At 30.9% G+C, this 60,257-nt stretch overlaps 3 protein-coding genes and 1 long non-coding RNA gene across 4 annotated transcripts; 2 read left to right on the top strand and 2 right to left on the bottom strand.

Moving 5' to 3' along the window:
• Positions 1-7,304: 7,304 nt before the first annotated feature.
• LOC112703090 (clavaminate synthase-like protein At3g21360) lies at positions 7,305-8,977 on the top strand. Its single transcript, XM_025754407.2, has 3 exons — positions 7,305-7,991; positions 8,073-8,323; positions 8,408-8,977. Exons 1-3 carry the CDS (start codon positions 7,635-7,637, stop codon positions 8,745-8,747), a joined length of 948 nt encoding a protein of 315 aa, XP_025610192.1. The 5' UTR covers positions 7,305-7,634; the 3' UTR covers positions 8,748-8,977.
• A 2,280-nt stretch (positions 8,978-11,257) lies between these two features.
• Positions 11,258-13,012, bottom strand: LOC112703089 (uncharacterized). Its single transcript, XR_003154474.2, has 3 exons — positions 12,479-13,012; positions 11,834-11,932; positions 11,258-11,703 (listed from the first exon to the last, which is right to left on the bottom strand). It is a non-coding gene; the product is annotated as an uncharacterized lncRNA (long non-coding RNA).
• Positions 13,013-28,466: 15,454 nt separating this feature from the next.
• LOC112703088 (auxin-responsive protein IAA16) lies at positions 28,467-30,754 on the top strand. The gene is made up of 5 exons (XM_025754406.2): positions 28,467-29,115; positions 29,327-29,583; positions 29,795-29,942; positions 30,325-30,389; positions 30,483-30,754. The coding sequence occupies exons 1-5, from the start codon at positions 28,721-28,723 to the stop codon at positions 30,512-30,514; spliced, it is 897 nt and encodes a 298-aa protein (XP_025610191.1). The 5' UTR covers positions 28,467-28,720; the 3' UTR covers positions 30,515-30,754.
• Positions 30,755-31,581: 827 nt separating this feature from the next.
• Positions 31,582-33,223, bottom strand: LOC140174365 (uncharacterized). The gene is made up of 5 exons (XM_072198809.1): positions 32,819-33,223; positions 32,642-32,713; positions 32,483-32,545; positions 32,214-32,312; positions 31,582-31,896 (listed from the first exon to the last, which is right to left on the bottom strand). Exons 1-5 carry the CDS (start codon positions 33,221-33,223, stop codon positions 31,582-31,584), a joined length of 954 nt encoding a protein of 317 aa, XP_072054910.1.
• Positions 33,224-60,257: the final 27,034 nt, after the last annotated feature.

The raw sequence follows: 60,257 nt of genomic DNA, 5'->3' as shown, positions 1-60,257 counted from the left end.
TTAGAATAGAAAAAAAAAATTATTCGTTTTGGAGGGAAAACGGAGGCATGAGAGATCGACACGTCACCTTTAGTAGTCGGGAAAAACCCAGTTTTAGTATATTAAGTAGATTTTATTAGTATGCGAGTCGGATTCGATAACTTTATAGATAAAATAATAGCCGTAATTTTTAGATTCGATTTAGATAAATCTATCTATTCTATTATATAAAAATCAGATGTCTGCACTTAATGATGGACCTGACGTGGCATACTCCAGAGAGTGTTTCCAATTTAATTATTTTAACTCATTCAATATAATTTATTACCATGACTTAATTATATCAGCTAATTGATTTGATTATATATTTAAATATTAATATAATTTATTATAATATATATTACTTAATTAATTTTACTACATTAATTATAATTTGTTATATTAGTTAATTAATTTATTCATTTATAAAGTCCGAAATAAAAAGAATAGATTTGTTGTTTATTCTAATTGAATTCATTAAATTTAATTATACATTATATACGAATTAATAATAATTTATAAATCATTCTAATTTATAATATTCAATAAAATAATTTGTAAATCACTTTATATTATATATGTATTAACAAAATATTATATATATCATAATGTGTTAATTAAATATTATATACGCATAGAAAAATAAATACAAAGATGATTTATATAATATTGATAATATTATATTAGTACGGTAATTCTTTTTTGTTTTGATATCATATAGTATAGATTAATTAGCATTATTTAACATATCTAAATATTTATTATAGGATATTACGTCTTTATTATTTTGATTCTCTTAACACCTATAAATACCCTTCTATATTGTATCATTTTACACAACTTGAATACATACAAACATTTTCTCTACTGCTCTCTCTTACCCTTTCTAATAATAATAAGTACAGTTTAATTTAGTTAGAAGTTCATTATTTTATAGTCTTCTATAAAATAATCTTTTTATCACTTTGGATATTTTAACTCTTTTTTCTTTTATTTTTCTCTTTACATGTAATTTTATTGTGCATTAACTTTGTTTATTTAATGATGAAATATACTCATGTTAATTCTATCATATAATAGTTTATTTTTCTCCTATATATTTTGATTTGTATAGTTACTATTGATCTTACTGTTTTCGATCTTGCTGTTTTCGTTTTCTTGAATTGTTCTTTATTTTTTTATGACTTGATAATTAAAAAAAAAGCAAAGAACAGAAAAAAAGATGGCCAAAGACGAAGGTTAAAAGTCTAAAGCAGCAACATCATTCCTCAGCATTATTATTATTATTAATATGAACTTTATTATTTCTTTTCTAACATTCTTTAATACAAGTTTCGTTTCTTTTTCTTAATTATTATTAATACTTTTATTCTTTTTTTGTCTAATTATAAATCTCCTTATAATAATTTTTTGATCGGATATTTTTTTTGTCTAATAAATTTTTTTCTCTATTTTTTGTCAAAATTTTGATATTAGAAAAAAAAAGATAAAAGTAAATTTTAAGATTCAAATTTAAATAAGATGTGCAAAGGATAACTATTGAATTTATTTGGTCGATTTAAACACTTTGTATTATCGTCATTGAAAATTTTAAATACTATTATAAAATTCTAGATATTTTTATTTTATTATTCTTAAATTATATATTATACCGTATATTTGAAGAGTTTCATCTTTTTAAAAATAAGTGTGACATTATATACTTTTTTAGATACAATAAATGAATAATAAGGTTAAAGTGAGTAACAAAATTGATTATGGTAGACTAATTATATTATTATTAATTAATTATATTAAAAGATTAAGATTATGATAGATTATCATTATTTTAGTATTTTTTATTTTTTGATATTAATTCAAATGTTTAGCTAGCTTCTTTTTATTATATTTTTTATTCTCTTATTCTATGTGTTTATTCTCATAAATTTTGCTAAATTAAATAAAGCACTGTATATCTTCTTTTTATTCTTCTTTTATATACACATAAAATTTATTAAATTATTTCTCTTTCATCTAATAATTTTATTTCTCTTCTATTTATATTTCTTTCCTTCAATATTTTATTGGTTCTTATTTTTCTAAATTTTATTTTAATTTATGTATTTGTTCTTACTATACCTAATTTTTTTATTTATGTGTAATAGACATTCTTATATATGTTATAGAAATATGATTTGATTCCATTAACTTGCCAAATTTTTTTGAAAAATCTAAAGCTAAAGTACAAAAATATATTTATAGATATTTTACTTTAATTTTTAACTAAAAATATAATATTTTTTGTCATATTTGTTAGGATTCTAAGTTAAATATGAATATTAATTTTTGAAATAGAATAAATATATTTTAAATTGTTTGCATCTAAAAATAGTATTCTATCAATGTTAGAATTATTTAGATGGATAAGTAATAGTGAATATAGAATTATTTAGGATGGACAGAACTAAGTATATTTTTTATTGAAAATACGAATTTAAAAATATTATACTTAATTCTCAATAGTTAACCTCTCATTGAATCATTGTATTATCAAAAGATTTTTGAAAAAATGAAATAGTTTTAGGTGTATAATTTTTGTAAAAATTTAATTAATTTAAGATATTTATTATCGTTGATTAAAAAAATAAATTGAAATGACAATTTAATATTTTTATACTCTTAAAATATTATTTATTTATTTTTTTAGCATTCTTTATCATCCAATGATCACATTAATATAATTTAATTCAATAAAATTATTTATTATCATTTGATTGAATAAAATTTTTATTTTAGCTGAAAATTTTAGGATTTCTCAACCTCAAGATCATTCATGTTAACTCATTAAAAAATATAACTAAGAGCGTAGAAGCGTCTCTTTATTCGAGAGTATGATTGAGATAAGAGAGTTTGGCTCTTGTGGTTCTTTGATCTTAGTCAACTAAAACCTTCTGTATTTTTGATAGGGCTGATCTTAATTTTACGGTGGGAAAAGAGCTACGAAGGCGAGTTTGATGTGTTGGAGACCAAAATTCTAAAGTCATTATTTATATTTGAGTGTGACACTCAATAAACCCTAAAACTTAAATAAAATAGTATCTATGATTTTAATCTCATTTATCTAAATCAAAAGTAATAATGACTTATTTAATTCAACATTTATGACAATAAATGAGATCACCATTGTATAAGTCATTTAATGTGAAATTACTTAATTTACGATTATAATTAATATATGTATTATCCATAAATATATTAAGAAATCATAATTTTCTAACAATCTTCTACGTACTTGGATTATAAATATATATTTTTCTGAGATAACCTCTTATAAATTTTACACGCAAATTTGAATGTTATTTCTCTTATTACTTTCATAATATGGTCTATCTCATATATTAGTTATGAAATTACCAAAATTTTTATCACATTAGTGTCACAACAAAACCACGATGATCTCATACTAAAATACTCAACCACATAGATCAAATTTGGATGAGAAAATCCAGAAATTGCATGCAAAAATGATCTCATGCATGTCTATTTTTAACTTGAATAAAAATTCTATTTTATTCGGTGACAGACTTAGATGAAATTGCAACGACAACGTCCGAGGCTCATAGCGAAGGCAACTAAGTGATGAGTCTGTGAAAGAAGAAGAGAAGAATTTAACAGACTCGCAATGAGAGAGAGAGAAAGAGAGAGAGAGAGAGAGAGAGAGAGAGAGAGAGAAATTTACCTAAAAAAAAGGGACTCAGCAGGAGAAATGTGGCGACGGACTCAACAGCGACGGTAACGGGATGAGCAACGATGATGACATAAGCTGTGAACAGTGACGGACCCAGAAAAATTTAGTAATGGGGACAAAAATATAATAAAATTTAGTATAGATATTTTTTTGCTTCCCACAATACTCAACAAGTTAAGGACAAATCCGTCATGAATTTGAATTTCATTTAAAAATCTACAATTGGCTGGCAACGATTTGCTATACATACGAGACAGAATTCGAACCCTCAATACTTACTTAAGCGGATGACTAAGTTGATCACTTGACCAATCTAAATTGGTTTAGATATATTCAAAATTTAAAATTAGAACTATCTAATACATATTGATAAGAACTAGAAGTATACACATAATCATTATTATAATATTTAAAATAATAAAAATATAATTTCATACACATAGTATAATATTTAAAATAACAAAAAAATATTTATATGGACTTTTTTTTATTTTTAACATGACTAAATATTATTTTTTATATATATTTTTAAACAATTATTTTACTTTTTATTATCTCATATTTAATTATCAAATCTACTTATTATTATTTTTATAGTATAAATAAATTTTTTAACCAAAATAATTACAATATATTAATATATAGATAATATATTTTTTTATCTTAAATAATTTTTAAAAAAATCACTAATAATTTAAGTTATATTTAATTAAAAAACTAAGTTTTAATTTAATTATTAATTAATTAACTAATATAATATAATTAATTATCACTTTTTTTAGTGTACTTATTTATTTTTCATACTAAATCAAATTTAACAATATAATTATTATGTGTTAAGTTTAACAAAATATTTTTTAACATAAAATACAAAAAACTATTTATATTTTATTTTGAGACAAATATAATATAATAAGTGGTATATATATATGTATATAAGTATTAATTTTTTTAAAAAAAATTGTATAAACGTGGGTTCGTCCATGGCTGTGAAAGAAGATGGGAGTTGTGAATAGGTAGGCGGCGATGGACTCAGCAACAACATGACGCGAGCTATGCGATTTTTTTGTGAAGAAGGCGAAAAGAATAAAATTTTGAGTGAGGATGACTGAGTTTATCTTGCATGGCTATAGAGTATAGACCGAAGCTATGAATCATCTGTGATGTGAGGCAAATCCTAATTCCTAAAAGTGTTTATATGTATATATTCGGGGCGGGTACACCCTAAACCCGACTATATACCCTGTTTTGAGCAAAATCTGTCCCGACTTGGATCAAATTATTACTCTTTCCATCTGGGTATGAACGGGTCGAGTACCCGCGTATTCGAAAACTCCTGCCAAGTCTAACCACGTATTGATACTCTATTTATTAAGAGTTTAACGCTAGCCAATGCATTGCTATATACGCAAGGCGAGATTCTAACTCCTGATAGTTGTTTAAGTAGACGAGTGAGATGATCACTTAACAAATTCAAATTGATTAAGACAAATATTAATTATTTTAACATTTTAATATTAAAAATTTTGAGAATTTGATTTTAATTATAATTTTATAAAATATTTATAATAATAATTATTATATATATTATTTTATTTTTTAATAAAATTTTTAATATAATTTTATGTATTATCCCGTACAAGATACACTATTACTATAGATAAACGAATGGAATTCGATTCATAAACATTTCTACATCAAATGATATTTAAAATTAGAAAACTATTTAATATTAAGGAATTTTTGTTTCCTAATTAAATGGGTGCATGTGTCTTTTTCTTTTTAAGAAAAAACCTAAAAAAATAAATTTTATGTGAGCTCTTTAATTTATTATTTTTACTTTTATTTACATAGCAACTGGCCAAAATTTTAAGGACATCGATAGAAATACAACCAAGTTGTATTATTAGTGTAGACTGTGCAGTAGTGGCACAAAGACAATAATACACGTGACTACTTGAGGTAGGTACACAGTGCACACACAAAAAGGAAGGGAAAATGTTGAACAAATAAAGATCGAGAAGGGAAATTAATTACGAAATTAAACAAGAAGAGGAAGAAAATAAAAACCCACATGAATACATGATATTGATATTTCGTTTTTTTAATAAAATATTTTGACGATATTGTCAGATTTTGTTTGGAGTACTTGTTTGTTCAGATTATTTACAATAAAAATAATTTTATTTTTTATTAGATACATACATGTGTTAAAATGCTAATTTTAAATGTCAAATAATAAATTTTACTTTAATATAAGTGTTTTAAGACATGACAACAAAATTCTAATTTTTTATATCCACTAGCAGATCAAAACAATTGACAACATAAGGGAATCACGTTCTACTCCCTTCTAAAATGTGCATACTTATGATACATTAAAAATAATTTACCCGAAACTTATTTGGTCTGGTTGTTAATACACGCAAGATCTTACCAACCTAATATTTCACATTAAAAAACAGTACGATGCTTATTTAAAAAGTGATTGGTATAATATTTAACAAACAGAAATATTTAATGATAACAAAATATTACTTATGTATTAAAATTAGTTATTATTTATTGTTATATAAATATATATATAATTTGATTAATTTTTAGTATATATTTTATAAAAATATTACTATATATTAAAATTAATTATTAAATATATAAATATATATTGTATACGAATAACTAATATATATTTACAGTGATTAAATATTTAATTATTAAAATTAAAATTATAAGGCCATGCATCAACAGCTGTTATTTCGGGCACAATGGTACGGATATAATGTGGAAAATTCACCACCACATTTTATATAAAAATAAGGGAGCCACTTAAATAAAGATGTTAAAAACGTCTTTTTCTAAAGATGTTTTTTAAAAATTAAAATTTAACACATATAATCAGTTAAATTATATTATTTTTATTAAAATTAGAGTGGACAAATCAGTTTAGCACAAAAATTAATAAATTAAATTTTGAATTGGTGTAAATTAATATTTTTTATAAAAAATTACTATAATATCCCTATTATAAAACACAACTAAAATATCTCTATTATATATATATATATATATATATATATATATATTAATTTTAAAAACTTTAAATTCTAACCTTATAACAATAGAGAAAAAGGGCTAGAATTTAGGATTTTCAAAATTAATATATATAATAAGAGTATTTTAATCATTTTATATAATAAGGGTATTGTAGTAATTTTTTATAAAAAATAATATTAATTTAGACATATTCAAAATTTGATTCACTATTCATTTATCAAATTAATTTTTCTGACCTAATTTTGATAAAAATAACATAATTTAAATTATTATATGTGTTAAATTTTAATTATTAAAAAATATCTTTAAAAAAAGACGTTTTCTGCGTCTTTATGGAAGCATCCCTGAAAATAAATCTGAAAACTATTCAATACAAACCTCTCTCTTGAGAATTGAGATACGGCATAGGAGCGCATCCCCACTACATTCAATTGATAACGATATTACTAAATTGTCCTTGAGCGAACGTACATATATGTGTCCAAATGTATAAAATATAATCTTTGGTAATTATGATTTGTAGTCAAAATATCAACACGTTGAGGTCGTGGTGGCTTAATTATGATTTGTGCATTTTGGAAGACAGTGGGGTTGGTTGGTGTGTTTTCTTAATTAATGTCAAATTGCCAAATGCATGTGAATGTGATGGGTAGCTAGATGAGAGTGTAAAACTGTTACTCATGTCTCATATTACTCCTCTTTTAGTAACCATATTTTCTTCTATAAATAAACTAAACCTCAATACTCCACTCACCAGACCACAATCCAAGTCTTGTTATATATTATATAGTTTATCATTTTCTCTTCAATAGTAACCATTTCAGATCAATCGAGGATGGTGGCATCAGAGGCATTCGTGGAGATCCAGGTTCCACAGCAGAAGGTTTACGACGGAGTTAGGTTTCCGGCAGTGGTGGCTCCTCCTGCAGCAACGACGGTGTCACTTACGGAGTCTATCAAGGGCAACAGAGAGTATCTGGACTCTCTGATTCGGGAAAGAGGTGCCGTGGTGTTCAGAGGATTCCCGATCCAAAACCCCTCTGACTTCAACGACGTCGTAGAAGCCTTCGGCTGGGAGGAGTTCCCCTACCACGGTGGCGCCGCTCCCCGCACCAACGTTATTGGCCGTGTGTTCACCGCCAATGAGTCCCCACCGGAGCAGAACATCCACTTCCACCACGAGATGGCCTTGGTCCGCTCTCTTCCCTCTCTTGTCTTATCTTATAAGCGTGTATTTGGTGTCTAAATGTTTTTTATTATGGTGGTTGGACAGTACCCTGAGTACCCCGGGAAGTTGTTTTTCTACTGTGACGTGGCGCCGGAGAAGGGAGGAGAAACACCAATAGTATTGAGCCACGTGGTGTATGATAGAATGAAGGAGAAGCACCCTGAGTTCATTGAGCGCATAGAGAAGCTTGGCTTGTTCTACACTAGGCACACTCAGGAAGAAGACGATCCTACCCCTATTGGCCGTGGCTGGAAATCTACCTTCGCCACCAATGATAAGAAAGTTGCTGAAGAAAGGTCAGTTAACTGAAGATAGTGATTTAGAGTATTACTCTGTAATTAAAGAGAAATATTAGTTAATTAATGTTTTTATTGGTTTAGGGCTGCTAAGCTGAACATAAAGTTGGAATGGTTGGAAAATGGAATAGTGAAGGAAACAATAGGGCCAGTGCCAGGAGTGAAGTATGTGAAGAGCAGACAAAAGAGTATATGGTTCAACCACTCCATGGGCTGGGATGACCCTAAGAAGCCCGTGATATTCGCGGACGGGGAGGCGCTGCCGCTCGATGCGGCCAAAGATGCTCTCAGAATGCTGGAGGAGGAATCTGTTGACCTTCCTTGGCAGAAAGGAGATATTCTCTTGATTGACAATTTGGCTGTCCTTCATGGCCGTAGAGCATGCAACACCCCTCGCAGAGTCCTCGCTGCACTTGTTAAATAGATCTTAATTTTGTAGGTATCTATTGCTCAAAAACAAGCTTGCATTGCAGATCCAGTTTCCTATGAAATAAGGGTGCTTCAATCCATGAAGCTATGTATCATGGTGTTCCATTTTCTAGTTGTTGTTGGATCTTGGTGTTTCCTCTCATTTTTTTTGGAAGCTAGAGCGAATGTTATTTAAATTTACTGATTTACTCAAATAAAGATTATTGCTATAAATTTTAATTTTAAGTACTTTTAATTAGTGGGACTATGAGTGGACCATTTCATTTCGTTTCAATAGAACAAGATTGATTATTACAATATAGCGCACATTTTTTATTGTTAAAAATATTTCATATAGTACAGTAGTACACCACTTTATTTAAAGGTGAATTTTATGGTGTAAAAATATTTTTTTTTTCTATACATAAGGAAATTAACGTGACAAATTTAGGAGTGATATTTATCTCTTGTTATAATTGTTTTGTTCAGATGTGATAAGATAAATACATAAAAGTTTAGATTTTGTTTTTTTTAATTAAATATTAATACTAATGAAACTTTAATTACAGATATATTTGTTATATTAGGCCAAAAAAATGAGGCAAAAAATAAACAATATTTTTTTTACTGTAATGGATTACTATTAAAGAAATATGTTTTATTGTGTTTATTTTATCAATAAAATTAATTAGTTTTTATTAAATATTTAAGTATGCATAAATAATATTAAATATTACAAACAATAAATATTAAAAAAATAAACAAGTCTTATTTTTATTGTGTAAGGGTACCTTTAAAATTTTTTTTCAGTAATACTAAATTTTTCTTACATTTTGTATAAGAAATTAACAAGTGTTATTTTTATTTTGTGAGAATACCTTTAAAAAAAAATTTATCATTTGATTTAAGAATCAATTAAAAAAATTCTTTAGTCCATGAATTATTTATTTTTTTTATGAATTATTTATTTTTTAAAATTAATTTATAATATTTCGATTTATAGTAAAAATAATAATTTATTTAGAATTATAAATATAACAACAAAATTAAATTTAAAAAAATGAGAAAATATTCCTATGCAAAACTGGAATATAAATAAATATTCATACATATCAAATAATTTTAAATATTGAACATTTTAAAAAATATTCATACGTACTAAATAATTTTAGTTATGTTTCATACTACAATTTTATTTTTTAAGTTTTTTCCCCTCATCTTTTTTAATTTAACTTTGTTGTTATATTTGTAATTTTAAATAAATTATCATTCATACTATAAATCAAAATATTATAAATTAATTTTAAAAAAATAATTTATGAACTTACAAAAATCTAACATTTTAATTTGTAAATTTTAATTTTTAAAAATTTTTAAAATATAAAACTGACTCTCTGATTTGTGAACTACTTACACAAAATTGATTCTCCTATTTGTGAACTTACACAAATCTAATCATCCAATTGATGAACTTTATTTTTTTTTTATTTTTAAAATACAAATCAGACTCTCTGATTTATTTATGATTACATCTATACTAAATTAAGAATACTACTTTTACATAACGGAGAATAATACAACAATAATTTCATATACAGAAATCAGCCATTCATAAATGAAATGACAAAAATTTTTAAAGTGACTCTCACAAAATGAAAATAATACCTATTATTTTCTTATACAAAATGTAAAAAAAGTTCAGTATTATACATAATTTAGAGACTAAACTTTGAATTTGAATTTTTATTTTTTAAATATTTATTGTTTATAGTATTTAACATTATTTATGGCATACTTAGAATATTTAATAAAAATTAATTATTTTTATTGATAAAATAAACACAATAAAATATGTTCTTTTAATAACAATTCATTATAATCCAAAAATTATTTTTTTTGGCCCAGTACAACGAAAATATATTTATAATTAATGTTTCATTAGAATTAATGTATTTAATCAAGTCCAAAAAAAAGAATTAATGTATTTAATTGAAAAAGATAAAATTTAAATTTTTATGCATTTGTCTGTCAAATCTAAATAAAGTCATAATAACAAAAGATATGTGTCACTCTTAAATCCATGCCACGTTGACTTTCTTATGTGTAAAAAAAAATTATTTCTACACCATAGAATTTACCTTATTTAAATTATTACGTATGTAACCTGAAGATAAGTAAATTGGTCGACTTGTGTTTGCCTAGAGCCACTCTCCAAGTTATGTGTGTGTTTGAGGAATGGAGGTGGTACCTGCAAGACATTCCGATGCCTAAATCAACAAGGGATTAAGCAGATTTTTAGGATATTGAAACTTAACTATACCGGAGTGTAGGGGCGTTTGCGGTGCAGTTTGGTTCGGTTTTTAAGAGAAATGTCATCCGATCCGATCGTCTAATTAAGCTGCGGTTCGGTTTGGTTCAGTTTTTTTGTCGAGGCCATCCGAACCAAACCAAACCAATTAAAATCGGTTTGGTTTGGTTCGGTTTGTTCGGTTTTTCAATCAATTCAAACAAAATACTAAAATACTATTTCACAAAGTCTTATACATTGAAATTGTCAAACACAAATACACAATTGAAATCAACAATCCGGTGTCACCCATATTCTCACTTGAACTGACATCAAACTTACTAAAGAAATACATTAAACAACAAAATCAATTTACAAATAATTTACAAAATCAAGCAATTTACAAAATCATTAACCAAGCATCAACAATACCAACAATAAAGTAATTCAACAATAATTCAGTAATTCAAAACCTCCAACACTTGATAAATCATACTAAATCACTTCAAAACTCAAAAGCAATTCAGTAATTCAACAGAACAACCAGCAAGGCAGCAACAATGAAATAAACAAGTCAACAACCAGCAGCAATCCATCAAATATACGTTATTGGCTCCTATTTTGTGCTTTATTGTCATCAAAATGCAGTGAAGAGGATTTGCATATCTTTGGATGCATCCTATACCTGTCATGATAAAAAAAATCAAGAAAAGGATTCAGAACCACAAATTTTCAAACAGAAATTATCAAACAGAACCACAAATTACCAAAGCTGCAAGAACAAATTAAAAAGAACAAAACCAAAAGAGCCGCACCGCCGGTGCTGTTCGACGGCATTGAAAGCATTACAATATTACATATCCACCAATTCCACCTTCAGTTTCACCAATGTTATCCCTCATACTATGATCAAACTGCAAAAAATCACAAATACAACATTAAATATCAACACTAACAGTGAATCAAAACCAAAAACAGAATAACAATAAATCATTGAATTAATAACAAGTTAAAAGCAAAAAATAGTAGCAGCCATCAGACCAACAAGGAAGAATTCCCCCGTTAAAATTTTTACAATAATACCGGCTATCTATTTTCAACCTCATCACACCACTAATTCATCAAAACCACACAAATACCACCAAAATTGCATTTGGAGTCTCCCTTTTTTAACTAATAGATTAACAAATTCAAATTCAAATGAATTAGCAGCAGCAATAATAAGAATAAACCATTAACAATAACAGTTACAGTAGCAGCAGCAATAATAATGATTAATTAACAAATTAAAATCAATAATCAATAATAATTAACAAATAAAAAAAATAGATAATAGTAGCAGCAGCCAGCAAAAATTAGAACAGAAGAGAGAAGACAGAACAGTAAATAAAATCAATAGAACAGAGAAAATCAAGAAGCAAAAAATAACAAGTGGCTGGATCAGAAGTAGAAGAACCAACCTGACTTAGGCTCCATTATTGATAATCTGCTGATATAGACAGAGTGGTAGAGTGCAGAAAGGACGATGGAGAGAGAGGCACTACAAGGACTACGGTGTGTTGCTGCGGCCTTGGAGCTGTGGAGGACGATGGCGTAGCCGTGCCGGGGAGGACGACGAAGAGAGAGCCGTGCTACGAGGAAGAGAACAGGGCCGAGGGACACAAGTCAGGGTTGGTGTTGTCCAGAGGCAAGCCGGCAGCAATGGTGGAGTGGCGGAGCAAAGGGAGGACGAGGAAGGGAGAGGGAGAGCAAAAGGCGCTGAGAGTTGAGAGGATTGGAGACAATGGGGCAAGAAGAGTTAGGGGCTGAGAGGGGCTGCTGGTCGGGGCTGGGAGACACTGTTTGTTGGGGCTGGGAGGGACAGAGAGGTGCTGCTGGGGGGTTAGGGTAATGGGATTTCTTTGAGAGGTTTGGCTGCGTGGGGACGTGGGGGTGGGGGTGGGGTAATGGGGACGCTAGGTTTTCTGAAGGGGGTGGGGAGTGGGCCGTGGGGTAATGGGCCGTCTAATGGGTTGGGTTAACTAATGGTTTTTTTAGGGTTTCTTTAGTTATCGGTTCGGTTCGAGTTTTCATGGTCAGAACCGAAAATCGAACCGAACCGCAAAAAAACAGCAAAATATATTTTTCGGTTTTTTCGGTTTTCGGTTTTGTTCGGTTTTCGGTTTTTTCGGTTCGGTCCGTCGGTTTAATTTGGTCCGGATCGGTTTTGAACACCCCTACCGGAGTGTGTCAGGGTATTTATAAGAGACGAACCAACAACCACTGAAATAGTTCTACTTCTGATGGTGGATAACTCTCTCTTTATTTTAGAGTTGTTGGAATCTCTCTTCTAAAAACAGATGAAAGATATAAAAAGACAGTTACTTACTTTAAATAAGTGTTACTTATATTTGTGTGCTGATTCACTTTTTTTAAAAGGCCAATTCTTAGAATTTAGATTTCTTAGCTTAATTTGGATCTAGTTTATTATTTGAGTGAGAATATGAACAATATTAATAATAGTAATAATAATACAAGGAATCCGATAATGTAAGTAGTGCAATCTAAAGACTAAACTAATAATAAGTGACTTTTACCGTTTACCCTTTACAGAAGCTTTAATTTACCTTTACCATAAATAAAAGAAGCTATGTATTTATGTCAAGGTTATAAATGATGATATATGCCAATACAGTTGGCAATGGTGGCACAAGGTGTACGTCCATAGAAATCCTAATAATTAATAATCAAATATTGTTAACATATATACTCGTTAAAATTGTTGATAGTAATTAAAAATTTTAGAAAAATATTTGATAGGAAATAAAAATAGGGAATAAACATGTTTCACTAAAAATTCTATAGAAAGAGAGTAATTGGACCACACTACCAACCCCAAAACGTTGATATTTTTTTTAGTGACAGTACTGACAAGTGACAATGAGGCTTCCATTGTGGGAGACAAGTCATCGGTGGCCTTGGAAGTTAGAGGGCAACCCCACATGGGGTCTTTATTCTTTGCAATGATGTAATTAACTAATAAGATTACGAATATTTTAATATTTCCTTTTTAATATATTATTAATTAATTCATGTTTGGATATTTTATATTTTTGAAATGATATATTTTGAAATCATTCATATCATACAATTTTCACTCTTTAAGTTAATTAAGAAAAAATACATAATTAATGTGTACTGTATGATTTCCTTTTGTTTTTTTCACCCAAAACAATCAAACATCTTGTTAATCAACTATGCTCAAAATTACATTCTGAAACTATTATGAAAATTTATTTTATTTTATTTTATTTTGGTTCTTTTTGTCTGTGAATAATGCCATCTAATCACAAATATTTTTTGGGCTAAACATGGCGTCACTTTCACTTAGTAAAGGAGAAAAAAATGGTCTGAGCCCCATTACATTCCGTTTGGGCTAGATATCAGTTTCTACTCAGGCCCAAAAGAACAAAATCTCATACCCAGAAAAACTCGTAGAATACTTAGGTTTACCAAAAATCCAAAATACAAGTTCCAACACGTTAAAAAAAAAAAAATCGTAATATGGTGAAAAAAGAACTTCACTTCAAGACCATTTACGTAAACAAATATGTGAAAACTTGATATTTAAGAATCGTCAGATGATTTGACAAGTTTAATTAAATCTTCATCTAACGATTTTCAAATATTAACTTCACATGAAGACAATTGCACGTGAGTCTTTACCAACAAATATATTCCGTGTCCCGAAAAAAAGAAACAAATATATTATGTTATCTTTTAAGAATATAAAAGATATAGCATATGATTTTGGATTAATATCAAATTTTTTAAAAAATTTATAATATATAAAATTTGAATCCAACAATTAGTTTTTTTTTTATAAAATTATTCAATAATATAATATTTACTACTTAAATTGATATAGAATCGCTTAATACTAAGCTTTTTCACTCATCTTAAGCGTGAACTTTATCAATCACTCATAACTTGTCCCATTTATTAATTTTGTCTAATTCTCGGTGAGAATAACTTTAGCTTTTAATTTTATGCACCATAAATATATTGCATCAGTGCGGTGCATAATGCATATATTTGCAATCATTCCAAGCATAAGTACTCCTCCGATCCTAATCAAAGACATAAAAGGATTTATTCTTTCATATTACAAATGCCTAAAAATAAAAAAGCCATCATTTTTGCTCTAGATTTAACAGAGAAAAGTATACATAATTATTTGGACAGTACCCTTTTTCATAATATCTCTTTTGGACTGCTGATAATGAATTATATTGTAAATAACTTATACAATATTTTCTTAATCAAAAGGTTATTTTGAGAGCACTGTATTATTTTTTGAAAATATATTATATTATATTATCAACATGGGATTGAGCTAAGTCTCACTGGATTTTGATTCACAAATGACCAAAATCACCAGGAATAGGAAATATAGGCAATTATATCTTATCCTTAATAAAATATTACAAAGATGAATACGTATTTGGAGTTGGCTGGGAACAAATTTAATATATAATTCTAATTAACAAAGTTTATATATCTGGGAATCTAGCAGATAATGATGAGTACTAATTAGATAAACATACTTGATTATTAGTAAGTAGTGTGAGGCTTTGAGGTTAGTTATCTTTAAAAGGAGAGTGCTGTGTCCTTGTGGCTTTTAAAATTGATTATAAAAGTATATACAATTGAGAGTTGTTTTCCAGGAATGTGTTAGCATGCTTCAGATAATATGTTTATGAATTTTGAACTAACTGAAGAAAAATGACTAGGAATCAATTTTTAATTAGTTAATATTCATTTTTATTTTTAGAATATTTAAAATTTAGAATTTAAAAATTATAATCTAAAATTTAAAAATTTAATATTTAAGATAAATATAATTTTAAAAAATTAATTAATATTATCTAAAAATTGATTCTAATTAAATTTTTGAATTTTTATGTAATTAGCCCTTTTAATTTTTTAAAACCCCCTTTTTCTAATAGGCCATGATAAAAGCAGATATTGGGATCTTGGGCTGATTTTATTCGTATATAGTACTTATAAAAAATTAGATGATATTAATCCGATTGACACAATCAAAATGGTTATCATGACATGACCAATAATTGTAACATTTTAATATTTACAAAAATAGGCTGATTAATAATGGACTAATGGAGTATTTGTAAGTTTAAGAAAGCAAAACCTTTACTTATCTAGGTAATCCTTGACTTAAACTAGAGCCTGATGAGTTCATCGGTCAACTAGTCATCATCAGAACCGAAGGATCGGCTCTAACTTTTAAGAGGCTTCTAGTAAAAGTAATTAATTATAGGGTTTATTTATTTAGGACACATGCACGCTTTTTAATTTTAATATAAAAGTAATAATGGGGTAAGACATAGTTGTGGAGAACACGGGTGCTTAATATGTGTGTGGTGTCAGATTAAAAGAAATCAAACGATGCGAGTTTATATTTGTTTATCGGACGGTCCGAGTTGTTTGGGACAAAATAAACGGTTTGAGTTATGATGTTCCAGCCACGTATCGCGCGTAAATGTAGCTCTCCGCAACTGTGCCCTTAATCCCAACACAATCCCATACTGAACTCACACCCACCATTCGATATCACTTTCACTTTCATACCAAAGAGTCCATTCCTTCCTCTTCTTTCTTTCTCCATTATTTCTTGTTTTGCATGCTGGAAGAAAAATTAAAATGCCAAAGAAACAAAAATCTAGAGATGTTGATTATCCTAAACTTTATATTATGCATTATTTCAGCCATCTTGATTATGTAGTTTTTTTTTAAATTTTTTTTATATTTTATAATTATAATTATTATTACTAGGAAGTTAATTATTATTATTATTGTTAGAAATTGAATTTAAAAATACAAACAGAATGATTATCATTATTGATAAAAATTTAGGGATATATATTTAAATAATAGTTAGAAATATATTTGTTTAAATATAGTTAGAGAATATTTGAATGAATGATAATATTTAAAATAGACTACTATGATAGATTAGTAAAAAAATAATATATGGTTAGAATTTTTTGTAATAATTTGAAAAATTATAATTATTTAATTAACTTTTATAATTAATTTTAGAAATTATAATTTTAATATTATAACATTTTTTTTGTAACCGTAAATAAACAACTAATCTAGATCTTGTAATAATGTTGCGAATTTTGATTGATGACGATTTGGTTTCGTTAAATATACTTAAATATAGTGAATTTGTTTTTTTTGTAATATTAATTTGGTTGTTGTTAGCCTTTTAGTTCAAATAAATGTTATTATAGTTGAAGTCTTAATATTAAAGAAGAACATTATTAGTTTAATAAGAATTAGAATTATGTATTAGTTATTTTTATTAATAGTTAGTTAGAAATAATTTTTAGGATTATTAATTAAATTTAGAAGTTAGAATTATTTGTTTTAGTTGAATTTAGTAAAATAATCTATGATAGTTGTGTGCTTTCAATTAATATGTGTTGTTGAGTTAGTTATGCAAATTTTTTAATAATGAGAGTTAATTAATTGATAAGTTAGTACATGGTAATTACTAAATTTTGTAATTAACAAAAAAGTTTAGCATGGGTTTAATATTTTAGTTGCTCTAGTTAAAAAATTATTATCTTTTAGTAGTAAATTAGTAATTGTTAATGAGTTGATTAATAATTTGTTATGTTTTTGTAGAGTTTTAAGGATGTTGACATGTGATCATCCAGTCCCTCCGAATCAGTACAATGATAGGGTAGAGGAGTATTTACGATTTACTAGTTTTTATCATTTGTCTCAGATTGGGGTAGTTCAATGTCAGAAAGCACTGGTAAATGCATTAATCGAAAGGTGGCACCCAGACACACATACCTTTCACCTTTCGATTGGTGAATGTGCTGTGACGCTTGAAGATGTAGCTATAATTCTTGGTCTTTCGACGGACGGTCTTCCAGTCGCATGGATGACAATGAGTAGTTTTAAAACCTTTGAGTCAGAGTGTTTATACCAATTTGGAGTTGCACCGAGTAAGTCGAACTGTAGAGGAAGCTGCATAAAACTGACGTGACCCCGGGATCTAAAAGAAAATTTACAGTTGACTGATGAAAATAGTATACAGAGGTATACGAAGTACCACATTATGTTGTTGATCGGAATGATCTTGTTTGGGGACAAGTCTGGGGCATCTGTGCACTGGAAGTTTCTGCCTTTGCTTTGTGATTTTGGCAGTATTGGACAGTACAGTTGGGGATCAGCATGCCTAGCACACCTCTACAGGGCGTTATGTAGGAAATCTCGTTTTGACCGTAAGAAAATCGATGGTCCACTAACACTTCTGCTCGGCTGGGTTGGGATCTGCCTGCCATATCTAGTGCCGCTTCCTAGGGAATCCCACAGTTTTTCACTTGCAAACAGGTAATATTATCTTACATTTACCCCTATCTTATTTAGAATCCAATTGTGTTAATGAAATAAGTCATATTAATTGGGAGCGTGAAGACCGACGCTATAGATATCTTATGCTTGCTCACTTTAGGAAGGCCTTGGATGATCTTCAAGAAGGCCAAGTGTGTTTCCATTAAAGAAGTATTTGTTTCGGGTTTAGTGTTAGTGTTAATCTTATTGTTATTGCTATTGTTATTATTATTGTTATGTGGATTGTAATCATGAGTTTCCTTTATTTTTCACTCGGTTGTGTGGGTTGCTTATGCTGTGGATCGCGTGGATCTAGACATAATTCCTTTATACACATCATGCACATACGCTTGCCAATGAAGTCGTTGATTTTCACAACATGCAAACACATGTCGACAAGAAATTCGGTCCACCTAGAACTCACCACAGTCACATCGTTGGTGACGGAAGTCGACGGCATACTCCAATCCACTTGGCATCTCACGTACTTCAAAGATCTTATTCTACCGGTCGAAGCAATTAACCTGGATGTTTCCTGATGCAAGTTGGTTTGCATGCAAGTTGGATGTTTCCTGATTGTGTTCACTCTTCAAGACTGAGTTGATGCATTCCACTAGGTTTGTCGTCACGTGATCTCATTAGTAGCCACCATCAAATGCCAATGTATACTGTTCGCGGGGAATTCGGTTTAACCAGTTAGTGTAAGTCTCGTTCCGTTCTCGTAAACGCTGGTAACGCATTTCGTACTCGCGCACCGTCCTCGAATATCCTGCACGATAACAAAAAACAAACAAAAAAAGGGATGACAAACACTTGTTGAAGGTAACTCTATTAATAACGAACTTAAAATAACTCAACGTTACCTATATTGACGACAAGTTTTTGCGGGTACGGTGCCTTGAATTTTCTCAGAAAATTTGACTCTATATGCCTGATGCAAAACATGTGAAAAATTCTTAGAGGTGACCAAGCTCCATTACTGCGTGGCACAACTGCATTGATGGATTCGTGTCGGTCGGATATCAGTCCCACACCATCTCGAGTGACAACATGTTATCGCAGGTTACTAAGGAAAAAGTGTCACGCATCAAAAGTCTTTCCCTCCACAATAACAAATGCAATTGGGACGATATTATTATTGTCATCCTGTGAAACTACCACTAACAGACAACCTTTATACTTTCCGTACAAGTGAGTCCCATCCACCTAGACAACTGGCTTACAATGTCTGAATGCTCTAATGCAGGGGTAATAACTCCAAAAGACTCGATGCAATACCCAAATATCACTCACAAAGTCATCACGTTGATATGCAGGCATAGTCTCAAAATGGACGACAGCTGATGGCTCCTTATGACACATGGCTTCAAACCATATAGGCAACGCTTCGTACGATGCTTCCCAACCTCCAAATATTTTTTCTAGTGCCTTTTGCTTAGCCAACCATACTTTCCATAACTGATGGTGTAGTTGAACTTTGATTGCACTTCTACAATAACTGATTTTACCTTTAACGAGAGGTCAGCCTCAACCAACGACTTTATTACTTCTGCAATTATAGTCAAATCCAACTTCGAATGATCCTGAGAAATGGTGGCTCTCGTATAGGTGTGACTACCATTATACCTCCTTATAACCCAACAGTACTTCCTGCTGATCATGCTAACCCTGATAAGCCAATCACACCCTGACCTATACTGTGTACACTTAGCATAAAATATCAACGGCTCCGACTCATACACCTGGTAGTCTACACTTCTTCGGATGGTATACGCTTTCATCGCCTTAATAACAGCTTCCCTGAAACTGAATTCCATCCCAACAGCAAATTTACCATTTGCGACAATAGAAATTTCTGCCACGACAGCAGCCATACGAAAAATACTTAATACACGAATATTTAATAACCGAAACTAAAAGTAAATCAATACTCACTGCATCAATTATGATATAAATAAACTTTACATCAGGTTATTATCTCAGTCTAAACAAAATAAGAACATAAACACATAATTAAATACTGATTAATAAATACTAATTTATATTTATCTGAATCAATAACTGACTAAAAAATTATTATCTTAAACTTAACTAAATAAACAGATAAACAAATGTTAATTGAGTATATTTTCACATTTAACTTAACTATTTGGTCCATCAATCAAGATAAATTATTACAAAATTCTAATCCTTTTTATAAATATAGGTAATTACATACCTGCACTCATATATTCCGGAAACTCCAGAACATGCATGGCTTCCAAATCCAAAATTTGCATGAAAGATGGCTCCTCAAACAACACTTCGTTTGCAAACGCATTTTCCATATCTGTCACATTTGGAGCCATAGTGCCATCACCTTGATCTTCATCTCCGTCTAGACCAACAACTTTATAATTGCTTTCGAACTCTTCTTCACTGTCACTATTGTAATCTTCCCATACAATATTCCGGTCGGCCTCAGATTGTTCGAATTCAACGTACAACTCGATGAACGAGATTTGAGCACGACTTTCAATATACATTGAAAACATCTCTTGCATACTCGCTTCGTCTATTACATATTGGGTTTGAAATTGGACGAATCCACCAAACACCGGTATGAGATATCTGTATAAAATACATGATATTTTCCTTGACATCTCAAAATCTATCTTCTCACAGCTCTTCAAATGAGACTGTGAAGGGAATAACAACATCTAACGGATTTTCACGAATAAATTTTATTTACTCCTTCAAATGTTTGTAATAAAATCTGACCAAAATAATACACTTTTAAAAAAACTGTGTCATTCGTTTCTCTCACTCACCTAAATAAGAACAGAAATTTCACGACAAGATTTTTTTGCTTCATACCAAAGAAGAGAGAAACACGAGTAGAAGAAAGCAGAAAAAGAAGCCAAACAAGAAGAAGAAGAAGACGTGATTTGATATCTTTTACAAATTACACACACATATATACATACATACATAAATCGAACTCGTCGATTAGTTTCAGCTTATTCAACTCAGACCGTGCAATTTGATTTTCGCATTCATAAAAAAATTTAAATATACAACACGGACGATCCGATTTGCTTGCTTCGAAATTCAAATTTCTCCCCTTTTAAATTGGATCCTCTGATTTGTTTAGCCAATTTTTTAAACAAGAACTTGCACGGTTCAAGTTCTTCCCACTGTCACTTAGAAAAAGATGTCCCACATATTTGTCTAGCACCCCCAAATCCATAACCAGACACACATATACAAGGCTTTCATAATCGAAAAAATGACCTGACACATGCATGTCAAATTTATAAATTAAATTTTTTTACTGAAAATATAAAAAATTTAAATTTTTAATGTATTTGTTTTATATTTATTAAATAAAAATATTTAAATTTTTTATTAGTGGTAAACTTATCATATGTCCTAAAAGCACATATTAACTACATCCTTAATTATATTAGAAATATAACTATTTATATTATTATTTTTTATTTATTTAAATTTTTTAAAAATATAATATCATGACATAGTATTAAGACAAATAAAAAAAAATCTAGCAAAAATTAAACAAATATAAAAAATATTTTTATTTAAAAAAATATTAAAAATATAATATATCCATCTAAGTTTTTAGAAAAAATGATATTATGAATTAAGCCAACACCAAATGTTGGTCTTCCATTGCTGAAGGAATTGAAGATACCATTTGTATGCATTATTTCAATATATAATATTTTGTTGTATGTGTCTTATGAGTATATGTAGTATAATTACTAATTTGAATATATGTGTAGAATTGGTCAAGATGTTATATGATGAGTAACGTTAATACTACAACATTTTAATTTTTCTTTACTAAATCTTAATTATTTTACTACATAAAATAATTAACACAACTAATCTATCGGTTTTTTTAAGTAATTAATTATATTTGAACTCTTTTATTTTATTATTCCATCCCTAGCTCCAAAATGCATGACATCAAAATAACGTTGTCGATGTGAGTGTTGTTATTTTAATAGGTGATATATGTAAGTATCTTTATTATAAATACTTAGAGGACTCGAAAGTGTGTCTGTGATCTCTAGTTTTATTAGGATTAGAAAAAGAAAGAAAGAAAAAATAAAGGAGAGTGGATCCCATTAGTTATGATGCATACACATACATTCTTGGTACTATAGCGGCGCATGATGCAATTATTCATATAAAAGCAAACAAAAGAGGTCACTACACGAAGAACTATCAAAAAGACATGGTGATGGGTGCAATCAATGAACCGGAGAATAAAATTAAGTAAATAAAAATAAATAAATCCCAATAAAAGGAGATATAATCAAAGGAAGTATGATCTCTTATTAGCTTATGAATGATGATAATATATTGGAGAAACCTGGTGTGCAGTTATTTTTATATAAAATTAAGTTGAAAATCGTTAAATAATATATTTACTCAAATCTATCAAATTACTTAATAATTTTTGAATATCAATTTTACATTAAAATAACTATACGTTAGTTTACACCTAATATTAATACTAGATAGGGAAAAAAAAAAAAAAGAGAAGGTGCGTGGGGTCAGGCACAAAGAAATTAAAGTTGAAAGTTGAGGATATGCATCAAAGCTCTAAAATGGTTTGAAGTTGTTGGAGTCATGTTTGGTGGCAGCAGCGTGTGATGAGAAGATCTCTAGATAGATCATGCATCTTGCAAAACGTGCTATAAACATTTACACATATGCTCTCTTTCACACACTCCATATACACTACTAAATCAACATCACTAATAATAATAATAATAATAATAATGAATGAATGAATGAACGAACGAACGAATTTGGTTTGGTCGAGTGGTCAGCTTATGTGTCTGCTTAAATAAATGTTGGAGATTTAAATTCTACTTTGTGTATGCAGCAATCAATTGGCCAACAGCAGACCTTTAAACAGAGTTCAAATTTGCGACGGATTAGTCTTTGACCTATCCGGTTAAGTAAATGACACTCCCCTCTCTTCTATTTATAAAATATACATTTTTCTTTCTTATAATTTTTACAAAACTTTTTCTTTAATCTATTTTAAATTTTTTGTGTTAACTAATATTAACTTTATCTATTTTTTAAAAAAATATTTTTTACAAAAATATCCTTTAACAAAAATTTTATTTTTTATTATTAAATATTACTTACCAAAATACCATTTAATAAATTATTTTTTATTGATTAAATTATATTTTTACCAAAATATTTTATAAAAAATTTAGTAATTAAATTATTTTTCTAAAATACCCTTCAATAATTTTTTAATTATTAAATTATAATTTTACCAAAATTTTTGTTAATAATTTTTTATATTTTACTATTAATTTTTTGATATCAATGTATATTATTTTAACATTAAATAAAAAATTCTTACCATTATTAATATATATATAACAATTAATATATATTGATATAAAAAAAATTAGTAAAAAATATAAAAAAATTATTAACAAATATTTTAGTAAAATCATAATTTAATAATTAAAAAATTATTAAAAAATATCCTAAAAAAATAATTTAATTATTAATTTTTTTAAAAATATTTTGGTAAAAATACAATTTAGTCAATAAAAAAAACAATTTATTAAAGAGTATTATATTTTTTAAAGTAAAATTTAATAACAAAAAACAAAATTTTTGTTGAAAAATATTTTTGTAAAAAATAATTTATTTTTTCTTAAAAAATAAATAAAATTAACATTAGTTAATACAAAAAAATTTAAAATAAATTAAAATTTTTTTTTTTAAAAATTATAAAAAAGAAATATATATTTTATAAATAAAAAAAATATCATTTTAATATCTCGTAAAAGAAGAGAGTAAAATTTTTTCTAATAATAATAATAATGAATGTTTAACCTAGTAATAATCCTTCATTGTTTTGTAGATAAGAACTTAATTTGACCGAGACACAATAAAATCAACCACCCATAATAAGGCAGACACCTTGCATTATATAAATAGTGCCAAAAGTAGTGAAATGAAAGCGATGAGATTAAAGGCGTGTTGTGCGGACAACTACAAGACATAAGAGCTCCATAAACATAAAGGTTTTGAATTTTCATATATCATCACTAGTCGCCTAATACATTTCAATTACTTTTCTGACCCTTTTAATTATCTTCTATCAAACAATTTTTGTCAGAATTTTTTCCTTTTTTTCTTTCTCTTCTTTTTCCCACAATATAGTATGAATATATTAAAAATATTATTTGTATATTAAAATTAATCATTAAAATTAATTATTAATATATTTATATATAAACATTAATGTAGTTTAATTTATTTTCGAGTTATTATCTTCGTATAATTTAATTTTTTGGTATAATTTTCGATATTTTATTAGTAGATAAATAAATTAATCACTCGATCAACTCAAATTAGTTTGATGCAAGTATATATTATGACATGCATGCGAAAGTAAATAAATAATAATTGAGGTACAAGTCACGATCCACTTGTAAAGTATTTTCTTGGCCCTAATTGAAGCTAATGTAGAAGAAGAGATACCCTTATATTATCTAATTCTAATGGATAGAAATGGTTGTCGATGAATTGATCTGACCCTATAACACGGTTTAGAAATTTATCACAAGTTCACAACATGTACCATGTGATACAAATCATTAACTATTTATATATATATCGTCTTATATATATTAACACACCTTTTTTCTTTTGCTCTAAGAGGATTAGAGACCACACTTAGCTTGAAGTGTATGTGGGCCAGTGTCATCAATTTGTTCTTAATCAAATCCTGAATGCATTTATATTTGTTGCATGAATCTGGTTCTTTGAACTTTGAAGTATAAAAGAACATTTTAGAGCAAAAAACAGATAAAGTATGAGGACGTGGACGTTGCTATCATATCCCATGGAATTGTTGCTTTAAAAGGATCTTACAAGATAATAATTTATTTTTTTAATTGTTTAAGAACTAGAGATTTATCATCAATCATTTAAAAAAGGAATACCAATAAAAAATAACTTTATAATGATACCAAATTGATATTATCCATTTGTATGAATAAAAGCAGAGATAAATTTTATTAGCTACGTCCTAATGAAATATACCCTAAAAATGATAAGTGGAATTGAAGGAAATAAGAATAATGAAGATGGTGCAAAGATTAATAAGAAAAGTGTGATGTATGTGTATCGTAGGCGAAGAAATTAAAGGACGATGATGAAAGCAGAGAGGGAAAATTAAAACACAAGATGGGTATTTGTACCCCTCTCCACCAACAGACCATTATTAACCCATAAAAAGAAAGAAAGAAAACAAACAAAAATAATTCACAAAAATATGTACGACAAATAAATTTTAAAATATCACAATAAAATTAAATATTAGATATCCATTTTTAATGTAATTTTTTTGCATGATTAGAAAAACAATAACATTTCTTTTAATTATTTTTGTATCATTTTTTTAAAAAGTGAAAATATAAATATAGTTAATTTTATATAAATTAGATAAATAAAAATAAATTAATAATTTTAATTAAATTATTATTTAATAACTCTTAACTATTAATTTTAATATAAATATAGTTATTTTTTTTAATTTGTTTTTCGTTCAAATCTTTAAAAATTTTTCTTGTGAATTTTATTACTTGTTTACTATCTCCAACATAGAAAGATAATGTGAGTGGCATGATAAGACTGGCATTGCGTCTCATCCAACGGACATGGAATGATTGTTCGTACGACTCATTCTGCAAAATGAACGGCTGACATGTGACATGTGCTCCGCGATACACCAGATCCAAGCGTGCATCATAAAGATACCATATAAATTCCCCATATTATATGCTTCATCTTAAAATATTAGAACCAAATAATTGAGGAGTCAAAATAATAATACCTCAAATAATTTGTTGTTATAGGAACAAAATTTGTTAAATGTTGAATACCCGAATAGGAATTTTAGCACGTAAAGTTTTTTACACTATTTCCGGATTGAAATTTCTCAATGTATTATAATTGAAATTTCTCTATATATCATGAATTTTGTATGGCGATGAATGAAGTTGGTTGAAGTTGAAAGAATTATTATGATTTGATACAGGTAGATACTACGCGCCGAAAACATTGTTACATGAAAGAGAGAAAAAAAAAATTCAACTGTCGAGCATGGAATTATAATTGAAGAAGACAAGTTCTGGTAGACACACACGTGAATGCTTCATTGATCAGTGCATTGACAAATGTCTTAACCTGAAAGGATAAAAGAAACCTAAACTTTTGACATTCATTAGCAGCGTACTTCAAATTCCATAGCTTCCTTCTCCTTTGTTACTATGCCATTGCTTCTATCTATAGCACTCTCCCGATTGGACCACTCTTTTTTTTTTTAATTTTAAATAGTTTATTTTTATGAATTTAATTTTGATGTATTGACAGAATAAAATATTTTACATAATTATATAATTACATTTGTTTTTTGTAATTAATGTAAAAGATATTTATTCTGATTGATATGACATTACATAATTAGATGTATTCGTAAAATATTTTACATTAACCGTATATAAAATTAAATTATATTTTTATTTATGAGAAAAAGTAATACAAAATAAGAAGAGATCAAACCAGAAAAGCGGTTCTCCTTTGAGCTGAGCTGGTAGATTTAAGAACAGATATCACTAGAGGAAAAAAAAAAGAGAGAGAACAGAACACTTTATGTCAGAAGAGAAGTAGACAAAGCCAAATCCGAAAGCTAATCAAACGGGAAAGAGAGCATCATGCGTTGGTCACAACTCATCTAAAATGCAACAGCGCCACACCAGATCCTAGTCACCACACTCCAAAAAAATGCAGAAACATTTATTAATTTATTATTATTATTAAAAATATATTTTAATATTTTTTAAATATACTAATTCACTGATATTTTAATAATTTATACCTGTTAATCTTAATTATAAATAATATATATAATTAAATTAATATCTGCGTATATTTGAAAACTTTACTATTGTAATAAGATGCAAGAATTTTAAAAATGATTGTATGATGATATTGGGAAATGTGGTGGGTAAGAGAGAGAGAGAGAGAGTGCAGAAGAGAGGAGACAAGATCATGGGATGTGCATGTTTTTATTGCAGAAAAGGCCTGCAAATATATAAGTGTGTATATGGATGATGAAAATCCTCTTCCCCCATTGCCATCCCATCCATCCATTCGCTGACATCTCAAAAAAGCATACCATACCATATAAATCATTGTTTTAATTCAGCAATCAGGTTTTCTTTTCACTTTAACAAACAGCGTTTACTTAGGTGAAAAACAAGTCTACTCCAGGGAGAAACACGGATTAATTAAGACAAATTTTGAGGCAATTAATACTTCCTCTTTATTCTTTTCTCTTATATTTGAATTAATTAATTAATTTTTTACACACAAATGTTGACTTTTGTCGTTTCTGTGTGGAAAGAGAATAAAAATAAAATAAAAATTTATTATATATATTTATTTTAATATAAAATTAATAATTAAAAATTATTAAATTATTATTTATTAATATTTTTTATTTGTGTCCATATTCAAATAGATTTCTAAAATTTTGTGTCTGAACGATTTTATTTTTAAAAAATTTTATTATATTAAAAGCTTTAAATTAAATAAAAATAAGACGCATAAATTTTTACTGACATATATGTTTTTACTTTAGTTAGATTAGTTATTATTATTTGAATAAATAAATTTTAAAAAATATAATAAAATGATCTATGTAATTTTTATAAAATTTAAAAATCTTGACTCAATAAAATTTTTTAGAGACGAATACATCTCATATAAAATATTTTAAGAATCTATTTTGGCTAATTTTTTTATACAAAAAATTATTGGTATTTTTATTAAAAATAAGTATAGGTGGGTGACTTTTGTAAATAGAGAGTCAACACCTAAAATGTATATTGAATACGTGTCAATATTCTGGCCAATACATAAGAAGCGTATTTATATATCTACAATAATATAATATACTTCAAATATGAATATCGAAGTATATTAAAAATAATTTGTGATTTAGGTATATATATTTTATATTTTTGATTATAGAGATAGGATAAAGGGAAAAGGAAAGGAGCATTGGGGGCAGGAGTGATGAGCAGAGCACAGTAGTAGCATAGTGATAGTGTAGGCATACCAATTAGCATGCTTTACTTGCTGTGCTAAACAACCTAACCTTGTTGTTATCTTACTCCTTTTTATTTGAGACCCCCCCTCCCCTCCCCTCTTTGTCTCAGGTTGCGTGCCTTATGCTCTCTATTCCCCTTGCTGGAATCTCCATACCCTTTTTAAGTAAGAAACAGAATCAGCGTGCAAATATAACACTACTACTACTCTTGAGCTCTGTGTTTAACGTGGCTGCAATGGATGAAAGCTCAAGAAATGACATGAAACTTGAACTCAGGCTTGCTCCACCTGGTGCTGAAGAACAACAACACTGGGGTTTCATTAATGGCATCAGAACAACAACAAAGAGAGATGAATCTTCTGTGCTATCTCTTGGTTACTTCCCTCATGCAACCATAACCACAACTACTACTACTACTACTTCTTCTTCTTCACAAGCAGCAGCACTACCGTTGCATAATAATAATGCAGACAAGAAAGTTGCAAATACAGCTGTTCCCAACACTTCTCAGAAAAGGTACACTCTTTCATCATAATCATCATAATATTCTGTGGTCCATGCAACCAATAACACACATCTCTGTTACCTCACCATAGATCTAGCTCTCAAGTATTCTCAACAGAAGCGGCTGTTATGCTTTGATTTGATTTGATTCAGAGATGTCTCTGCCTTCATTTGTTATGGTTATCTACTCTTCCTTCCACTTTCTGACCCTCTTTCTGAACAGAACTGCTCCAGGTCCAGTAGTGGGTTGGCCTCCAATCCGTTCATTCAGGAAGAACCTTGCAAATAGCAGCAGCTCTTCAAAGCCACCTCCTCCTCCTCCTGAGCACCATAGCAAGGTGGTGGTTGGTGGAAAAGGCATGTTTGTCAAGATCAACATGGATGGTGTTCCCATTGGTAGAAAAGTTGACCTCAATGCTTACGATAGCTATGAAAATCTCTCCAATGCTGTGGACCAACTCTTCAAAGGCCTTCTTGCTGGTAACTAACTAACTTGGTAACTTTTGTCACCTTTTTTTCAATCCCTGTAGTTGGATATATTTATGGCTAATTAGTTCAATATCTTATATGTCAACCTTAGCTTATAGAGTTATAGTCAATATTTTCACCAAACAAGTGACAAGTTGAATTTTTTAATTGCCCCTTTAGACCATTTTGTTCCCATTTGTTTTAATTATTTTGTCTTCATCAGCTCAAAGAGATTCCTCTGGTGGTGGAGTTAACAAGCTACAAGAGGAAGAGAAAGTGATAACAGGTTTATTAGATGGAAGTGGAGAGTATACTCTTGTTTATGAGGATAATGAAGGAGACAGGATGCTTGTTGGGGATGTGCCATGGCAGTAAGCATCTTTTTATCGTTTTATTTCTTTATTTTTATTATATATATTCCATGACCAATCACAAATTTGCATCTTATTCTCCTATTAAAATTCTGCAATAGCAACGAGTCTAGTTAGATTCTTAATGCTAAACCAGTAGTGCTTTATTTCAATTTTAATAAGATTAAGATCAGACATGAGAGTCAGACAACCTTTTTCTCAATTGTTGTGAATAATTCCGAGGCACTACATGCCATGGCATGTCTGTTTTTTTCACATGAATATATATACACACACTTGTACTTATGTCCCCTCCTAGAAACAATAAATTCCCACTTGGTGATGCTCAATTTATTTAATTATTGGAAAAAATCCTGATTGGTCTGCTAAATGGGTTTGCCAGCATGTTCGTATCAACAGTGAAGAGGCTGCGAGTCTTGAAGAGTTCTGAGCTTTCTGCCTTTACCCGTGAGATGGAATCTTAAATTATATTCTTATTCATAACATTTATTTATATATATATTTGAAATGTGATTAAAGAATTGTTGCTGTTGTTTTCAGTTGGTGGTAAGCAAGACAAAGATGCAACTTGACTACTGGGAAGTTGTTGAAGAATAATGAATGATCTAATTTGACGTTTTGGAATGAAAAGTAGTTGCTTAATTACATTACATCAACTGAGTAATGTTTATGAATGTGTCTATCTGTTGATTTCTATGAATATTTGAAATCGTTCTCTGGATTGTATAAATAGGGAAACAAAAACAAAACTAAACGGATGTGTATGTGTACTCATGATTTTGTGTTGAGTAACAATTAACTTCTTTTGCTTTCTTTGCTGCCTGCTTTTATTCATTTCTTAATCATTTTCATTAGCTCATGGGACACTTTTCTTCCTTCGTTAATCCACACTACCTATATTCGAGATCAATTTTGTATAACAAATAATTTCTTTTTGTGGACTCAAGGTTAAGTAGAAAATCTAAATGATAAAAAATATACTATATGAGTTTCTCCGATTATGGGGTCTTTTGAAATTTTGGTTTTTTTTGTTGGACTTATTGTGCAAATTAAATTATTTTTGGGACTTATTGTAATATGAGTTTAAGCAGGGGCTGATGTGCAAAAATAAAATTTTTAGGGGAAACTCTCTAAAATTTAAGTAAAGAATCTAGCTATAATTGATTAATAGCTCACCTTTGGGTTGAATTTTAACAAAGCTAAGGGTATAAGAAGAAAAAATTAAGGTATTAACTGAAATTAGATACTTGCTTTAATAGTATCATGGGTTTCACGTTTGCTTGGATCATATGTGTTTAGTTTTTTTCTCCGTGCATCGGTGTGATGTTGAACACACAGTCTTTTGTTTTTTTCTTTTGAAAGAAAAAACTCAAACACATAAAGTGGAGCAAACAACTTACAATAACCATAAATTAATTACACAATTTTTTATGTTATTTCCGGTCAAGCCATCAACATTATGGGTTAAGAACCACACCAATCCTTAAACAGAACATAATGATCTAGCAACACAATCAGTCACGTTTGTTGTCTTGTTCATAAATATGACATCATTTCTATGTGACCATATATTCCATATAATTGAGAAGAACCCAGTTAGCCAATACTTACACAACTTTTTTGTCAATTGCATTGTCCTCTAACTCTCAAAGTGGTCTTTTAAGGTACTTAGAATACTCCATTCGCATCCAAACTCCTTGATCCATACGCACCAGACCTGCCAGGAGTACTCATAAGTAACAAAGAGGTGTTGCACAGTTTCAACCTCCTTCTTGCACAAGACGCACAGATTATCATTCCCTTCAATGATCCCGAACCTTCTTAGTCGCTCTTTTGTATTTACCCGACCTATTAGGATAAACCAGGTGAACAACTCTACTTTAGGCGGGACCAGTCCTTTCCAAATCTCATTTGCAAATCTATAGTTCAGAATCTCATCGTCCATAGTCTGTTCCTACAAAACATGAACAAAGGAGTTAGTAGAATAAATGCCTTGTCAAATTTTCACGCCGCTCTATCTTGCACATCTGCTATTAATCTAACAGATTGCAAGACATGAAGCATCTGATCCAATGTATCAACCTCCCACTAGCGGAGTTTTCTCCTCCATTGGAAGTTCCAGACCCACTCTAGCCTATTCCAAAAGCCACAGTCTTCAATCACTGATCCTTTTTGGTTTGAAATCAAGAAGAGTCTTGGATAGGAGTCTTTCAGCTTTCCCGCTTGGAGTCAAGAATCCTCCCAAAATCTAGTGGACCTACCATCCCCTACCTCCATAGCCAGTCCATCAATCATCTTCTGTCGAGCATGTTGGTCCTTTATTCGCAACTGGCATATGTCTCTCCACGGGTCTCCTCTCACTGGTAGAGCCTGAGTTGATAGCAGATGATCTGGCTTTAAGTTGTTGCAGGAGCACACAATTTTCTTCCATAACGAATAATCTTTTTTTGAGAAACACCACCACCATTTAAACAGTAAAGCAATATTGCGGATCACAATATCCCCTACCCCCAACCCCCTAGCTTCTTCGGTGCCTAGACCATCTCCCACTTAACAAGAGCCATGCCAGGTTGTCCATCTTCCTTCCCCCAAAAGAATCTCCTCTGCAAAGAGATTATTTGTTGTGCAACTGCATTTGGCATCTTATACAAGCTCAAGTAATAAATAGGTAGGCTGTTTATTACTGACTTTAAGAGTACCAGCTTTCCGGCCTTACTAAGGACCTTTGATTTCCACAAGCTAAGCTTTTCTTCCACATTATCTATAACCGGCTTTCAAGTTTTTGTTAATCGGGAATTTGCTCCGAAACTAATTCCAAGGTACCTTACCGGTAGAGCTGTATGCTGGCAACCGAGTAGAAGGCATACTCGACTTACCCACTCCTGACTGCAATTCACTGGGATCAAATTGGACTTGTCAAAATTTATACTTAACCCCGACATTATTTCAAAGCATCTCAAAAGTCTCTGATAATTTCTCACTGTGTCTTCTTCTGGCGGACAGAACAATATAGTGTTATCAACAAATTGTAGATGCCATAACTCTATATTATCGCTACCGACTAGCAGCGGAGAGATACGCCTGTTCCTTACCGCCTCTCCGATCATCTTATTAAGTACATCCACCACCAAGACAAACAAAAATGGCGATAATGGATCTCTTTGCCGTAGCCCCCTCTTCATCTTGAACGGTTTCGTTGGTGACCCATTAATCAGAATAGAAATAGATGTTGATGTTATACACTCTCTGATCCATGCCCTCCATCTACTCCCAAAACCCATCTTCTCTAAGACAGTATCAACAAAACACCATTTAACTCTATCATATTACTTTTGGAAGTCCAGTTTGATTATTGCTGACGCCTTCTTCTTTAATTTCAGCCAATGCACAGTTTTATATACAATTAATGCTCCATCATGTATCTTCCTGCCTTTCACAAAGGCACTCTGTGATTCTCCAACTAATCCTGGCATTACACTCCTTATTCATCTTGTCAACAACTTTGCTATAACTTTATAGATGCATCCCACCATACTGATCGGTCTGAGGTCTTTTATCTCCTTAGCCCCAACAAATTTCGGCGCCAACGCTATCCACGTAACATTAGACTCTGCTGGTAGACTTTTCATCTCGAAAAAATTCAACACAGCAGCAGTGAACTCCGTTCAAATCTCATGCCAACACTTCTTTATGAAATTCATGTTGTACCCATAACATCCTGGAGCCTTAGATGATTCACAGCTCTTTCACTTCCTCCACCGATGGCATCACTTCAAGGGATTCAACTTCCTCCCTTTCTAACCGATTAATTAAATCATCTCTAAAGTTCAAACTTGGAGTAGCTTCTTGGTGGTACAGACTTTTATAAGAATCTCTAATTGCAACTTTTATTCTTGCATGATTCTGTACTTGTCGCCCATTAATCACCAATGACTCAATCTTGTTATTCTTTCTTCTCGCCGAAGCAATATTGTGAAAATACTTTATATTCCTATCCATCTCCTCAGCATGTCGAGATCTAGACATTTGCTTCCAGTGAACATCTTGCCTAATATACCACTTCTCACAACACCTCACTAACGCCCTTCTCCTTGCCTCAATTGTACCATCATAACGTCCATTGCTAATCGTATCATCCATATTCTTTATCTCTTCCTCAAACCTCTTTATCTTCTCAGTGATATCCTCGAAGTGCTGCTTATGCCATTTATCCAGTGGTAGTGACAACCCTTTCATCTTATCTAAGAACTGTCCATCTTTTAATGCCCTCCACTTTTCCTTCACCATTCTCAAGAACCCTTCATGTGTGAACCACGAGTCCAAGCTACGGAACGGTCTAGGGTCTTTAAATTTTTTTTGTCCTCCACTATCAAAGGGCAGTGATCTGATAACCCTCTTGGTCCTCCCTTCAGTCGCATCTCCGGGTACATATCAAGCCAATCTACACTAACCAAGGTCTTGTCAATACGACTACACGACTGTCCTCTAAACCATGTATACTTGCGATCATTAAGTGCCAAGTCAACTAATTCCAAGTCATCCATCCATTTTTGGAGGTCATCTACGGACGCTGGCAGACTATTCGTTCCTTTCCTTTCTTCCAAATGCAATATTTCATTGAAATCTCCCAAAAAATAGAATGGTGCCTGACATAACCCTGCGAGATAAGACAACTCTTCCCACATAGATATCTTGTCAACCCTCACATGTGGTCCATACACCAAACAAACAGCACAATGAAAATTATCCTTAGCTATCACCCCTTCTACACACAACCACCTATCCCCTTTATAAAAATTATTCAATTTGAAAATTGGTTTATCCCAAATTAACAACAACCCTCCAGAAGCCTCAATAGAGCTTACACACTCCTAGCTAGCTCTGTCACTTCCGCAAATGCGTACTACATCTAACTTAGACATCACCTCTTTTTTGTCTCTATCAAGCCCAACATGTCCACCTTAAATTTATTTTCAAAATTCTTTATCATACAAAATTTTCCAACGCCTCCTATACTCCTAACATTCCAAGAGCTTAAGATCATTTAGCAAGTTTATGACACGCCTGTTTACAATTTTTTGGCCGACTTCTTCAAACTTTTTCTTTCTACTTTTCCTGCCTCCGCTTCAGAGCAATTGCTTCATTTTGCTCCTGTAAAATAGCCATGATATTCTCCTTGTCGCTGCACTGGGCACTAGACTCTACCGCTAGCTTTCATGCCTCTTTGTTCTCTGCCATTTAATCCTCTTGCCAACTCTGTCGTTGATCCTCCCTATGGAACCTACTACCTCCGTCTATGCCAGCCTCCCAGTCAGTTCCATCTTCTGAATTGCTCTCACATACTTCCTCTTGTTCATGACACTGAACGTCTGCCCCCTCCTCCTCCAATCCTTCCTCCACCTCCAGCCGCACCAATGTTGAAGCGCTATTCCCCTCTTGTCCATCCTGTGCAATTTTTAGTGATTTTTTAGTGCCATATCCACGCCCAACAACAACATTCTCCACCCCTGGACTCAATCCCACAGATCGCACCACGTTCTTTTCTGTCACATATTGGTCGTTCAGTTGAGGAGCACTTGGATCGGTGGTTCTGCCCGTCATCTCGAACCGCCGCCATTCCGTCCGATCGTGGGACCCTTCTGCCTCGTCGCTCGTCTCTCCACTGCGCCGTGTTTTGTTCTTACGTTTTAGATAATGAAATTCAACCTTTTCAAAAAAGAAAAACAATTACTTTATATATTATATATATTGCTAAGGGCTTCTAAAGGATGGGCAAATTCTGTGCCATCTAACCCCAAATTACCATTTAGATTCTTTTTGAGTTTTATTTGTAGGTTTAAATTTTTGAACCTAAACTTACTTAAAAAATTTTTTTGGTCAAGTTATATTAGATGAGATTCAAATCTAATACCTCTTAGTAAAAATGGGGACATATCTCATTTGAGCTATTCGTTTATTGACCTACTTAAATCTTAAATTTCTCTATTATTATCCGATTCAATCGGTAAAAATAAATTTTTCTCTAAATATGATCTTAAGGCTTAATTATCATTTGATACAAAAAAAGGATCAAGGCGTATTTTTTTGTATTAAAATGGGACTAAAACATCTAAAAGAGAAAAAAAACTAGATATAAATAATACAGGATAAAGTAATACATTGAATCAACTTAAGTTAGTCAAGTGGTTAGTTCCTTTGTCAACTTAAGCAAGTGTCGGGAGTTTGAATCCCACTTTGTACATACAGTAATTTATCGATCAACGACAAACTATTAAATAAAAATTAAATCTATGACAGATTAATCTTTGATCTATCGAATTAGAAATACCGTAAAAAAAAAAAAGTAATACGTGGACATTTTTTTAAAAATTTTTGTTAAATTCGAGAATACATGAATAAAAAAATTAAAATGTAATTCAATATTTTTTTTAGCCAAACAATTTACACGCCTATTACTTTTCTTTAAATTTGTAGAAAAAGAATCCTCCAGTAATAATTTTTAAGCTCATTTATTCTCCTGACGAGAGAATTAGGGTGCTTGTCAAGGCGCATTATATATATGTAGAAATTGGGTTTATGGCGGCCCAAAATATGAGACTAAGTCTATGACTCTGTATGTGTGGGGTTATAAGTCACCTCGTAGAGACAAATAAACAAAACTTTTAACTTTGCGTGACTCAACTGAATATATGCATAGAGAAATTAGGGTAAGGATATTTGAACAACTATTAAAAATTGCCAAACAAATATAAATATATAATATCAATCCACCACATGCTGTATTTTAATAGAAGACACAAGTGTATCAAAAACAAGAACCGTATGTTACGTTGATGCAAGATATAAGTCTCACTATTTTATTGTAATTAAGTATGTTTATATATAAAAACATGTCATGTATTATTGTTTCTTGTATGTTCATCTTTTGTCCATAAGCTATAGGGATAAATATATAGCTTGTAAAAGGGACCGGAGTTGGTGTATAACTGTATATAGAGTATATGATCCAGTTTTAGTAGTTGGTTAATCCCGAGTTTTCTGTATATAAAATAAAAATAAATAAATAAATAATTGTCACAAAACTTGCACTATACATACTATATATTTTATTTTATTTTTTTAATAAAAATATTACGTATACAAAAAAAAATTAATTATCAAATTAGTTTTTATTTATTTGTATATAAATATATGTTATTATTAAATTATTAAATTTATTTTCAGTTTTATATTTTATACAAATAAATAATTTGATAATTAATTATTAGTGTATACATAACATTATTATTTTTAAAATTTAGTGAAAGTTAATAACAAATTATAAACCAAAATTTAGGTTTTGATAGTGTGAGAATAAAGGAAGGATAAGAGTAATTTTAGGAGGTAAAATAAATGAGTTTTAATAGGACAGAACTCAAAATATTTAGTAAGGAGTTTTTTGTTAGAGAATTTTATTCTTATTCGTTGAAGTTATAACATAGAGATACCGTATACACGTCTCTAGAATTGTAATTGAAGTCACTAACAATAACAATATCCATATTCACATTGAAGGTTGTAGTAGGCTTAAAGAAGGAGGGATTGAATCTATGCCTTTTTCTTTTAAGTTACTGTAATAACCCTTTAAAGCAAACTTTTAATTCTGGTTCTGTTTGAACTTAGCAGCGAAAATTTATGAGACAATTTATTTTTGTCTCATGAATATCAGAAAACAGAACAGAGCAGAGAAGAGAACAGCTAACACCATCATGTATCTTAGTTCGGTTGCCTTGTGCTATGTAACCTACGACCAGTGTTGTGGTGGAATTTCCACTATAGTTAAAGTATTACATACACCAATTCCACAGGATTGACACAATCTTTCACACTCAAGTTTTAAACTAACTTGACTTTGGCTATGCTAATACCTAACTCTTCACTTTTAGTGCTCACCCAACTAAGAAAGGGGTACCTTATTGGTACAAGATGCAAGACATAGACTTACCTAAAGAATTCTGAAATAACTCTAGGCTTTTATCTCAAGTGTATCACTCAGCCTCTTTCCACCATTGGCTTTTACTTGAGCTCTCTCAATATGCCTTTTCACTCAAGAAATTACAGAAAGATAAACATTGAAAAGTAAAATACAATCTGTAAAAACATGAAGGAGATTAACTCTTCAACAGCCTCTTTGCTATGTGATAAACTAGATTTGCATGTCTCTTATTCAGTTCTTCATTTTTGGATGAATGCTTCTTTGAAAGAAAGCACTGTCCAAGTAGATGAACTTCTTCACAGAACAAAACCTCAATACACTGGGTTATCTCTCCTTACCTTCAAACTGAAGTGATTTTCCTATTTGTATGATTACAAATTTTTTCACACCATAGACTTGCTTCACACAGTTGACTTCTTCTTCTCACAAAAACAGAGCAACAGCTACGCAGAAGAAAGATGGGACTGTAGCAGAGATTTTAAATTTAATGCATTCATACCTTCCATCTTCTCTTTCATCCTTTTTCCAATATCTTCAAAGATCTGAACCATTTATTTTTGCTTTGGCTCCAAGTTCCTTTATTAACCGTTGATCCACAACAGAACTCTATAACATCCATTTTCTTCATTTTACCAGAACTGGGTATGAGGGGAAAGGAAGCTTCAGCAAGTTACTTTGGGGTACCAATAATGGAAAGATCTTTCTGATTTGCCTAAAATTTGATTTTGCCCTAGCTTCTAATTTCTTCTTCTTTCTTCTTTGTGCATTGTCCGAAAGACCAAGCTTGCGACCAGTAACTCTCCTTTTCTTCTAGGATGTGAACCCTAGCATAGCCATCTTGTCATGCGTGGGTGAGAGAAGAGAAGAACGAGAATAGAGAGTTGATTCCGTGGAGAAGGGATTAGTTCAGATGCAAATGAACTTTAGTTACTTGGTTAGCCACTAAGTTAGATAAGAAATAGACTTGGATCACCTAATGGGCTTGCTTATGAATATGGGCTCACTTCATCAAATTTGAGGCCTTTGTGATTAGGCTTTCTCTTTCTTTCTTCTTTGATGAAATGAGTAGGAATGATGAAGCTCTCTTTCTTGTGTTTTGTTGCAGACCGGAGCAATAAGAGAGAGTGAAGACATCAATCTTGTATGAGAAGCTTGGTAGGATCAACTTGGGCTTGGATTTTTTTCTTTTACTTCTCAGCCCATTTGGTTTCTTTGCTTAGTGACTTTGGGCTTTGTTGGTTAGATATTCACCAATAAACTTGTTTTGGTTTCCTTCCAATCGGTTTGCTAATTCTTTGATTTATGACCTACAACACATAACCAAACACATTCAAAACTAATTAATCACCCAATAAAATAATGTTTGTCATCATAAATTAAGTTAGTTAATTTCTTAACTCAACAATCTCTCCCTTGATGACAAAGATAATTCTAACATAAATCAAAAGGAATTGAATTTGAATAAAGTTAAGGAACTTCCCTTTGAGTGATGTCACTTGTTTTCGTATTGCTCTCCCTCTTTTTTTCAAGAGTTGCTCCCCCTAGATTTGTACTCATCTCTTCCTTCCTGTTTACATTATTCTTATAGAGGACACTATGAAGTACAACACTCAATTCTTCTTGACTAAGGAATTGTACACAAACAGCAACTAAAATCCAGCTTAATACTAAACAGATCATAACAGCAATTTTAACAAATGTCCAGTTAAAAAACTGCTAAAAAATTAAACAGAACAGAGCATCAATGACTAATAATGGCAAAATAGCAACAAATCATATAAAGCACCCATAGTTCACAGCAGTAACAAAATTAGAAAAATTCATATGCTACTAAATTCAATCCATACAACTACTCCCCCTTTTGTCATCAAAGGTGGAAGAGTTAATGTAAAGTGTAAATTTGCAACTTGAAATGAACTAAAATCCTACAACAAAAGGTTCAAAGACTTCCCTTTGATGATACCAGATTAACTTGATGTGCTCCCCCTTTTTTTCATATGAACTGCTCCCCCTTAATGCATGCTTATCGCTTAACCTGAGGACATAAACAATAATGCCAACACAACAATACAATATATATACATGCTTATCTAAAATTCTATGGTTGCACAAAAGTCTAATAATCCATACAAGCACATATTGTAAAATATGGTAGCATGTAAGCAACAATTCACTAGCACAACATAAAATTCAAATGACTTAAAGTCAACCAAGTTCAATTCACAAACACAAGTCAAACAAGTTCAGTTCACAAACACAATTCACAAGCACAAGACTAATCAAAACTAATATCTAATAATCTTAGTAAACCTTATGCTTTATCAAGCTTCATATATACATTTTTTTCTTTTTTTTTTCATCAAGGTGAGAAAAATAAAACAAAAAATAGAACCTGCAAAAGAGTGTGTTAGAGGCATGTAAGAACTAAATGTTGCGTCTTGAAATATAAAAAATTTGGAAGAGAAATAAAGATCATATTTCAACTAGCAACATCATAATTATATAACAAAACTCACAATATGCAAAGACTAATTCTTGGTAAAAAAAAACTCATTAGGACCAGAAAGAGTTTCATATCACTCGAAGGTTTCAGAAAACAAAAAGAACCACATGTGTAATAAGATTCAAGCAAGGGCCATGTCCATTTTACACTACAAAATCCAGATCTCTCATTTCTTATCCAACAAGTGTCTTTTTGACTTACAAAATAAAATTCTCAAACAAGACATTAGCACAATTAAAATAGAAGTTGCAGTTTTTCAAAAATTGAAATGATGATAATGAGAAATGTAAGAAAAAAAAACATGCACAATACATGAATAGGTTTGCAATTGCAGCAAGTTAAGAGTGTTCTTAGAACAAGAAAGTTTAGAACCCTATTCCAAGAAAGTTCAGAGCCCAGGAGATAAAATTCAGAGCGATGGATCTTCTTCTGAGACAAAAAATTCAACAAATACATCAGCAATTTTCAAACAATGAATCATGACTTAAAATCCCTAGACTAGTCCTAAGCATGCAAAATCTGTCCTCAGCTAGTGGTTTCGTAAAAATATCAGCTAATTACTCTTTTGATTTAACAAATTGAATGCTAATATCCTCTTTTTGAATATATTCTCTTATTGAGTGAAATCTCGCTTCAATATGTTTAGTCTTAGAGTGCAAAACTGGATTTTTAGAAATATTAATGGCACTCATATTATCACACAATAAGGGAATATTTTTAGCACTTAATTTATAATCGGCAAGCTGTGTTTTTTACCATAAAAGCTGAGAACAACAAGAAGAAGCAGCTATATACTCAGCCTTTGCAGTGGATAAAGCCACTATTGGCTGCTTCTTACTTGACCAAACTTTTAAGGACTTTCCAAGGAAGCAACATAAGCCTGATGTGCTCCTTCTATCAACTCTATCTCTGACAAAATCTGCATCACAATAACCAACTGCAGAAAAATAATCAATCTTAGGATACCATAAACCAAAATTGGATGTGCCATGAACATATCTAATGATCCTCTTTACTGTAAAAAGATGAGACTCTTTTGGTTTAGATTGGAATTTTAAACACATTCCAACACTTTGTACAATATCAGGTCTAGAGGAAGTTAAGTACATAAGAGAGCCAATTATTCCTCTATACCTAGTCTCATTTACATCTTTCTCAGTTTCTCCCTTATCTAATTTTGAATTAGGATGCATGGGAGTTCCCATGGATTTGGTATTTTTCATACCAAATTTCTTAACTAGTTCCTTGGCATACTTCTCTTGATGAATGAAAATACCATTTTCAGTTTGTTTAATTTGTAGCCCAAGGAAGAAATTAAGTTCACCCATCATACTCATGTCAAATTCACTTGTCATGAGTTTTACAAATTCATTGCAAAGGGATTCATTGGCTGATCCAAAAATAATGTCATCAACATAAATTTGGACTAGAATGAAAGAATCATTAGAATTCTTGATAAATAGAGTTGTTTCTGAGGTGCCTCTTTGAAAATCATTTTTCAAAAAAAAAAAGAGCTAAGTATCTCATACCAAGATCTAGGAGCTTGCTTCAGACCATAGAGAACTTTTGATAATTTGAAGACATGGTTAGAAAGCTCTTTATTTTCAAAACTAGATGGTTGTTCCACATACACTTCTCTATCTATCACACCATTCAAAAATGTACATTTCACATCCATTTGATATAATTTAAAACCATAAAATGCAGCATAAGCTAAGAGGAGTCTTATGGCTTCCATTCGGGCAACAGGGACAAATGATTCATCAAAGTCTATTCCTTCTTCTTGGTCATATCCTTGTGCCACTAGCCTTGCTTTGTTTCTTGCAATGCTACCATCCTCTCTTAGCTTGTTCCGAAATATCCACTTGGTGCCGGTCACTTTCTTTCCATTCGGCCTTGTAACCAATGTCCACACTTGATTCTTTTCAAATTCAAGAAGTTCATCTTCCGTTGCCTTTACCCAAGAAGGATCATCAATGGCTTCTTTGACATTCTGAGGCTCCATTTGAGAGAGAAGGGCAATGTTTGTTCCTTCATTTGCCTTTCTAGTTAAAGACCGAGTTCTAACTCCATGAGAGACGTCCCTAATGATAAATTCCTCAGGATAATTCTTCAAGAATCTTCATTCACGAGGTCTGGTGGACTTGGAGGCAGATTCAGTTACCAAGGGATTTTGGGTACTGCTGGTTTCAGGATCTCCTTCAGATTCATGAGACAAAATGGAATTGTCTCTTGAATTTTTAGCTACTGTAGTTTCTGGTTCAACTTGTCTAGAATTTTTATTTTCATGATTTTGTGCAGTCTCATTGTACTTTTGAGCTTGATTCTCTACATCACAATCATCCAAAATACTTTGCACCAAGTTAATATCACAAAATGTAACATGTAGGGACTCCTCAATAATCCTAGCATCTTGATGATAAACCCTATATGCTTTACTAGTTGTGGAATATCCTACAAATAAGCACTCATACGCCTTTGGATCAAATTTTCCTAAATTATCTTTGTTGTTAAGAACAAAACATTTGCATCCAAAGATGTGCAAGTAATCTAAGTTTGGTGGGTAACCTTTCCAAAGTTCATAAGGGGTTTTCTTTAAAAATTTCCTTATGATAGTTCTATTCAAAATGTGGCACGCTGTGTTAACCGCTTTAGCCCAAAGGAATTTTGGAACATTGCTCTCACGAAGTATAGCTCTTGTCATTTCTTGAATACTTCTATTTCTTCTTTCTACAACACCATTTTGTTGTGGTGTCCTTGGACAAGAGAAGTTGTGAGATATTCCAAATTCCTCACAAAAGGATTTAAATAAATTATTTTCAAATTCGGTTCCATGATCACTTCTTATAGAAGAGATCTTTAAATCCTTTTGATTTTGAATTTTCTTGCAAAAGATTTCAAAGGCCGAAAAAGCTTCTTTTTTGTCTGCAAGAAATAAAACCCAACCAAACCTAGAAAAATCATCCACAATTACTAAACCATAATGTTTACCACCTAGACTTTTAGTTCTTGTTGGACCAAATAAATCAATGTGTCAACTCAAGTGGCCTTTTAGTAGAGATGTCTTCCTTTGGTTTAAATGAACTTTTTGTTTGTTTACCCATTTGGCAAGCATCACAAGTGATGTCTTTGTCAAACCTTATCAAAGAAAGACCTCTTGCTAACCCTTTCTTTACAAGTTTGTTTATTTGAAACATACTTGCATAGCCCAATCTCTTGTACCATAGCCACTTTTCAGATTCTTTAGAATGAAAATAAGCTACATTTTGATCCTTTAGTTCATCAAGAGTAAGTCCATACACATTATTACAATGCTTGGCAACAAAAAGCACTTCATTACTCTTTTCATTTACAACACAGCATTCAAATCTTTTGAAAGTTACTAAATATCCTAAGTCACACAGCTGGCTTATACTCAAAAGATTGTGCTTCAATCCACATACCAAAAATACATCATCAATGAAAATAGAGTGTTCATTACCTACTTTCCCAATAGCAATAATTTTACCTTTACCATCATCTCCAAAGGTCACAAAACTTCCATCATACTTATTTAGTTTGATGAAGTACGTTGACCTTCCAGTCATGTGCCTTGAGCATCCACTATCCAAGTACTACATGTCCTTTGGTATCCAAATTAATTTGGATCCTTTGAAGTTAATCCATCTTGATTGCCCAAGAGCATTGAAATCACACACAACATTGTAAATTTGGTTTCCAACAATTCTTTTTTCAATAAAGCATTGTGAATATGAATGACCAAATTTTTTGCAATTAAAACAGTGATTTCCTGATGCATGTTGCTGAAATTGAGATGAGCTACCATGCTTGAAATGATTAAAGGGCTGAAATTTGCTAGTTTTTGGAAGAAGTGCATTTCTTTTGACAAACTGATTTTTGTTATAATTGTTCCTCTTTGCAAATGCATCTTCACTAGAATTTTTGACCACTTTTGGACTTTTCAAAAATGAGATTTTGTTGAAAAATTGTGGTTTCTTGAAGCTTCCTCATTTTTCGAAATGTACCCCAGACCTGACCTATTTGAAGTAGGTTCGATTCTTGGTGAAGGCTCAGTTTCACTTGTGTAAACTTCATCAAATTTCTCCTCAAATGTGGTAACATATCCAACAGCAGATTTATTGAATGTGGATTTAGTATTTGATGAAGAAGCCACAAATTTCATAGAGGAATCATTAAAAACTAAACTTTCCTTGGTTATATAACCTAAACCAGATTTTTCAAACAATGGTCTTTGGCTTGCAAGTAATTTGTCTAAGTTACTAGAATTTTGAGCAAATTTTGCTAAGTCACCATTCATCCTTTTAATCATATCATTTAATGTTTCATTTGTAGCAATTAACTCTTGAGAAGGATCCACAATGTGCTTTTCTTTTAATTTTTCAAGTTCAGATTTTAGAAATCTGTTTTCTTCAATAATGTCTAAGGCACATTCAGTTTTCTTCACTTTTTCTTTTAAAAAATTATTTTCATCTTTTAACACATCTTTTTTAGATCTGCACTTATTATACTTATCTAGCAGTTTTGAGGTGTTTAGAGTGAAATCATCAATAATAGCATGTAAATCATCTATAGACAAGTCATAGTAATTTACCTCATCAAGATTATTGTTTACAGTCATGAAGCAGTCTTTATCTTCACCTTTAGACTCTTCTTCTTCTTCATTGGATTCATTCTCAAGATCCTCCCAAGCTGTCATGAGCACTCTTTTCCTTTCTTTCTTTCTTTTGTCCTCCTTCTTGAGCTTTGGACAGTTTAGCTTGAAATATCCAGCCTCCTTACAATGATGACACGTCACTTTGCTCAAGTCCATCTGTTCTTCATCATCCTTTTAAATCTCCTAACAAAAAACATAAGCTCATCATCTGAAGTACCATCACTAGACTCACTCTCTCTTGATTTCATTTTTGACTTAAGGGCTATTCCCTTTTTCTTTGAGTCCGGGTTTGTGTGTGTGGTTTCATAGGCAAGGAGTTTTTCTCTCAGCTCATCATAGGTTATAGGGCTTAGGTTATTGCTCTTGGCTAGGACAGTGACAGTGGTTTCCCATTCTTTTGTAAGGCTTCTAAGGAGTTTTCTTACTAGGGCTTGTTCTGAGTAGTTTGTACCCATAGCATCAAGGTTGTTGATTATGATTGAGAATCTCTCAAACACTTCATCAATGCTTTCTCCATCCTTCATATTAAACATCTCGTACTCTTTTCGCAGCATATTAATCCTCGTTTTTTTGACCTGTTTAGTACCTTCATGTATAACCTGGAGTTTCTCCCAGATTTTTTTGGCTGTCTTGTATCTAGACACCTTTCGGTACTCTTCAAAGCTGATAGCACAGTGAAGAAAGTTGATGGCTTTAGCATTTAACTCCATCTTCTTCTTATCATCTTCATTACATTCAACTTCTTCTATTGGAGTCACCACTTCATCAACACTTGTTTTGTTTGGGATCTTGGGGCCGCTCACAACAATCTTCTATATGTTATAGTCAATGGATTGAATGAAGATCCTCATCCTCTCTTTCCAATAGGCATAGTTTTTCCCGTTGAAGAAGGGAGGCCGATTGTTTGACTGGCCTTCAGTAAGAGTGTATGCAACCGTAGATGTGCCTAAGTTGTTCGCCAATGGATCTTTGCTCCAAGCGATGAAGCTTGACTCTTGAGACCAAGGCTCTTGATACCAATTGAAGGTTGTAGTAGGCTTAGAGAAGGGAGTTGAATCTATGCCTTTTTCTTTTAAGTTACTGTAATAACCCTTTAAAGCAAACTTTCAATTCTGATTCTGTTTGAACTCAGCAGCAGAAATTTATGAGACAATTTATTTTTGTCTCAGGAATATCAAAAAATAGAACAGAGCAGAGAAGAGAATAGCTAACACCATCATGTATCCTGGTTCGGCTGCCTTGTGCTATCCAACGTACGTCCAGTTTCCACCACAATAGTGGTGGAATTTTCACTATAGTGAAAGTATTACATACACCAATTTCATAGGATTGACATAATCCTTTCACACTCAAGTTCTAACCTAACTTGACTTTAGCTATGCTAATACCTAACTCTTTACTCTTAGTCCTCACTCAACTAAAAAAGGGGTACCTCACTGGTACAAGATGCAAGACATAAACTTACCTAAAGAATTCTGAAATAACTCTAGGATTTTCTCTCAAGTGTATCACTCAGCCTCTTTTCACTCATTGGCTTTTACTTGAGCTCTCACAATATGCCTTTTCACTCAAGAAATTACAGAAAGATAAACGTTGAAAAGTAACATATAATCTGTAAAAATATGAAGGAGATTGACTCTTCAACAGCCTCTTTAATATGTGATAAACCAGATTTGCATGTCTCTTATTCAGTTTTTTATTTTTGGCAGAATGCTTCTTTGAAAGAAAGCATTGTCCAAGTAGATGAACTTCTTCAGAGAACTTCTTCACAGAATAAAACCTTAATACACTGGGTTATCTCTCCTTACCTTTAAACTGAAGTGATTTTCCTATTTGTATGATTTCAATTTTTTTACACCATAGGCTTGCTTCACACAGTTGACTTCTTCTTCTCACAAAAACAGAGCAACAGCTACACAGAAGAGAGATGGGACTGTAGCAGAGATTTCAGATTTCATGCATTCATACCGTCCATATTCTCTTTCATCCTTTTTCCAATATCTTCAAAGATCTGAACTATTTATTTTTGCTTTGGCTCAAGTTCCTTTCTTGACCGTTGATCCACAGCAGAACTTCATAACATCCATTTTCTTCATTTTACCAGAAATAGGTATGAGGGGAAAGGAAGCTTCAGCAAGTTACTTTGGGGTACCAATAATGGAAAGATCTTTCTGATTTGCCTAAGATCTGATTTTGTCCTAGCTTCTGATTTCTTCTTCTTTATTCTTTGTGTATTGTTCGAAAGACCAAGCTTGCGACCAGTAACTCTCCTTTTATTCTAGGATGTGAACCCTAGCATAGCCATCTGGTCATGCGTGGGTGAGAGAAGAGAAGAACGAGAACAGAGAGTTGGTTCTGTGGAGAAGGGATTAGTTCAGATGCAAATGAACTTTAGTTACTTGGTAAGCCACTAAGTTAGATAAGGAATGGACTTGGATCACCTAATGGGCTTGCTTATGAATATGGGCTCACTTCATCAAATTTGAGGTATTTGTGATTCTTCTTTGATGAAATGAGTAGGAAGGATGAATCTCTCTTTCTTGTGTTTTGTTGCTGACCGGAGTAATAAGAGAGAGTGAAGACATCAATCTTGTATGAAAAGCTTGGTAGGATCAACTTGGGCTTGGATTTTCTTCTTTTACTTCTCATCCCATTTGGTTTCTTTGTTTAGTGACTTTGGGCTTTGTTGGTTAGATATTCACCAATAAACTTGTTTTTGTTTCCTTCCAATTGGGCTACTGATTCTTTTATTTATGACCTACAACACTTAACCAAACACATTCAAAACTAATTAATCTCTCAATAAAATAATGTTTGTCATCATCAATTAAGTTAGTTAATTTCTAACTCAACACACATCATCTTATAGAATTAGTTAGAAGAAATCTTTCATATTGTTTTTTCTCTTTACAAAATATATAGCGAGTGCATTATTGTGAGTAGTGTTCAATTTCATATTACTTTGTATCTATTAGAAGATGAAATTCTGCTGTAGACTCAACAATTGGTATCAGAGCTAATGTTATATTATTCATTATTTGCGTGGTAAAATTTAATTTTGAATATAATGACTTCTACTAGTGGTAATGTCAAAGTAGGCAAAAATAAATCGAGAAGTTTAATGAAAAAATAATTTTTCTTATTGGAGGATGCATATGAAAAATTTACTTATATCACAAAAATTACATAAGGCACTGGTAGAAAAAGGAAAAAAGCCGGAGGAGATGAAAGATGAGGATTAGCAAGAATTAGATCTTGAGGCGCAGGTCGCAATAATCTTATTCCTTGAGAGGGATGTTATTTTTTGGTAAATGAAGAAGCAACTGCAACAGGCGTTTGGGCATAGTTAGAGAGTAACTTCATGATGAAGACTCTAACTAACAGAATCTACTTAAAATTTAAATTATATACATGCAAGATGGAAGAAGGTACCTCAATCCGAGAATATATTAATAAGTTTGATAGGATTATATCAAACATAAAGGATATAGATGTGAAGGTTGAGGATGAGGATCAGGCACTCATATTGTTACTTTCATTACTAAAGTCCTATGAAAATCTGGTGCAGACATTGATGCTGGTGGGTGACACTCTGACCATGGATGAGATGAGAGCATTACTTTTAGCGGATGATCTACGTAAGGTTGCTACAAGTGTAATGTTATCTCCAAATGGAAGAGAGTATAATGATCAAGCACAAGGATTGTTCGCAGCTAGAGGAATGACTAATGAAAGAGAAAAAGGTAATAAGCGTAAAAAGTCTAGGCCAAAATCTAGACCTCACACGGAGAGAACATGCTTTAAATGTGAGAGCCTGGACATTTCAAAGCAAATTGTCCAAATAAGAAGATAACTTTCAAGAAATAGATCAATGACAACCCCAAAGAAAAGCAAAAAGCAAGTTAGGTCTCAAATGATGAGGAGGAATGTTACTCTGTGACAGAACAATCTTATGAAATCTTCGATAAGTGGATTCTTGATTCAGGAGCATCTCACCATATGTGCCCAAATAGAAAGTAGTTTACTACCTATCAAAGCATAAATGGTGGCACTGTTTTAATGGGAAATGATTATGCTTGTAAAATTGTAGGGTTGGGTACTATAAGAATCAAGATGCATGATGGAATAGTAAGAACCATAAAGGATGTGAGACATATTCCAGACTTGAAGAAAAAATCTTATCTCCATAGGTTTGTTGGAGAAAAATAGTTGCAAAATAGTTGTTGAAAATGAGGTACTAAAGTTGTTTGTGGTTCTTTGGTAGTGATGAAGGGAGTTCATCACGGTAATCTTTACTCTCTTTTGGGAACAACAGTCACAAGTAAGTTAGCAGTTGGCGGTGGAAGTAGAGATCAAACAAATTGCACAAGAATATGGCATATGTGGCTTAGACACATGTCAGAGAAAGGTCTATCATTGCTTTGTAGACAAGATTTGCTGAAGAATATGAAGAAACCACAAATAAAATTTTGTGAGCATTGCGTGTATGGAAAGGCACACAAGGTGAAATTTTCTACAAGCAAGCACAAAATGAGAGGGTTGTCAGATTACGTGCATACTGTTGTTTGGGGCCCGTCTAAAGTTACTTCCAGGGTGGTTCCAGGTATTTTGTTACTTTTGTTGATAATTATTTCAGGTATATTTGGGTTTACTTCCTCAATCATAAGAATGAGGTATTCGACACTTTTAAGCAATGGAGAGCAATGGTTGAAAATCAAACAGGTAGGAAGCTGAAAACTCTACAATAAGATAATGGCACAGAGTACATGGATGTGGCTTTCAAGGAGTTCTGTGATCGAGAAGGCATTGTGAGACACTGGACAGTGAAAGAAACACCACAACAAAATGGAGTCGCTGAATGACTGAATCATACGCTACTTAAGAAGGCACGGTGTATGTGCTCTAATTTGGGGTTAGGCAGAGAGTGGTGACGGAGTTGGTTGCTACAACTTGCTACATAGTGAACCGATTCCCACATTCTTCTCTAGATGGAGACACACCTTATAAGGTGCGGTCAGTGAAATATGTAGATTACGAGAAACTTAGATTTTTTTGGATGCACATCCTATTATCATGTCAAAGATAATAAGCTTGATGATAGAGCTAAAAAGGTAATGTTTTTAGGGTATCTAAGAGGGGTTCAAGGGTATCGTCTTTGGAGCGTAAATGATTCTAAGTTTGTAATTAGCAGGGATGTTACCTTTGATGAATGATGTATGGTAGCTTTGTCTAAAGATATGATGCTGGATGATGGTGATGCTGGAAAAACTTCAAATACTCAAGTGGTGGAGATAGAGTCTAAATACCAACAAATAGATTCTAATAATGTTCAGGTGGAGCATCCTAATGCTACTCGAGATGATGTAGAGGATGAACTTGATCATGAGGAGATTTAGCGAGAAAATGCACATGCATTATGACAGCAACAGCAGGATTCTTTGGCATCCACTATGCCAAAGAGAAATTATAAATTCGTTTAGAAGTTCGGATTAGACAAGCTTCTGAGACATTATGGGCAGGTAAACTTCGTAGACTATGCACTCTCGGTAGAGGATGATGAGCCGATCACCTTCAAACTTGCTATCAAATACAAAGATAGAGAAAGTTGGTTGGTCACCATAGAAGAAGAGATACAATCTCTCCATAAGAACAAGATATGGGAGGTGGTCCTGTTATCCGTGGGAAAGACTGCAATTGGTTGTAAATGGTGTATAAAAGAAAATAAGATCTTACTAAGTCAGATGGTAAAAGATTCAAAGCTAGGTTAGTAGCAAAGGGATTTGCATGAAAAGAAGGTGTTGATTACAACGAGATACTTTCTTCTGTGGTGAAACACACTTCCATAAAAGTGCTTTTGAGTCTTGTTGCTCAGGGTGATCTTGAGTTGGAACAGTTAGATGTAAAGATAGCTTTCTTGCATGGTGACTTAGAGGAAGAAATTTACATGTATCAACTCGAGGGTTTCAAGGTTGAGGGTAAAGAAAATCATGTATGTCGCTTAAAGAAATCGGTATATGGATTGAAACAATCTCCTCGACAGTGATATAAGCATTTTGACTCCTTTATGTTAAAACAAGATTTTTTCAGGAGTAATTATGATTGTTGTGTATACATTCATAAGCTTTTTAGAAGTGATTATATCTATCTTCTATTGTATGTGGATGACATGCTTATTGCTTCTAAGAGTAAGATAGAAATAGATAGGTTAAAGGTTCAACTTGGTAAAGAATTTGAAACAAAAGATTTGGGTGTTGCACGAAAAATATTAGGCATGGATATTAAAAGAGAGAGATCAGGCCAAAAATTGGTCTTGAGCCAGAGAGGGTACATTGAGCGCGTTATTGAAAGGTTTGAAATGAAAAATGCTAAGCCAGTAGTAACATCGTTGGCTCCACATTTCAAGCTCTCTGGTAAACAATCTCCCACAACAGCAGAAGATAATGCTTATATGAAAAATGTACCTTATGCTAGTACAGTCGGTAGCCTAATATATGCTATGGTGTGTACACGCCCAAATATTTCACAGGCAATTAGTGTTGTTAGCAGGTTCATGGCAAATTCGAGTAAGACATACTGGGAAGCAGTCAAGTGGATATTAAAGTACTTGAAGGGTACCATTGACATAGGTTTATGCTTTAGTAAAAAATCATGTCAAATCAGCGGCTTTTTTGATTCTGATTATGCTGGTGATCTAGACAGAAGACGTTCTATAACCGGTTATGTATATAAAATACAAGGTGCTTGATAAACCACTATTTTATGGTTTATATTGTGTTTAATTGTGTGGTTTTGTCATGATCCTTACCCACTTATTCATTAATTTAGCATGCATTTAGATTTTCTTCCTAAATTTAGTACATGTTTGAAAATTGCTCCCTAGAGACCTTAATTATTTAATTTTAATTCTCCATTATTCCATTCGATGCCGTGATCTTTGTGTCAAGTGTTTCAGGATTTATAGGGCATGAATGAGTTGGAGATTGGAAAGGAAGCTAGCAAAAATGGAAGGAACATAAGAGTTTGAGGAGATAACCAGCGAGAAGTGATGCGGTCGCATGGCTCATGCGACCGCGCGAAGGAGCGCAAATCGCAGTGACGCGGCCGCATGGCTTACGCGGCCACGCGGATTGGAAAGCGCAAGCGACGCGGTAGCGTGGACGACGCGAATGCGTGGCGAGGAAGAAGCGCAAGCGACGCGTCCGCATGGATGACGCGATCGCGTGACATGTGCGATCTGCATAATCTGCAGAATTCGCTGGGGGCGATTTTGGACCTTATTTCGGCCCAGTTTTCGGCCCGGAACAGCAGACTAGAGTCAGAGAATATGCAGAAACAACAGACATTCATTCAGTAGTTTGGAGATCTAGTTTTCTCTCTTAGATTTTTCTCTCTAGTTTTTAATTTTAATCTTTAATTGATCTTAGCATTGGAACATTGAGAAGAGTTATTTCCTCATCAAGACTTCATCACTCTAGTTTGTCTTCTTAACTTGGTTATATTCTTCCATGTTCCTTGTTTTTGTTCAATTTTGTCATTCAGATACTTTTATGATTATTTAATGCAAGGATTATTTCTTTTTCATTCAATTTCAATTTCAATAACTATGTCTTTTTTTATTCCCTTTCAGGTTTTATGGATTTATTATTTACAATGCGTGAATAGTTTCATTACTTGATGGGGAATTGATTAAAAAGGAACTCTTGAGTTGGAAGGATTGAAAGAAAATTTGTAATTGGTTTAACTGTTGAATTACCATCCTTCACCGACGCCAATCCCTTTGAACTAAGTGGGTTGTAACTTGTGAACAGATCCAGTAATTCAACTTGTTTAACTTTCCCTTACCTAGTAAAGGATAACCAAACAAAGCAACCATTAATTATAAATTAATCTTAAAAATCACTCCATCAATGATAGAGATCCCAACCAATCAATTCCTAGTCAAGACTTGTATTCATATTATTTAATTTCCCTCAATTTAAATCCCAATTTACTCAACTCAACTTCTTGAACATCTGATTAATAAGATAGCACACTTCTCTGCAATTCGTTGGGAGACGACCTGGGACTTAAAACTCCCAGTAATTTTAATTTAAACTCTCTGTGACATATTTCTAAATTGATAGGCAGATTTTTGGTGAATTAAGAACTATACTTGCAACATAATCATTTTAATAATTTTTAATTCACCAGCTTCTGCTTCCCATCAGTGCTCCAGTTAGTTGGCGATCGATGTTACAAGCTACAGTGGCACTATCTACTACAGAGACTGAGTACATGGCAGTAGCAGAAGGGGTGAAAGAAGTGTTGTGGGTAAGGGGTCTTCTAGATTATTTAGGGCTTTAGCAAGATTGCGAGAATCTGAGTTGTGATAGTCAAAGTGCAATTCATTTGGCTAAAAATCAAGTTCATTATGCTCGTACCAAGTATATTGATATAAGATATCACTTCGTGTGTGATGTTATAAAGAAAGGCAACATTTCTCTTGTAAAAGTACACACAGATGAAAATTCCGCAGACATGCTGACTAAAGTAGTGTTAGGAAGCAAGTTCCAACACTATTTGGAATTGCTCAATGTTGTTCCATGTTAGGCATGGGGATACGAATATCATACGTTGATCGTCCAAAATTTGAGTAGATTTCAAATTGTGATCAAGGTGGAGAATTGTGAGAATAAAAGAAGGATAAAAGTAATTTTAGGAAGTAAAATAAATGAGTTTTAATATGAGAGAACTCAAAATATTTAGTAAAGAGTTTTTTGTCAGAGAATTTTATTCTTATTCGTTAAAGTTATAGCATAGAGATACTTTATATACATCTCTAGAATTGTAATTGAAGTTAATAACAATAATAATATACTTATTTACATCATCTTATAGAGTTAGTTAGAAAAAATCTTTCATATTATTTTTTCTTTTCACAAAATATATAATGAGTGCATTATTATAAGTAGTGTTCAAATTCATATTATTTTGTATTTATTAGAAGTCAAAATTCTATTGTAAACTCGATGGTTTAATTTTTCAATATATACTAACTAAAGTTATCTTATAATTCTTACTCATCGAAGAAGAAGAATTATTATTAGGGATAAGTATTGTTTTGGTCCCTAACGTTGATGGTCAGAATCGAAACCGTTCCCATCGTAATTTTTGATTTAGAATCATTCTTAACGTTTTTTGTATTAAAATCGTCCTTTTAATTTTTTTTTGGACAAAAATACCCTCACCACCACCACCACCAAACCAAGAAGCAGAAACAGATGCGAAAACTCAAAATCAGCATAAGCAAAACCAAGAAGTAGCAAAAGCAAACCAAGAAGCAGAAGCAAAAAGCAACACCACCACCACCACCATCACCAACACCAACATCAACATCAACACCAACGCCATCACCACCAACACCCCCACCAAACCAAGAAATAGAAGCAGCAGAAGCAAAAAGCAAGAAGTAGAAGCAAAAAGCAAAATCAGGAAAGCTAGAAAGCAGAAGCAAGATACAGAAGCAGAAAGCGAAGTGCAGATGAAGCGACAAGGCGGCCGCAGTGGCTCCCCCTCCCCCTCTCCCCTTCCCCCCACCCCCCGCGTCCTTTCCCCTCCCCCACGCGTGTTTTATTTTATTTTTTTAAAATTTTATAATATTTTAGTAAAGTGGGGAGAGTTTAGGAATAAAATTAAAAATTTTATTAAAAATGACGATTTTAATACGAAAGAAAACATTAAGGATGATTCTAAATCGAAAATTACAATAGGAACAGTTTCGATTCGTTGAACCAAAATAATACTTATTCCTTGTTATTATTATTCAATCCTAATAATAACATGGTTAATTTTAGTCGAAAAATATCAAATTGAATAATCATCATTAAATAAATACAACAAATTAAGACTAGAAATCACAAGTCCTTCAATCGTACTCATAAATTTGGATATACTTTCACTCTTAATATCTATTTCGATAATTTAATCCATAAAATTAAACAACTTTTATATTCAAGATTTACTAGTCCATTGATAATTACTAGATATATGCTGTGGCTTATGAAGTTGGAACCGTGTAGAGCATTAGAAGAGAGGTGTCGGCAATTACTATATATATATATATGGATCGGATAATTATATTATAGGAAACATTTTAAGTGTATAGAGAGTACTGGTGCACTAATTATTTTAACAGTTAATTTGAATTATAAAAATATATAATATATATTAATTTAAATTAACGGTTAAAATAACTGGTACACCAATACTCTCCGATGCACTTGAAATGTTTTCTATATTATATTCATATAACAGTAATTTCCAGCTCCAACAGTGTGCTCCATTTTCTGTTAGCATTATATGATGATATGACTGGACATCACAATAATTTAGAACCTCACTCAATTTCCAATGTCAAATCATTACTTCTGTTTTGTAGAACCAATCTTTCCCATTCTAATAGTGATATCTATAATCTATACTCATCATATATATGATAATTGAAAAGAATAATTATATAGATATAATTAAAAAAAAGTGTAGCATTATATATAGATGGAGAAGGTTTATGAACCTAATTCATGGTTACATAGCTACACTGAATATATATTATTCAAGTGGATATGTGTAATAATCTTGCTATTAAGATCGTCACATGAACCCTTCATTCTTTAATTTCTCCATCCAAAACCTAAACATTGAATGATGATCAAGATAGCTTTTCCTTTTAATATATGAAGAGTACTACACATCTAAATCTGTTTGTTAATCAAATTTAATTAAATAAATTTAACATAATAAAAATTAGTTATAACTAACATTATTCAACGTCTTATTATTTAGTCAGTTATAACTAACATTATACTCTAATAATAAATCCTTATCTATCATACTTATTGTAGCCCTGAATTTGAGTGGATATATATACTAATTCATGATCTTTTCTATATTAAGCTGCATTTCATTCTGAATAATACACACTAATAATTACAAGGTGATAATAACGACATGCATGATTAAAACCAAAACAAATGATGAACTGAATATATATATTTTAGCATTTCTGTAGGGAGCAGTAGCTTAATTAGCATGCATCTTAATTAGCTTCTAGTTTCTATATAAAGATCAAAAGAAACAAACCCGCATAGCTACAAATTAAAGAATATTAATTTTCCAAGAATAACTATCAGTAGTCCACAACAAAGAGTTAAATTAGAACCCAAATTTCACTCTAATAATTAATAATTGATATTTTTCGGTGACATGTAATTAAAAAGAAACAAGAAGATGGAAGAAAAAGAAATACAAATTAAAGAGCACTACTAATTAATAGATTAACTCTTCTAGAATATTACATATGTCTGAGAATTAACCATTACTTAAGGAAAGGAGAAATTAATAAATTCAAGTTAATGAATCAATAAGAGTTCAATTTGTAGGCTTGGATGATGCATCATCATATCTATCATCAAAAACTTGCCTGGCTTGAGCCTGTGTGCCGTAGCTGTTAATTAACAACATACAAAGATAGCAATAATCAATCGAAGTTAGTAGTGATTATCAGATCACACCAATAATAATCATGGACTCATCTTCATCTTCTTCTGTTTTTCTCCACCGTACTTGTCGGACACTACTTTTGCCTACAAAACCCTCTGAATCCATGGGAATCATGCTTCTGCAGTTTTCTATCTATTACTTATATATATATAGAAAATGATAATCATATAATGGGTTTGTAACTTTTGTTCTTTGACCCAACCCTCTTCAATATATTCTTGGCCAAACAAGTAATCATCGTGTACATGTAAGTGGAAATATATTTTTATTTTTATTTTTATTTTGCTTTTGCTTTTCCTTTTGCTTTTGCTAAGCTGCAAGCAAAAATATTCATCACTTCTTATTTTTTAAAATAAAAATTTAAAAAATATGTGTTAAGTGGTTATACTTTATGTATTTTTTTAATATATTTTTACTATAAAATTAATTAATTACAATTAAACTTATATTATTGCTAATACAAAATGATTTAGGTAACATATAATACTTGTAATAATTATATGGGAACTCTATATATCTTCATGCAAGATATATGATAACATACATTCTTCTGGTAATTATTTATTTATTTATTTGTAAATATATTTTCCATTTTGTGCAAGTGGGTCAAGGTTGAAAAACTTGTCAACTAGGGTTTGATTTCTATGTGGACAATTAAAAAACAAAAGAATATTGGCAACAATTTGGGTCATCACTTTCACCACTATAATAAGTATTCTAATGGGAGCCCTTCTTATTAGTCAACACAACCAATCACTATGTCAAGCCTCTGGTCTTGTGTGTATTCTTTTGTACTTTAGAATAAGGTATATAACTTTAGAATTCCGGATTTTTGTGAATAAATATGATACTACATGTCAATCACTTAATATAACAATACCTTAATGTTTTTTTTTATGTATTATAAATAATTATATATGTTTTTATTTTCTTTTTATTTTTCTAAATTTCGTTTACCAACTAATTAAAAAGAAAACAAACCTTGTAAAATAAGAAATTAGTTAGAGCCGCATAATTATATTTTGTAGATATGATTATTAGCAGTTCCAAATTGTTAATTATAATATAGTATGAACTTCAATAACATATACATTAAGTTTTCAAAGAGAAGAAATAACCTTACTTTTAACAAAAAGGCTATATTATAATAAATAAAAAATTTATCTATATTAGATATATATATCAAAATCAATCACTAAAATATAATACATATTAAAATACAAGATATATATTAAAAATAATTAAATTATATATATACTTATACACAAATATATTATTATTAATTTTGGTATACAAATAGTATTTTTAAAGAAAAAAAATTAGCCACTAATCATATTGAAGTTTACCAAATCTACAATTATCTCATTAACATAATGATTCAATCCTGTCTAAATCAGAATAAGAAGCTTCTATTATTGTAAATATTATTCAATTGTGATATTATATTTAAAACCAAAACTTAAGATGATCTGCATTATATATTTCAGTGTCATGATTTCATTTTCAAAATGAAATCATTTCATTGTTGTTTGCCATGCAATTTAATTTATTTTGTGCTAACCACTACTTACCACTCATGATGACTACAATTATTTCAATGCCATCTTCATCTTTTTTAATGCAATTTGTGTCGTACTAACCACTATAACTCATCACTACTTGTCTCCATACCACCATCTTTTTTCAAAAAAAAAAAAAAAACAAGTTCATCACACTACAATAATATAAATTATTTTTTAGAATTATATGTGTAAAAAAAGAATTAAAATTTTTCAAAAAAACAAATTTTGATATTATTTTAACTATGAAAATATTTTAATAAATGTTTTATCAAAAATAGTATTTTTAATATATAAGTAATTATAAAAAAAGTTTAAATCGATCTTATTTTAATAAATATTGGCTATCGAAAATAATTTGTTAGAAAAATTTGAGAATATATTTTCTATGATATTTATTAACCGTCAAAAATATTATTTATTTTGATATTTATTGACTATAAAAAATTTTCAACAAAAATTTTTAACAAAAAATGTGCTGAGATGAGATTTTGAAATCGAAGAAAAAATTTAGATTTTGAAGATAAAAAATGAGTAGTATGATCCCTAACTGAGAATAGTGCGATGCCAAAATTGACAGAGCCCAAAGAAAAAGAGGAACAGTGGAGTAAATTGAAATAAAATAAGTGTTAAAATTAAGGAGTAATTTTCTACAGTCAAATTATTCATCAAGAAAATATAAAAAATTTGACTTTTGTGATATTTGTCAAAAATATATATTAATTTTTATACTTAATTATGACTATTAAAAAAGACAATATTAAAATAAATCTCTTTTCTTGTAATAATCATAAGCTCTATAAATTTCAAAAAATTAAATAAAATTGTATATAAAATAAGCTTTATTGAAACAATAATAATGAGATAAACATAGAATAATACAACATTGCATTTTTTTCAACATCAAAAAGTGGTGAATTCCTAATGACACCTGAAGACTAAAAATGCATTGAGAGATGATTAAGTTGGGCTTAATTACCGAATCATTCTTTGACCTATAAAATATAGCATTACATAATGGCCTTCTATATAGGGGTGAAAAAAAGTCAGATTGTCTATCAAGAGTCTAATCTGTATTTGCTCTGGTCTGGTTTAATCTATTATAAAATAGGCACACACTTAAATTTTTATAAAAACTTTATTATATTAGTAGGTCAGACTCAGATTCACTAATTAGATTGATTGACCTGTCAAGTCTGCTTGGACCTGTTAATATATAATTACATATATAAATAATTTTTTTATTATTAATAAAATTATAAAATATTTTAAATTTATTATATTTAATTATAAACAGTTTTGTATATTTTAAATACTTTAAAAGTTAAATTTTTTATAAATATTAAATATGATATATTATATATAAATATATTTATTAAAAAATAATTTTTTTAAATAATATTTTTATTTTTGTAAAAAAAATTATTAGGCCTTTTAACAGATTTCAAGTCAGGTCAGGCTGAATAACAGGCCAGATTTAATACTTTAAAAAAAGCCTATATTATTATTATTATGTTTGCATCGATTTTAGTATACATTTCTCTTGTATATTTTCCTATATAGTACAAACTAAAGATATAGGGAGCCACTTAGATAAAGACATCTAAAACGTCTTTTTTTAAAGATATTTTTAATAATTAAAATTTAACACATATAATCGATTAGACGGTGTTATTTTTGTTATAATTAGGGTAGACAAATTAATTTGATCAAAAAAATAATTAAACAAATCTTAAACTGGTCTAAATTAATATTATTTTTCATAAAAAATGACTACAATATCCTTATTATAGAAAATAACTAAAATACTTCTATTATATATATACTTAAATTCTAGCCCTTTACTTCTCTATCGTCATAGGGTTAGGATTTATATCGATTACCTTTTGGGAGGCCTACGCCCCATAGAAACTGTCTACCTGAGACTGTCCCTTGGCCCGTAGGTCCTGGCACAAGGTTATATAAAATAGGAATATTTTAGTCATTTTTTATAATAAGGGTATTGTAGTCATTTTTTATAAAAAATAATATTAATTTAGATCGTTCAAAATTTGATTCACTATTT

Source organism: Arachis hypogaea, chromosome 7 (genome assembly GCF_003086295.3).
Source record: "Arachis hypogaea cultivar Tifrunner chromosome 7, arahy.Tifrunner.gnm2.J5K5, whole genome shotgun sequence".
Lineage (NCBI taxonomy): Eukaryota > Viridiplantae > Streptophyta > Magnoliopsida > Fabales > Fabaceae > Arachis > Arachis hypogaea.
The sequence above is the reverse complement of the archived record's forward strand: the minus strand, read 5'-3'. Positions and strand labels throughout refer to the sequence as shown.

What these genes read in the sequence shown, in the direction of transcription:
- LOC112703090 (XM_025754407.2), top strand. Translation starts at nt 7,635, where the DNA reads ATGGTGGCATCAGAGGCATTCGTGGAGATCCAGGTTCCACAGCAGAAG. An exon ending in TCCACCACGAGATGGCCTTG is followed by an intron (nt 7,992 to 8,072) that starts GTCCGCTCTCTT and finishes GTGGTTGGACAG; the next exon opens with TACCCTGAGTACCCCGGGAA. An exon ending in AAGAAAGTTGCTGAAGAAAG is followed by an intron (nt 8,324 to 8,407) that starts GTCAGTTAACTG and finishes TTATTGGTTTAG; the next exon opens with GGCTGCTAAGCTGAACATAA.
- LOC112703088 (XM_025754406.2), top strand. Translation starts at nt 28,721, where the DNA reads ATGCTCTCTATTCCCCTTGCTGGAATCTCCATACCCTTTTTAAGTAAG. An exon ending in CCCAACACTTCTCAGAAAAG is followed by an intron (nt 29,116 to 29,326) that starts GTACACTCTTTC and finishes CTTTCTGAACAG; the next exon opens with AACTGCTCCAGGTCCAGTAG. An exon ending in TGAGCTTTCTGCCTTTACCC is followed by an intron (nt 30,390 to 30,482) that starts GTGAGATGGAAT and finishes TGTTGTTTTCAG; the next exon opens with TTGGTGGTAAGCAAGACAAA.
- LOC140174365 (XM_072198809.1), bottom strand. Translation starts at nt 33,223, where the DNA reads ATGGGTTTTGGGAGTAGATGGAGGGCATGGATCAGAGAGTGTATAACA. An exon ending in TTAGTAAGGCCGGAAAGCTG is followed by an intron (nt 32,546 to 32,641) that starts GTACTCTTAAAG and finishes ATCTCTTTGCAG; the next exon opens with AGGAGATTCTTTTGGGGGAA. An exon ending in TTGATGGACTGGCTATGGAG is followed by an intron (nt 31,897 to 32,213) that starts GTAGGGGATGGT and finishes CATGTTTTGTAG; the next exon opens with GAACAGACTATGGACGATGA.